This window comes from Phyllobates terribilis, unplaced genomic scaffold, assembly GCF_046119375.1.
Source record: "Phyllobates terribilis strain yellow unplaced genomic scaffold, ASM4611937v1 Scaffold_4__5_contigs__length_816908805, whole genome shotgun sequence".
Classification (NCBI taxonomy): domain Eukaryota; kingdom Metazoa; phylum Chordata; class Amphibia; order Anura; family Dendrobatidae; genus Phyllobates; species Phyllobates terribilis.
In genome coordinates this window covers 673,559,018-673,631,106 of record NW_027362764.1, presented here as the reverse complement: position 1 = coordinate 673,631,106, position 72,089 = coordinate 673,559,018, and the positions used below count along the sequence as shown (strand labels likewise).

Genomic DNA, 72,089 nt, shown 5'->3' with positions numbered 1-72,089 from the left:
GCCTGGCCCCTTCACGGCCCCGGGTGCTTTTAACGCCATCATTTCCACACGGCGAGCTGCGGAGTCAATAAGCACTCCTAGCCGTGGCAAGCAGCTCGGTGTCAGGCCTGCGTGGTAGCGTACTTAGCTGCCAACTGGCTCAGAGACCTTGGGGCTTCCATCATCTAAGTTACTTAAATTCGGTGTCCGGCAAGGTGCCGTTCCATGCAAGCCGAGCTGGGAAGTAGGGCAAAACGTCATCAAAATGGTCTACAGCACCCAGTGTTCCCAGGAGGTCTCCCATCCAAGTTCTGTCTGAGCCCAGCCCTGCTTTGCTTCTGAGATCAGATGAGATCGGGCGTATCCAAGGTGGTATGGCCAGTAGACGCTGCTCAATCCATCGCCTGGCCAGACTTTCTCAGGATCGCTTGGTGGCGAGCAATCTGGCCGTGACGGGGCGGGCTCCGAAGGGTCCATGCAAAGGCTGTGCCATCCCTACAGGTGTGGTTTGTTTAGCAGTGATTCACCCGCCGCATCAGGTGTCTTCAAAAATGTCTCGGCCCAGGATCTCCTGCAGGCTAAACCCTTCATCGCGGTAATGTGACAGAAAGAGCAAGCTGGACCCGTAACTTGGGGGCGGAGCGAGACGTCCAGGGGTGAATGAAGGAAGAGGGTGAGATGGTTGCCAGTGACTTTGAGCTGCTCTTCAGGGGGGAGGGTCGTGTTGCCTGCAAAGGTCTTCTGCTTGGGGTTACCGGTGGTTGCCTCCAGCCACGCGGGAGACGATGGTCCTGGTGAAAAGGAGCCTAGTATTAAAAGTAAAGAAGCAACAATGCTGGAGGCCCATGGTGATCAGAAGGATGCTGGTATTTTGCAGAGATGAAATAGCGCAAGAGAGAGAGCAAATGAAAAAAAGAAAAGAGAATGAATGTGTGCACTAGTGAAAGGGAATGGAAAAAAGGCATAGAAGAGAGTGCCCCCTGCTGGTGGAAGGAAGGAAAAAGCAAAAGCCTACAGCACCTGGTATTCCCAGGCGGTCTCCCATCCAAGTACTAACCAGGCCCAACCCTGTATATCTTCCAAGATCAGACAACATTGGGCTTGTTCAGGGTGGTGTGGGCATAGGCAGAGACAAGAATCTCAATTGCTGCTTTTCTACTTTAAAGTCTTGCTGCCGGCTGCCCTTTCCAGTGCTCAGCAAGACCAGGTCCTTTTGTGCTTTCCCTTCTCTTCAATTTTTTTGCTGGCTTCCTTAAAAGGTCTTGTAGACAGAAGGCCCCACTCAGAGCCGCTGAGCTCACTGATCGGCTGCAGCGCTGTCGACGGAACGACGGCTTCACGGCCAATGCCACAGGCCGGGAGCAGAGGCGAGACTCACCGGTAGACCCGGGTAGGGTGAGAGGAGCGCGGTTAGTTGCTTTCTAATAGCCTGCAGCCGGGGATTAACTTTTAATGAAAGGGAACAATCCCTTTGACTGTCTGCAGCGCGCCACACCTAGGAAGCGCACGCTCACACACAAGCCAGCATGCACACGTGCTCGCACGTGACAACACCCCCTATCTGCCCCTACAACCTCTCCGTCACCATGCGTCAGACTCTCCTGCCTGTTTTATGATTTCAGGGCCCTAGCAGGAATCACCCCCCCCTCCCCAATTCCTTCCGCACCTTCCTTGCCTTCCTTGCACTGAGGTTAGCTCTTTGTCAGCCATCTGGCTTGGTTACACAAGCTTCTTTGCAGAGAAACATGTTACTTCTGCTAGCCCTCGCTTGGCGGCCGGCATCCAAAACCTTCCCTGGGCACCTGCTGAAAGCCTGGCCCCTTCACGGTTCCGGGTGCTTTTAACGCCATCATTTCCACACGGCGAGCTGCGGAGTCAATAAGCACTCCTAGCCGTGGCAAGGAGCTCGGTGTCAGGCCTCCGTGAAGGTGGCGGGGTAGCGTACTTAGCTGCCAACTGGCTCAGAGGCCTTGGGGCTTCCATCATCTAAGTTACTTAAGGTCGGTGTCCGGCAAGGAGCCGTTCCATGCTAGCTGAGCTGGGCAGTAGGGCAAAACGTCATCAAAATGGTGTACAGCACCCAGTGATCCCAGGAGGTATCCCATCCAAGTACTGTTCGAGCCCAGCCCTGCTTTGCTTCCGAGATCAGACGAGATCAGGCGCATCCATGGTGGTATGGCCAGTAGACGCTGCTCGATCCATCGCCCGGCCAGCCTTTCTCAGGATCGCTTTGTTATGATCTGCTACAGAGACTAAGGAAAGAAAGGAGATCTATCCCTACAATAGAACTAAGCTAGATCCCTACGATGTAACGGGGAACCTGATCCTGCGATCAGACCCGCTAAAGTCCTCGGCTAGTCTGAACGCAGACCTATAGATGTGAGGGAGGGATCCCTACAAGATCTAGGGACTGGGAAAAGTTGGACACCTCCTAGCAGAAATAGTAGCAGTCAAAGACAAACACACAACAAAAAGGCATAGGGGTCAGAAGACCTAGCAAAACTAACAGAGAACGGCAACAGAGCAACAAGCTAGCTCAACAGTAGTAAATACAAATGAAGTCCAGCAAAGCCAGGTGGGCGGAGCCGGATTGAATAGGCAAAATGGTCATGTGACCAGCAAACTAAAAAAAAACTAACAGGAGAGTTGTAACAGTACCCCCTCTACTAAGAGGATCCTCCGGATCCCCTAGGCCCAGGCTTACCAGGAAACCTCCTGTGAAACGCTTGGACAAGTCTGGGGGCAGAAACATAATCCGCTCTCACCCATGAGTTATCCTCAGGTCCAAAACCCTTCCAAGCGACGAGATACTGCAAACTCCCTCTATACCGTCTAGAATTTAGGATGCGGGAAATTTCATATTCCCCGTCCTCCACCACCGGAGGAACAGTGGCAGAGGCGTCACCATCCGACACATCAGCTTTTTTCAACAGAGAAACATGAAACACCGGATTAATCCTCCAGGACTTAGGAACCTCCAGCCTAACAGCAGATTGGTTAACTATCTGAAGTACCTTAAAGGGCCCTACGAACTTGGGACCCAATTTTTTAGAAGGAATCCTCAATCGCAGATTCTTAGAGGACAACCAAACCATGTCACCAACCGCAAACAAAATCTCTTGCCGTTTCCTATCAAAGTACCTCTTAGATTTTTTGTTAGCCTCCTGAAGATTACCACGCACATCCGTCCAAACTCTCTCCAAATCACCGGAAAACTCTCCTCCTCAGGCACAGCCGAAACCAATTTGGAAAATGACCCAAAAGACGGATGTCTCCCAGAACAACAAAAAAAAGGCGAACACCCAGCAGAAGAGGATGTATGGTTGTTAAGAGCAAATTCAGCAAGTGGCAGAAACTCATACCACCCCTCTTGATTGTCTGCCCCAAAACAACGCAAGAACTGCTCAACATCCTGGTTCTTCCTTTCTGTCTGGCCATTAGACTCAGGATGATATCCGGATGAAAACGACAAATGAACTCCCAACCTGTCACAAAAGACACGTCAAAAACGAGCCACGAACTGAGGTCCCCTATCAAAAATAATGTCAGTAGGAACACCATGTAGTCTGAAAATCTCCTTGACAAAGGCCTTAGCGAGTGTCTTAGCGCAAGGCAGTTTGATCAAGGGAACCAAGTGACACATCTTGCTAAAACGGTCCACGACCACCCAGATGACCGTGAAACCTTCAGAGGGAGGAAGGTCAGTAATAAAGTCCATAGCCAGATGTGTCCAAGGTGCACTAGGAACCTCCAGAGGGCAAAGCAACCCCGCAGCAGGAGCATGCGAAGACTTGGATCTTGCACACACAGTACATTGGCGCACCCACTTAATGACTTCCTTCTGCCATCCAGGCCACCAAAAACTGCGACCCACAAGTCTCTTGGTCTCAGAAATTCCTGGATGACCTGCCAACCGAGACTCATGACACTCAACAAACAAATCTCTCCTAAAGGTCCTAGGCACAAACAACCTCCCATGGGGAGTGTTAGATGGGGCATTCTCCTGTGCTTTAAGAATCTCATCCTCCAAAACGGAGTCCAAAGCAGCAATCACAACACCTTCTTGTAAAATGGTCTCCTCTTCCTCCTCAACACCGACCATGGGAGAAAAGCTGCGAGACAAAGCATCCGCTTTAACATTCTTGGTACCCGGGATGTAAGTAATGGAAAAATTAAACCGCGAGAAAAAAAGTGCCCACCTAGCCTGACGGGCATTCAAGCGCTTGGCAGCATCAAGATAGATCAGATTTTTATGATCAGTGAAAACCTGAATGGGAAATTCAGCACCTTCCAAGAGATGACGCCAGTGTTCAAATGCGAGTTTAATCGCCAGCAATTCCCGATTATCAATATCGTAATTAAGTTCAGTCTCGGAAAATTTTTTTGAAAAAAAGGCACAGGGATGTACTCCATCCTTGTTTTCCTGAGACAACACCGCACCAACCCCCACCGAAGAAGCATCAACCTCAACCAAAAACGGCTTAGTCACATCAGGCTGCATAAGGATGGGAGCAGAGGTGAACCTCTCCTTTAGAAACGCAAAAGCTTCAATGGCCTCAGAAGTCCACTGAACCGCATTAGCACCTTTCCTGGTGAGATCGGTCAGCGGTTTGACAATAATAGAAAACTTTTTTATGAATTTTCTGTAATAATTGGCGAAACACAAAAACCTCTGTATCGATTTCAAACCAATAGGCCTAGGCCATTCCTGCACAGCTTGAACTTTAACCGGGTCCATCTCAAAACCTTCACTGGAGATAATGTAGCCCAAAAAACTAATTCTCTGTACAGCGAACTCACATTTCTCCAGCTTAGCAAAAAGCGAATTGTCCATTAATAACTGTAATACCTCACGTACGCTTCGCCAATGAGACTCCAGATCCGGCGAATAAATCAAAATGTCATCCAAATACACAACCACATTTTTGCCGATTAAAGATCTAAGGATATCATTAATAAGATTCTGAAAAAATGCTGGAGCATTGGTGAGACCAAAAGGCATAACCAGATTCTCAAAATGACCCACAGGAGTGTTAAAAGCAGTCTTCCATTCATCACCCTCCTTCATGCGCAACAAATTGTATGCCCCCCGGAGATCAATTTTAGAGAACCACTTGGCCCCCACTAACTGGTTAAATAAATCAGGAATCAATGGCAGTGGGTAAGGATTGCGTACAGTAATTTTATTAATCTCACGAAAGTCCAGACAAGGACGTAAACCGCCATCTTTTTTTTTTACAAAAAAAAATCCAACAGCCACAGGAGACTTGGAAGGCCTAATGTGACCGGCGGCCAAGCTTGTCTGTATGTATTCTTCCAAAGCCTTTCTTTCAGGAATAGTAAGATTAAATAAACGACTCTTAGGAAGAGTCGCGCAAGGGACAAATTCAATGGTACAATCATAGTCTCTATGGGGAGGCAAAACCTGCGACTCCTCCTCAGAAAAAACTCTCCAAAAATCCTGAATAGGTACAGGCAATTCCCCTCTATCCACAGCAGCAATGCGCCCGTTACAACACTTGTCATGACACTTAGGGCTCCAGGACTTAATTTCATTGGTAGACCAATCCAGTACAGGATTGTGCAATTTTAACCAGGGTAACTCCAATATTACTGGAGAAGGCAAATTATCCAATACCACCAAATCCAAATTCTCTTGATGAATACCATTAATAGTGAGGGGAAATTCACAGACCTTGTGAGTAACACTCTTCAAGGGAGAGCCATCGACAGAAACCACAGCAATAGGGGATGACAAAGTTTTAGGTTCTAATCTAAGTTTTTCCAAGAATCCCCCATCAATCACATTCAGAGTAGATCCACAATCCACAAATACCCGAAATTCAATTAATTCATCCTGAGCAGCAGTAGTGGCAGATAGTAATACTCCCTTAGAATTTAAACAGGCAATATGAGCATGACTGACCTTTTTTTTTTCTTTCTTCTTACGAAGCACACAGCTCTTAATAAAATGACCAGAATTTCCTCAATAGAAACACAAGCCTTCAGAAAGTCTGCGGTCTTTTTCCTGAGAGCGGGGTGCCATCGGCTCTCCATTGTCAGCACAGAACCTCTCAGGACTCGAAGCTGACATAGCAGAGGATTTGCTCTCATTAACCCTTTCACCCAGTCTCCTGTCCACCCGTATAGCTAATTGCATTGCCTCCTGCAAGTTTCCAGGTGTGGGATAAGCAATCAGTAAATCCTTTACCCTTCCACATAGCCCTGCAAGAAACAAGCTTTTCAAAGCAGAATCGTTCCACCCCACCTGGGCAGACCACCGACGGAAGTGAGAACAATATTTTTCCACATTACCTGATCCCTGCCTCAAACGTCTTAATTCAGACTCAGCAGATGAGACACGATCAGGATCATCGTACAACAAACCCAAAGCAGAAAAAAAACTATCCACTGATCTAAAGCACGGATCACTAGGTTGGAGAGAGAAGGCCCATCCCTGAAGATCTTTGCGCAAAAGTGACATTATGATCACTATGCGCTGTGTTTCATCACCAGAGGATCCGGGTCTCAAACGAAAATATAATAGACAAGCATTTTTAAAAGAAAAAAAATCTTGTTGTTTGCCAAAAAATAGATCAGGCAGACGTACCTTAGGTTCCACAAAATGCGCTCCAGAACAGCTATTCACGTGTTGTTGGAGCTTGGTCACCTCCAGAGAGAGTCCCTGCAAGCGTTGAGCCAAATCTTGCACCGAGACCATGATGGAAAACTGGAGGTCTTTTCTTAGAGAATTTTTTTTTTTTTTTTTTTTTATGGCTGGAATTACTGTTATGATCTGCTACAGAGACTAAGGAAAGAAAGGAGATCTATCCCTACAATAGAACTAAACTAGATCCCTACGACGTAACGGGGAACCTGATCCTGCGATCAGACCCGCTAAAGTCCTCGGCTAGTCTGAACGCAGACCTATAGATGTGAGGGAGGGATCCCTACAAGATCTAGGGACTGGGAAAAGTTGGACACCTCCTAGCAGAAATAGTAGCAGTCAAAGACAAACACACAACAAAAAGGCATAGGGGTCAGAAGACCTAGCAAAACTAACAGAGAACGGCAACAGAGCAACAAGCTAGCTCAACAGTAGTAAATACAAATGAAGTCCAGCAAAGCCAGGAGGGCAGAGCCGGATTAAATAGGCAAAATGGTCATGTGACCAGCAAACTAAAAAAAAACTAACAGGAGAGTTGTAACACGCTTGGTGGCGAGCAATCTGGCCGTGACGGGGCGGGCTCCGAAGGGTCCATGCAAAGGCTGTGCCGTCCCTACAGGTGTGGTTTGTTTTGCAGTGATTCACCCGCCACATCAGGTGTCTTCAAAAATGTCTCGGCACAGGGTCTCCTGCAGGCTAAACCCTTCATCGCGGTAATGTGACAGAAAGAGCAAGCTGGACCCGTAACTTGGGGGCGGAGCGAGACGTCCAGGGGTGAATGAAGGAGGAGGGTGAGATGGTTGCCAGTGACTTTGAGCTGCTCTTCAGGGGGGAGGGTAGTGTTGCCTGCAAAGGTCTTCTGCTTGGGGATACCGGTGGTTGCCTCCAGCCACGCGGGAGATGCTGGTCCTGGTGAAAAGCAGCCTAGTATTAAAAGTAAAGAAGCAACAATGCTGGAGGCCCACGGTGATCAGAAGGATGCTGGTATTTTGCAGAGATGAAATAGCGCAAGAGAGAAAGCAAATGAAAAAAAGAAAAGAGAATGAATGTGTGCACTTGTGAAAGGGAATAGAAAAAAGACACAGAAGAGAGTGCAACCTGCTGGTGGAAGGAAAGAAAAAGCAAAAGCCTACAACACCTGGCATTCCCAGGCGGTCTCCCATCCAAGTAGTAACCAGGCCCAACCCTGCTTAGCTTCTGAGATCAGGCGCGCTCAGGGTGGTGTGGCCGTAGGCACAGACAAGCCTCTCACTTGCTGCTTTTCTACTTTGAAGTCTGGCTGCCGGCTGCCCTTTCCAGTGTTCAGCAAGACCAGGTCCTTTTGTGCTTTCCCTTCTCTTCAATTTTTTTGCTGGTTTCCTTAAAAGGTCTTGTAGACAGAACGCCCCACTGAGAGCCGCTGAGTTCACTGATCGGCTGCAGCGCTGTCGACGGAACGTCAGCTTCACGGCCAATGCCACAGGCCGGGAGCAGAGGCGAGACTCACCAGTAGACCCGGGTAGGTTGAGTAGAGCGTGGTTAGTTGCTTTCTAATAGCCTGCAGCCGGGGATTAACTGTTAATGAAAGGGAACAATCCCTTTGACTGTCTGCAGCGCGCCACACCTAGGAAGCGCACTCTCACACACAAGCCAGCATGCACACGTGCGCGCAAGTGACAACACCCCCTATCTGCCCCTACAACCTCTCCGTCACCATGCGTCAGACTCTCCTGCCTGTTTTATGATTTCAGGGCCCTAGCAGGAATCACAACCCCCCCTCCCCAATTCCTTCCTCACCTTCCTTGCCTTCCTTGCACTGAGGTTAGCTCTTTGTCAGCCGTCTGGCTTGGTTACACAAGCTTCTTTGCAGAGAAACATGTTACTTCTGCTGGCCCTCGCTAGGCGGCCGGCATCCAAAACCTTCCCTGGGCACCTGCTGAAAGCCTGGCCCCTTCACGGCCCCGGGTGCTTTTAACGCCATCATTTCCACACGGCGAGCTGCGGAGTCAATAAGCACTCCTAGACGTGGCAAGGAGCTCGGTGTCAGGCCTGCGTGAAGGCGGCGGGGTAGCGTACTTAGCTGCCAACTGGCTCATAGGCCTTGGGGCTTCCATCATCTAAGTTACTTAAGGTCGGTGTCCGGCAAGGCGCCGTTCCATGCTAGCCGAGCTGGGCAGTAGGGCAAAACGTCATCAAAATAGTCTACAGCACCCGGTGTTTCCACGAGGTCTCCCATCCAAGTACTGTCCGAGCCCAGCCCTGCATCCGAGATCAGACGAGATCGGGCGTATCCAAGGTGGTATGGCCAGTAGACGCTGCTCGATCCATCGCCCGGCCAGCCTTTCTCAGGATCGCTTGGTGGCGAGCAATCTGGCCGTGACGGGGCGGGCTCCGAAGGGTCCATGCAAAGGCTGTGCCGTCCATACAGGTGTGGTTTGTTTAGCAGTGATTCACCCGCCGCATCAGGTGTCCTCAAAAATGTCTCGGCGCAGGGTCTCCTGCAGGCTAAACCCTTCATCGCGGTAATGTGACAGAAAGAGCAAGCTGGACCCGTAACTTGGGGGCTGAGCGAGACGTCCAGAGGTGAATGAAGAAAGAGGGTGAGATGGTTGCCAGTGACTTTGAGCTGCTCTTCAGGGGGGAGGGTTGTGTTGCCTGCAAAGGTCTTCTGCTTGGGGATACCGGTGATTGCCTCCAGCCACGCGGGAGACGCTGGTCCTGGTGAAAAGGAGCCTAGTATTAAAAGTAAATAAGCAACAATGCTGGAGGCCCACGGTGATCACAAGGATGCTGGTATTTTGCAGAGATGAAATAGCGCAAGAGAGAAAGCAAATGAAAAAAAGAAAAGAGAATGAATGTGTGCACTTGTGAAAGGGAATGGAAAAAGGGCATAGAGGAGAGTGCCCCCTGCTGATTGAAGGAAAGAAAAAGCAAAAGCCTAGAGCACCTGGTATTCCCAAGCAGTCTCACATCCAAGAACTAACCAGGCCCAACCCTGCTTAGCTTTCAAGATTAGACAAGGTCAGGCGTGTACAGAGTGGTTTGGCTGTAGGCACAGACAAGCCTCTCACTTGCTGCTTTTCTACTTTGAAGGCGCAGACAAGCCTCTCACTTGCTGCTTTTCTACTTTGAAGGCACAGACAAGCCTCTCACTTGCTGCTTTTCTACTTTCAAGTCTGGCTGCTGGCTGCCCTTTCCAGTGCTCAGCAAGACCAGGTCTTTTTGTGCTTTCCCTTCTCTTCAATTTTTTTGCTGGCTTCCTTAAAAGGTCTTGTAGACAGAAGGCCCCACTCAGAGCCGCTGAGCTCACTGATCGGCTGCAGCACTGTCGACGGAACGTCAGCTTCACGGCCAATGCCACAGGCCGGGAGCAGAGGCGAGATTAACCGGTAGACCTGGGTAGGGTAAGTAGAGCGCGGTTAGTTGCATTCTAATAGCCTGCAGCCGGGGATTAACTTTTAATGAAAGGGAACAATCCCTTTGACTGTCTGCAGCGCGCCACACCTAGGAAGCGCACTCTCACACACAAGCCAGCATGCACACGTGCTCGCACGTGATAACACCCCCTATCTGCCCCTACAACCTCTACGTCACCATGCGTCAGACTCTCCTGCCTGTTTTATGATTTCAGGGCCCTAGCAGGAATCACAGTCCCCTCCCCAATTCCTTCCGCACCTTCCTTGCCTTCCTTGCACTGAGGTTAGCTCTTTGTCAGCCGTCTGGCTTGGTTACACAAGCTTCTTTGCAGGGGCCTTGGGGATTCCATCATCTAAGTTACTTAAGGTCGGTGTCCGGCAAGGCGCCGTTACATGCTAGCCGAGCTGGGCAGTAGGGCAAAACGTTATCAAAATGGTCTACAGCACCCAGTGTTCCCAGGATGTCTCCCATTCAAGTACTGTCCGAGCCCAGCCCTGCTTTGCTTCCAAGATCAGACAAGATCGGGCATATTCAAGGTGGTATGGCCAGTAGACGCTGCTCGATCCATCGCCCGGCCAGCCTTTCTCAGGATCGCTTGGTGGCGAGCAATCTGGCCGTGACGGGGCGGGCTCCGAAGGGTCCATGCAAAGGCTGTGCCGTCCATACAGGTGTGGTTTGTTTAGCAGTGATTCACCCGTCCCATCAGGTGTCTTCAAAAATGGCTTGGGACAGGGTCTCCTGCAGGCTAAACCCTTCATCGCGGTAATGTGACAGAAAGAGCAAGCTGGACAAGTAACTTGGGGGCGGAGCGAGACGTCCAGGGGTGAATGAAGGAAGAGGGTGAGATGGTTGCCAGTGACTTTGAGCTGCTCTTCAGGGGGGAGGGTCGTGTTGCCTGCAAAGGTCTTCTGCTTGGGGTTACCGGTGGTTGCCTTCAGCCACCCGGGAGATGCTGGTCCTGGTGAAAAGGAGCCTAGTATTAAAAGTAAATAAGCAACAATGCTGGAGGCCCAAGGTGATCAGAAGGATGCTGGTATTTTGCAGAGATGAAATAGCGCAAGAGAGAAAGCAAATGAAAAAAAGAAAAGAGAATGAATATGTGCACTTGTGAAAGGGAATGGAAAAAAGGCATAGAAGAGAGTGCCCCCTGCTGGTGGAAGGAAGGAAAAAGCAAAAGCCTACAGCACCTGGCATTCCCAGGTGGTCTCTGTTAAATGGTTAATTATGGAAATTAATTTGGAATGTTAATCGATAATCATTTTTCTGATTTCTATGCCTCAGCCATCGTGTCTAGTTGACATGCGCTATTTGTGTGTGTATTTTTGGTTCACTACCATATGTAGAACAGGTGTTCATACGACTGGCTATAAAAGCCCATGGTACAGAAAGGGGGGGCTCTCTTGCTCTGCCCACCCCACAAGACACAGAATCTTCATGCTGAGGAGCAGATGACATGTAGGCCTGGACACATGCTGGACAAAGACATGATTTAGAAGCCAGGATCCAAGGAAAGATGGGTGAATCTCAACAATTAAGCTAATTATGGACAAATGGACAATTACTTTATAACTAATTATTGTATGTACCTGCTGCAATCTGATTCTTTTTAATGGACAATCCAAGAATAAATAGATACATTTTTTTATAAGAATATCGTGATATTGATACTTTGAGAAGTCCTCAGTAGAAAAAAATAATACAGGAAGAGTATTATTTTACAATGGTGAGCTAGCCAGTCCTGTTTTTTTGTTTTTTAAATTAAGTAAGTGAATTTCTTCCGTGAACAAGGGGGGAGTCCTGACGAGCTGAACAGCTGTTGTTCACGTGTCAGTAAATTCACTAGTTTGTCTCGAGAAGCAGAAAGGACCTACAGACTTAGGAAAGACAGGAAGCAGAGGTACTAACAAGGAACAGAATCACACAGGAAAAGAATCAGACAAACTGAAGACAGGACGTGCTGATAAAGAGAAGCCAAGGAATCTTAAGGTAAGCAAAATATGGATATAATTTCTTCTTTTGCTAAACAAAGTAATATTAATTTCAAAGTTAATGTAGGAGATGACATAGAAGTTTTGTGGCTCAGTTTATACAAAGAATGTGAATTGCAGAATTTACAGTTAACTTCTAAATTGGTAAATAGAGACAAACAGAAATTGAGAAATATTCTACATTTGGTAGATTTTTTTCATAGTCTTGTGTTAGAGATTTCTTAGCAGGAAAATAGTGTAGAAGTGTCAGACGGTGATACTGATTCTGACTGTAATGTGGAAAATGAACAAGAAGTAAGACACGTATCTGTAGCTGAAGGTGACCTTGGGTCTGACCAAGAGACGGACATGCAGAAACCTGACATGGGAGGAGACATGACTGACATACGAGAAACCGACATACTAGGTGATGTGGGAGGAGACGTGAGTGACGTAGGAGGAACGGACGTACAAGAGTCACTAAAAATATCAGAGAATTCTGGAATTACCCAGGCTCAACTCCAAATTAAAATGAGGAAAAATTTGCTGAAATTATACAAAATCATGCCAAAATATGATGTCAAAATCCATGCCTGTAGAAATTCAGAGACATTTGAGAGCTTCTCTGATAAGTTTGATTTATCCAATGAGGAGAGGAATAAATTATTTAAAATATGGATTCCTGTGACATTGTCCAGACGTTTACATTTAATGCCCTGTGAAAATGACTCTCCTAATGGATGGGAAAATGATTCGGACAGATTAAGATATTTGATTTATTGTGTCACAAAGGATTTTCCCAACATAGAAGATCTGCAGAAACTAAGGATTGGTAGGAAGGAATGTACATATACATTCATGTCCATATTTGAACGGTTGTACAAATCTCTCATCAAAAATGGAAAAGTACAACATATGATAACAACTTTTGTACAAAAATTCAAATTCCTAAATTCAGTTTCCCAAGTTATGGCATCACAAAAAAATTCATTATTTGAATGTGCGCAGATGCTGGATTTTGTTAGAAAACATGAGAATCGTGAAAAGAAAATAAATCAAGCTAAATTTATAAAACCAGGAAAGGTAAAATCTTACCAAAAGCCAATATCAAACTCTCCTAGACTGAGTCATCCCCATAGTGAACTCTATCAAATACGCAGAAGATTTCATATATGTTATAAGCCATATCAGCCAGTGCAAAGATCCATCTCTCCACAGAATGAGTTAATTCTCAGTCAGAACTGTGATTCTCTAAAAAGGAAAATGGCTGAAACTGATGGACAGAGACAGGTGAGACGACCAACTCACAGTGACGTCATGGAATGTGGACAGAAGAACAGGCAGTTCTCTGAGGTTTTGAAGGATAGAAAAATGTCTTTCCTAAATTGGGCGTTCCTGGAGATATTTGAGAGAGACAGAAGATTTGGTTTAGGGAGTGGCTAAGGAAAAACTGTACTTATAATGTTGTATCAAAATGTAATACAATGTCTCAATATTTATTTATAATCTTATACAGTAAAATTGTAGTTACATAGTTTCTAATAGTTCATATATATATATATATATATATATATATATATATATACACTTGTCTAAGTAGAGATTGTGTATAATTGTATTTATATATACGTTTATAAAATATATATATATATATATTAATTAATAAATTAGAACTTCATATATATAAAATTAAGTAGCAATATTTTGAATTACATTAGAACCAACCAATATATGTATAAATATTTAAATAATTCTGTTTCTGTATGAATTTGATATTTAATTTTATTTTCTTATATTTCCTTAGAGTTTTCATTCCAAAGCAGGATTTGATCAAAGAACTCTAAAATGGATTTATTTCTTTATTCACACAGGAAGTGAAAAAATTTCATGATTTTATGTGTATAACATTTTAAAATAATAACAATATATCTAGTTGAACTATAATATATATGTAATACTTATTAATTCTTTTGTGTTGTTAATATTTTCTGTGCATGAAGTGTTCGTGCAAATTAAAGTAGCTTTACAGCATGACGTGTGACAGCTGTGGCCTTTGAACTTTGAGCTAATAGTATAGGATCCCATTCATTCTATTTTCAACTGATGTAACTTAAGACAGGGCAGCCAGTGAAAAAAGAATCTAAGACAAGAGTTTTTTCAAGTGTCTGAAATTCCAGTGACTTACTCTCATATTATATAATATGTACTTGGGGAATATTCAAAGAAATAGAATCATAGAATGGTAGAGTTGGAAGGAACCTCCTGGGTCATCTGGTCCAACCCCCTGCTCAAAGCAGGATTCACTAGATCATCTCAGACAGATGTCTGTCCAGCCTCTGTTTGAAGATGTCCATTGAAGTGGAACTCACCACCTCTCGTGGCAGCCTGTTCCACTCATTAATCACCCTAACTGTCAAAAAGTTTTTTCTAATATCTAATCTGTGTCTCCTCCCATTTAGTTTCATCCCATTGCTTCTAGTCTTTCCTTGTGCAAACGAGAATAAAGATGATCCTTCTACAATGTGACAGCCCTTGACATATTTGTAGACAGCTATTAAGTCTCCTCTCAGTCTTCTTTTTTGCAAGCTAAACATTCCCAAATCCTGCAACCGTTCCTCATAGGACATGGTTTGCAGACCAGTCACCATTCTGGTCGCTCTTCTCTGAACTTGCTCCAGTTTGTCTATGTCTTTTTTAAAATGTGGTGCCCAAAACTGTACACAGTATTCCAGATGAGGTCTGACCAAAGAGGAGTAAAGACCGATAATGACTTCACGTGATTTAGACTGTATGCTTCTGTTAATACATCCCAGAATTGTATTTGCCTTTTTTGCTGCTGCATCACACTGTTGACTCATGTTCAGTCTATGATCTATTAGTATACCTAAGTCTTTTTCACATGTACTGTTGCTTAGCTCTATTCCTCCCATTCTGTATATGCTTTTTTCATTTTTTATTGCCCAGATGTAGTACTTTGCATTTTTCCCTGTTAAAAACCATTCTGTTGGTTGCTGCCCACTGCTCCAGTTTATTTAGGTCTTTTTGAATCCTCTCTCTCTCTTCTCTAGTATTAGCTATCCCTCCTAGCTTTGTGTCATCAGCAAATTTAATCAGTTTACCCTCAATTCTTTCCTCTAAATCATTGATAAAGATGTTGAACAATACAGGTCCCAGGACGGAGCCCTGTGGTACCCCACTTGAGACATTCATCCAGCTGGATGTGAAGCCATTTACAACCACCCTTTGAGTCCGATCACTAAGCCAGTTATGAATCCACCTAACAGTTGCCTGGTCCATTGCATACTTGGTCATTTTTTCAATAAGGATGGTGTGAGATACTTTGTCAAATGCTTTGCTGAAGTCAAGATATACTATATCTACAGCATTTCCCTGATCCACCCAGTCAGTGATTCTGTCATAGAAGGAAATTAAGTTAGTCTGACATGACTTGTTAGTTACAAACCCATGCTGACTCTGGTTAATCGCTTCATTCTTATCCATGTACTTACATACATGTTGTTTAATAATTTGTTCAAAGATCTTTCCTGGTATAGAAATCAGACTCACCGGCCTATAGTTCCCTGGGTCCACCTTCTTCCCCTTTTTGAAGATAGGAACAACATTTGCTCTTCTCCAGTCTTCTGGGACTTCTCCTGTTCTCCAAGAATTTTCAAAGATTATGGAGAGTGGTTCTAAAATTTCTTCTACGATCTCCTTCAGTACTCTGGGGTGTAATTCATCTGGACCTGGAGACTTGAACTCATTTATGTTAGCTAAATATTCCCTCACAATCTTTCTGTTTACAGATAACTTGGATTCCTCTATTCCTTTAAAAGGACAGTGGAGATCAGTTGATGTTACATTTTCTTTCTGAGAGAAAACAGATGCAAAATAAGAATTAAAACGTTCGGCCTTCTCAACATCCTCTCTTAACATTTCTCTATTTTCATCCTGTAAAAATCCTATAGCATCTTTGACTTTTCTTTTACTTTTGACATACCCCCAAAATCCTTTTTTATTGCTTTTGACATCTCTTGCAAGCCTTAATTCATTGTCAGCTTTAGCTAACCTGATACGTGCCCTGCTGGATCTGCAGACTGCATTATAATCTTCTTTAGATATGGCTCCCTCTTTCCATTTAATAAACATTTCTTTCTTTCTTTTTAGCATGTGTTTAAGTTCTGTGTTCATCCATCCTGGTTTCCTTAAATGCTTCCCATTCTTCCTACTTTTCGGGATTGTTAACGATTGTGCTTTGAGAATCTCATTTTTAAAAATTTCCCATCCTTCCTGGACATTTTTGTCCTTAAGGACATCCAGCCATTGGATCCCTCCTTTTCTCTTTCTGAGTCTCTTAAAATCTGCCTTTCTAAAATCTAACCTTGAAGTTTGAGTCTTCACATGTCTTCCTCCTCTAGTTATCCAAAATTCTATAATAGCATGATCGCTGCCTCCTAGGGTCCCAGCCACCTTTACCTCCTCAACCATTTCCTCCCTGTTTATAAGGATTAGATCCAAAGTAGCAGATCCACTTGTTTTCTCCCCTACCTTTTGGAAGATAAAGTTGTCAGCAAGAGAGGATAAGAATTTGCTTGACCTGTTAGTTTTACTTGACAGAGATTCCCAACAAATGTCTGGATAGTTGAAATCTCCCATGACCACTACGTCATATTTTTAAGAGAACTTGGTCATTTGATACATAAAGAGTTCATCCATATCTTCAGCTTGCCCAGGTGGCCTGTAGTAAATGCCTACAATGGTGTCCTTTCCGTTGTTCTCTCCTTGTATTCTTACCCAAACAGTTTCCACAGAACTCCCAGTCTCTGAAGCTTCAATCTCTGTGCAGATATACGCTTTTCTAACATACAATGCAACACCTCCTCCTCGTTTATCAAGTCTGTTTCTTGCAAATAAGTTGTATCCTTTTAGCCTTTTATTCCAATCATGTGTATCGTCCCACCAAGTTTCAGTGATTCCAATGACATCATATTCCTTTTCCTGCGTTAGTAGTTCCAATTCTCCTTGTTTGTTGCCCATGCTTTGTGCATTTGTATAAAAACATTTTAGTTTGTGATTGGTTTCTCTTCCTCCCATATTTTTATTATTTAAATTGTTTTGTCTTTGTTCTTCCTTTCCACTTCCAGTAGCAGAGATCTCAATAGTATTTGTCAGCTGTATGGCTTTTTCTGGCCTTTTGCTTCCCTTCCCACATTGTTCTAGTTTAAAGCTCTTCTGATGAGTGTAGCAAGGCGACTTCCAAATACATGTTTTCCAGTCTTCGTAAGGTGCACCCCATCTCTAGCAAGTAGTCCATCATATAGGTAATTCATTCCGTGATCCAGAAATCCAAATCCTTGTTGACGGCACCATCGACGTAGCCAGTTGTTCACCTGTAGAATCTTATTCCACCTCATTGTTCCATGGCCATCCACTGGGAGGATGGATGAGAAGACCACCTGCGCTCCCAATTCTTTCACTTTCTTGCCTAAGTCTTCAAAGTCACTGCAGATGGTTTCCAGGTCCTTTCTTGCGGTGTCATTTGTCCCCACATGTAGTAGCAGGAATGGGTAGTGATCTGTAGGTCTGAAGAATCTTGATATCCTGTCAGACACATCTTTAATTTTTGCTCCTGGAAGACAGCACATTTCTCTTGAGGTTATGTCTGGTCTGCAGATAGCGGCCTCTGTTCCTCTTAACAGGGAATCCCCCATGACCACCACTCTCCGTTTTTTCTTCACAACATTCTTCTTTTTCCATCCAGGAGGATTCTGAGGGCTTACAAGGTTATTCATTGCTGGCAAAGTCTTATTTTGCTGTATTTCTTCATGGTTCTCCTGCGTGAGAGCCTGGTACTGGTTCCTGAGCAGTATGGGTGCTGACTGCCTCTCGATCCTCCTGCTTCTGTGGGTCACATGCTTCCATTCCTCTGTTTCGTCAGGTGCAGTTCGAATTTCTTCTCTTTCTGAATCATGAAGAGATAATTCTGCTCTGTCTAAGAACTCTTCACCTTCCTTAATGATTTTCAAGGTAGTTAACCTCTCTTCTAGATTTCGCAACTTTTCCTCCAACAGGGACACAAGCTTGCATTTCTGGCATGTGAAGTTTGTCTTTTCCACTGGCAAGTCTGTGAACATGTAGCAGGATATGCAGCTCACCAAATGGCTCCTGGACTCTTCCATGTTCTTATTGTTAATGTTCTGAAAACAGTGAAAAAAGCTTAAAAAAAAAGCGTCAAAATGCGCGCGCCAATAGGCGCGCGGTTTACCGATGTCTTCTTTTCAGCTCTAACAGCCAAAATCCAGCGTTCTTTGAGCTCGCGGAGACTCTTCACTTACCCCAAAATGCAGTGGGAACATGCAAATTATCTCCTCAGGACTCCTCCCCTGGTTTACCGATGTCCTCTTTTCAGCTCCAACAGCCAAAATCCAGTGTTCTTTGAGCTCGCGGAAACTCTTCACTTACCCCAAAATGCAGTGGGAATATGCAAATTATCTCCTCAGGACTCCTCCCCTGGTTTACCGATGTCCTCTTTTCAGCTCCAACAGCCAAAATCCAGTGTTCTTTGAGCTCGCGGAGACTCTTCACTTACCCCAAAATGCAGTGGGAATATGCAAATTATCTCCTCAGGACTCCTACCCTGGTTTACCGATGTCCTCTTTTCAGCTCCAACAGCCAAAATCCAGTGTTCTTTGAGCTCGCGGAGACTCTTCACTTACCCCAAAATGCAGTGGAAATATGCAAATTATCTCCTCAGGACTCCTCCCCTGGTTTACCGATGTCCTCTTTTCAGCTCCAACAGACAAAATCCAGTGTTCTTTGAGCTCGCAGAGACTCTTCACTTACCCCAAAATGCAGTGGGAATATGCAAATTATCTCCTCAGGACTCCTCCCCTGGTTTACCGATGTCCTCTTTTCAGCTCCAGCAGCCAAAATCCAGTGTTCTTTGAGCTCGCGGAGACTCTTCACTTACCCCAAAATGCAGTGGGAATATGCAAATTATCTCCTCAGGACTCCTCCCCTGGTTTACCAATATCCTCTTTTCAGCTCCAACAGCCAAAATCCAGTATATATTGATATGGCAATGCGCATTAATAAATTGGGATACAACAATTTTGGGTTAAATATATATATATATATATATATATATATATATATCTAAAACTTCATATGTGGAATGTTTGAGTTGAACAGATCTGTGAATGTCAGAGTGAAGGTGACAGATGAGTAAATCAGCAGCTGCTAAGTGTGATTGATGTGACAGAGGCCTCGTATGTTTGTATGTTTGAAAAAAAAAATGTTTCTTTATGTGAAGGTACAAAAATATATTTAATTCTGAGGAAATTATAATACATAATTAGGTATTACAGTGCCTACAAGTAGTATTCAACCTCCTGCAGATTTAGGTGGTTGACACATGCGGAATTAACTTGGCATTGTGACATTTGTACTGTAGATCAGCCTGGAAGTGAGAAATGCACTGCAGCAACTTTTTTTTTGTTTTTTTGTTTTTTTAAAACGTTAAAAGTTAATTCAGAGTGTCATTTATTATTCAACCCCTCAAACCACAAGAATTCTGTTTGGTCCCCCTAAAGTATTAAGAAGTAGTTCAGGCACCAAGAATAATGAGCTTCACATGTGTGGATTAAAGATCTCTTTTGCCAGCCTTTTCTGACTATTTAAGACCCTCCCCAAACTTGTGAACAGCACTCAGACATGGTCAACATGGGAAAGACAAAAGAGCATTCCAAGGCCATCAGAGACAAGATCGTGGAGGGTCACAAGGCTGGCAAGGGGTACAAAACCCTTTCCAAGGAGTTGGGCCTACCTGTCTCCACTGTTGGGAGCATCATCCGTAAGTGGAAGGCTTATGGAACTACTGTTAGCCTTCCACGGCCTGGACAGCCTTTGAAGTTGTCCTTCCGTGCCGAGGCCAGGCTGTCATGCTGTCTCTGTATACTGGAGGTAGGGGGCCTAAGCTGACCCTAAGCTGGGGCCCTGACTAATCCCTCAACCTGGAGGTACTGTTAAAGGTACAGAGGTCCAGGCCGCCAGCGTAACCCCTACCTCCTGAGGATCCCTGCACCTAAGTAATCTAGTCCTGAGAAGGACCCCGATCACAACAAAAGGGGACAAGTAATAATATGCCCACACACAGTACTTAGACGAACGAGACAGTACAAGGGAAAAACCAAAACCACCTTGCATACAAAAACTACACAACTACAACAGAGGGAACACCAACGGGAAAGGAGATAAATGATAAAGCGAGGAAGGGAAAAAACACTCCAAATACACTTATCTCAGAAACTCCAAATACCACGATCCGCTCTGTTAGTCTGCATTAAATGCTTTCACCGACACTTCCCAAACAGACCAGCAGGCATTTGAAGGAGTCTCACTACAGCAGCATTGATTGCAGCTGGGCGAGGCTGGACCTCGTCTAGCACAGAGAGAGAGAGAATTAACTCCCTCACTGCCAAAACACAAAGCACCAAAAAGTCAGCTGCGAGAAGTCAGGCTGTGTAATCGTGACGATCTTCGTGGCGACACACCCGTGACACAGGCTTGTCCGAAGAGTCAAGGCTAACCCAAGAACAACAAGGAAGGAGCTCCGGGAAGATCTCATGGCAGTGGGGACATTGGTTTCAGTCAATACCATAAGTAACGTACGCCACCGCAATGGTCTCCGTTCCAGACGAGCCCGTAAGGTACCTTTACTTTCAAAGCGTCATGTCAAGGCTCGTCTACAGTTTGCTCATGATCACTTGGAGGACTCTGAGACAGACTGGTTCAAGGTTCTATGGTCTGATGAGACCAAGATCGAGATCTTTGGTGCCAACCACACACGTGACGTTTGGAGACTGGATGGCACTGCATATGACCCCAAGAATACCATCCCTACAGTCAAGCATGGTGGTGGCAGCATCATGCTGTGGGGCTGTTTCTCTGCCAAGGGGCCTGGCCATCTGGTCCGCATCCATGGGAAGATGGATAGCACGGCCTACCTGGAGATTTTGGCCAAGAACCTCCGCTCCTCCATCAAGGATCTTAAGATGGATCGTAATTTCATCTTCCAACAAGACAACGACCCAAAACACACAGCCAAGAAAACCAAGGCCTGGTTCAAGAGGGAAAAAGTCAAGATGTTGGAGTGGTCTAGTCAGTCTCCTGACCTTAACCCAATTGAAAACTTGTGGAAGGAGCTCAAGAATAAAGTCCACATGAGACACCCAAAGAACCTAGATAACTTGGAGAAGATCTGCATGGAGGAGTGGGCCAAGATAACTCCACAGACCTGTGCCGGCCTGATCAGGTCTTATAAAAGACGATTATTAGCTGTAATTGCAAACAAGGGTTATTCCACAAAATATTAAACATAGGGGTTGAATAATAATTGACCCACACTTTTATGTTTAAAATTTAATAAAATTCAACTGAGCAACATAACTTTTTGGTTTGTAAGATTTATGCTTCTGTTCATAAAACCTACTCTCGTTTGCAGTTTGAAGGCTCTAACTTATTTGCATCTTATCAAACCAGCTAAATCTGCAGGGGGTTGAATACTACTTGTAGGCACTGTATCTACATATATATATTTCTATATTTCTTTAATAATTATTATTTCTTGATTTAACTAATAGTGAATAAGGGCAACCACACATCAAAATGGTTTACAAAGCAAATTTATATTTAGAATAATTTTCCACATGATAATATTCTTGAATAACTATAATATTATTTTTAATGGTTACCTAAATAGGTACACACCTCTCTTTAGTCAAATCTATGCTACTCATCGATATGAAATTTATGCACAATATTTCTAGAAGAATAATTATTTTTAATTTGGTTCTGATATATACATAAATTTTATAAAATAATATTTTTGGTATTAAGGGGGAAAATGTGTTTTTGATCCTGATTACATAATCACTTTTGATCAATACTTATTTTCCACACATTTTAATAAAGAAGAAATAATAATAAGGTACTATGGTATAATTAAGAAGGGTATTACATGCAAAGTTGCATAATTTAATATTTTTTGGTGGTACAAGGTTATGACAAATATGAAATCATCCAGATAATGGAGATATAAGGGTATTTTTTATGGAGAATATAATTACTCTGCATTTGTCATTAAAATTTAAAGGCCTTATTTTTATTTTTATTCTTATTTTTACTCTTAATTTTATTTTTCATTTTTAAAATTTTATTCTTACTTTATACTTCTTATTTTTCTATTTTTTCATTTTTTAATTCTCATTTGATTTTATTTGAGTTCAATATCTCAATTGAGAAAACACATTAATATTCAATAAAGTAATGTCTAATACAAGAGTATTGCTTCATTAAATATATATTGCGAAGGAAAAAAATGTTTACATTTTCTGAGTAAACACAACAATTCATTCATTCATTTATTCATTCATTCATTCATTCATACATTCATATATTTATTCATTTTGGTTCAGGAGTATACATTCTTTGATATTATTGGTTTAATAAAGATATAAAAACTTGTTTTTTTCAAAATACACTGACACCTATGGGTTGGAAAAGGTAATTACACCTATGACATAAAAATGTTCTATCATATGGAGAACTTGATTGATAATGAATTATTATCTATTATTGTTTATTATTCCAAACATAATTTATTTTAATATTTTGATAATAATTAGATGGATATTACTGATTGCTATGGTACGCTGTGATATTATAGGTTAGGAAAAACTGCCAGATTTGGTATCAGATTAGGGAATGAAGACTTCAATCAAGACATCGCAATTATGAATTCTATCTTAATAAAGACTTTTAATTTTTATAAATCAAAGAGATTCTCAAAAGTTACAAGAAGAAGCAACTGATATCCGGACGTCTCAGAAGGTAACAGGTGTGAATGCTGAGTTTTATAATAGACTGTGTCCATTACATACAATACAATTCACACCACTGATCACCAGGACGGCAGAGGATGATGATCCTATATGTACTGTGTTGTGTTTAAGTTTCATCACGTTCCAGTGGTTTCTTATCACCTGCAACGCTTCAATGAAAGCTGGTGAACAGGTAATACCTGGCATATGTGTCCTGTATATAAAGGACTGAGTACTGGTTATGGTGCTATATAAAGCAGGAAAGTGTCAAGTTAACCCTTGCTTTACTGACCAAAGACGTCACATCTGTTCGAAAAGTGACACGAGACCAGTGCGGACACACGGAAGATTCCAAAGACGATCCAACGTAAGTCCAGGTGACACTGCACAGATATTAAAGCTACATTTCATCCATGGACTTTGTTTTCTTATCAACTGACACACATGATCTTTCTAATAAAGAGTACAGTTTATGGACTGAACAATAATGAACACAATTATGGACTGTACAATATCTACATGCTGTAATTTATTTCAAAGGAGTTTTCATCTAAAGACTGTGTTATAAAAGAACCAAGAAGAAGACGAGACGACGACCCGATGACATCAGATGATGACGATTAAACCCGCGATTGCTTCAGTTTAGATATAGAGAAGTATAATTATACATATTAAATGAATATTAGTCACGGCTTACCATAACATGAATTCACATCATTATATAACAATAATCCGATATTGATACTATTATTACTATTATTATTATTATGGAAATTTAATGATATTGCCAAGGAAGAAGGAAAGAAAAAATGATTGATGAATGTATCTTCTTTTGAGAAATTTCAGTTAAAGTCCTTTTATTCTCAAAAAAGGGGGAAATGTTAAATGGCTAATTATGGAAATTCATTTGGAATGTTAATCGATAATCATTTTTCTGAGTTCTATGCCTCAGCCATCGTGTCTAGTTGACATGCGCTATTTGTGTGTGTATTTTTGGTTCACTACCATATGTAGAACAGGTGTCCATACGACTGGCTATAAAAGCCCATGGTACAGAAAGGGGGGGCTCTCTTGCTGTGCCCACCCCACAAGACACAGAATCTTCATGCTGAGAAGCAGATGACATGTAGGCCTGGACAAATGCTGGACAAAGACATGATTTACCAGCCAGGATCCAAGGAAAGATGGGTGAATCTCAACAATTAAGCTAATTATGGACAAATGGACAATTACTTTATAACTAATTATTGTATGTACCTGCTGCAATCTAATTCTTTTTAATGGACAATCCAAGAATAAATAGATACATTTTTTTATAAGAATATCGTGATATTGATACTTTGAGAAGTCCTCAGTAGAAAAAAATAATACAGGAAGAGTATTATTTTACAGTCTCCCATCCACGTACTAACCAGGCCCAACCTTGCTTAGCTTCCAAGATCAGATTAGATCAGGCGTGTTCAGGGTGGTGTGGCCGTAGGCAGAGACTAGCCTCTCACTTGCTGCTTTTCTACTTTGACGTCTGGCTGCCGGCTGCCCTTTCCAGTGCTCAGCAAGACCAGGTCCTTTTGTGCTTTCCCTTCTCTTCAATTTTTTTGCTGGCTTCCTTAAAAGGTCTTGTAGACACAACGCCCCACTCAGAGCCGCTGAGCTCACTGATCGGCTGCAGCGCTGTCGACGGAACGTCAGCTTCACGGCCAATGCCACAGGCCGGGAGCAGAGGCGAGACTCACCGGTAGACCCGGGTAGGGTGAGAAGAGCGCGGTTAGTTGCTTTCTAATAGGCTGCAGCTGGGGATTAACTTTTAATGAAAGGGAACAATCCCTTTGACTGTCTGCAGCGCGCCACACCTAGGAAGCGCACTCTCACACACAAGCCAGCATGCACACGCTGCCCCTACAACCTCTCCGTCACCATGTGTGTCACCCTGGCCTGGATGCCACAAAATGTATTAAAGCTGTGTCTGAGAGCAAGGGGGAGGTTCTCTGGTCAGGGGAACATTAGCATGTAATGCCTCCTGTCTCAGGCCAGTAGGGGGAGCAGGCTGCCCCTATAAAAGCTGGTGCTGGGGGCAGGGTTAGAGAGAACTGGATTGCCTGTCTCAGCTCTGAGACGTGTCCCAGAGTGGAGCATGGACAGAAAGTTGATTGCACCTAAGAGGAAGTGTGGCAGGAGGAAAGCCACAAGCCAGAGACAAGAGGCAAAGAGAGCCTGTCTTGGCAGAGAAAAGACTTAATTTTACCAGACTTTGGTGTCTGAGGCTGGAAGAATTCCACATCCCCCAGCAGAGAACCAGTCCGCAAGGGACTGTACATTCCTTGGCCTAAGAAGCCTGGAGGCCCTGCCACAACCGAAGGGACCAGTAATGCCGTACAAGGCTGGGAGCAGAAAGGAACCCACGTCGCAGGCCATACAGGCGAGAATACACGGAAAGCTCGGAAACGTGGGCTGTTACCCTATCAGGAGGAGATAGCCAGAAGGAGCGCAGAAAGCTCAGTAGGCCTACACCCTCACCCTGACCAGGGCCAATTTCCCCGTTGCTCTCAGACGTCCAGGTCCCCTCCTAGCCGGGACTGTTTATGGGTCAGTTTACCTGTTGTAGTAAAGACCCTGGACTGCAACTTGTTGTCTGTGTGCTCCTTGCTCCTCCCGCACTTTCAGCACTGGGATTCTCACTACCATCACTCCCACCATCCATTATACTGCCCTGGGGCTGCACTCTTCCCGTGGGGAGTCACACTACCCTAGCTGCACACCTCATCAGCCCCAGTGGTCTGCATGCAGTGGCGGTTCCTAATAACCGCAATCCACGGGTGGCGTAGTCGGACATTATCAGCAGAACGTAGCAGACTACCATTGGCCTGACCACCCTGAGCCACGGAACCGGGTCGCCACTACTAGCCCCATCATCTCCCTATTGCTCGGATCCGAGTGCCTCACGGCCCAGGGGGCGAGTCAGCTTTGGCGTAGTCGGCAGGATTTCGTGCCCGCAACCACCGGGTACTGCGTGCCTGAAAAAGACTTTTGTAAACTTACCTGTGCGAAGTTTCCCGCCATCCGGAGCCGATTCCCGCCATCGGACGCCATCTTGGACCGTTTCCCGCCGTCTTCTGCCTTCTTCTCGCCATCCGCAGCTGCTTCCCGCCATCGGACGCCATCTTCAGGATGCCGCGCGGGAAGAAGAGGGGCGTGGACGTCAAAACCGCGCGAGATCCGAAGCTCCGCCCCACGCTCCGACGCTGCGCAAGGTCCTGGAAGGGAGACAGAGCGACGCTGACGTCATCAGGACGCGACGCCAGGTCCTCGTCCATAGCAGCAGCAGCGGAGCCGCGGCCTACAGAAGAGGATCGCCGGAAGGTAGGCCACGCTTAACTAGGGGGGAGGAAGATGTCAGACACAGAGGCGCCCACTACCAACAATGCAGCTGCAGCAGCAGTGATGCCCTTTTCCCTGACCTACATCCCTGGAGCGGCCTGGCTGCCCAAATACTCAGGGGAGCCCCATGCCCTAACTGACTTTAAGGAAAGGCTATACAGTTTGTTCCAGGTTTACCCCCTGACAGAGGAGCAGAAGGTCAGCATATTGACAGGGCAGTTAACTGGCGCAGCCCAAAGGGAGGTAAAATCATGGCCCACTGAGGAGAAAAGGACTGTGAAGGGTATCCTGGCCCGGCTGCGGGGTACCTTTGATACACGTACCTCCGCTGAGATTAAAATGAGGTTCTATGGATGTAGGCAGCGGGCACAGGACAGCATTAGAGACTATGCCCTAAATCTGCAGGAAGCCTTGAGGGCTATTCAACAAACTGACCCTGGCAGTGTGCAGGAAACCGATAAGCTGCTAACAGAACAATTCATAGAAGGTCTGCTGTCTAGCGCCCACAGGGCCCAACTGCGCCTCATGTTCTTTCAGAACCCCGACCTGACCTTTGCCCAATTTAAGGACAGGGCCATAAGGGTGCTCCGTGAATCTGTAACCAGTGGCGCTATAAACCCCCGCGCCCTGCTATCACCTACCACCAGGAGGCGGCGCCCTCCTCTATGGACTCCGTGGAGGCTAATGCACAGGCCCTGAACCAAGCCCCGTCGAAAGGCCTGCACCACCAAGTCCAGGAGCTAACCAGGAGCGTCGCGGCGTTGACCAGAACCGTCCAGGCATTGCAAGTGGACCCGTCAAGACCCATCGAGCTGGCTTCAAGTCCGGAGGATGTCCCGTGGCGTCGACAGAGGAGGATCCCGTCATTCCGAGGGAGGCCCACAGACCGCTACGCAGAGGATGGACAGCCCATTTGCCGTCGATGCAACCAGCCCGGACACATTTCCAGGTACTGTAATTTAAACGGGTCCAACCTGGGGCAGAGGGCCGACCCCCAGGCATAAGATCACCAGGCCCTTATAATTGGCGTGATAAGTACGTTGGGGGGCACCCAGTTTTACCCGTGGTGCTGGACGGTATCGCCATGAGCGCCTTGCTGGATACTGGGTCGCAAGTAACCACAATCCCTTATGTACTTTTTAAGCAGTATTGGACTGATGCTGATATCACACGGTATCCAGACAGTAACTTGAGCATCATCGCCAGTAATGGCTTACCCGTGCCGCAGATGGGGTTCAAGGAGATGACCATTAAAATTGGTAAAGTTGAACTGCCGGCACAGGGAGTGATTATTGTGGACATTGACGGTCATGAAAGTCACCCTAAAATAACTGTGGGTACTAACATAATTGAAAATTGTCTTTCAGAGGTAATTGTAATTCTACAACAGGTGGCGGTGAATGCTAGTTCCAGCCAACAGAGGGTCCTCAACAAGGAGATAAAAGCCCTGATGAGACGGCAGCAGGTAGAACTGTCTGGTGGTGAGATCGGTAGTGTAAGACTGAGTGACCCATTCCCCATTTCCATGCCTCCCAAAAGTGAAATGATGATCTGGTGTCGGACTGCAATCGGGTTGAGAGGTAGAGACTACCAAGCCATGGTAGAACCCATGTACTCAGACAGCAGGCCCACCATTTTGACAGCCCAGGGGGTGGTTGATGTCCGTCATGGGAGGGTGCCCGTCCGCATCCTCAACATTGGGGAGAGGGAAGTACACTTACCCAGGTACGCTACACTCGCCAAACTGTTTGTTGTCGAACACCAAGCTATCAGGGCCGTGGAACCCTTGCCTCCATCTCCTCAGGCGGAGGGTAATGGCTCCCAGAAGCAAAAGGAGGACTGGTGCCAGAAACTCCATGTGGGTGCTGACTCCACTCCCCTGCACCAAAAACAAGGAGTCTACCGGGTGGTACAGGAGTACGAGAGAGTCTTTAGTAAGCACCCGCTGGACTTCGGCAGAGTAAAGGGGATAGAACACCACATCCCGACAGGGAGCCACCCACCAATAAAAGAGAGACACAGGCCTGTACCCCCTGCACATTATCAGAACGCCAAGGGCATGCTAAGAGAGATGAAGGAAGCTGGGGTCATTAGAGATAGCTGTAGCCCCTGGGCAGCCCCCTTGGTTCTGGTGAAAAAGAAAGACGGCACCATGAGAATGTGCGTGGACTATAGACAAATCAACCGTATCACCCACAAAGACGCATACCCGCTGCCTAGAATAGAGGAGTCTTTAGCCGCACTAAAATCTGCTAACTTCTTTTCTACTTTGGACCTTACTAGCGGGTACTGGCAGGTTCTTGTGGCAGAGGCTGACAAGGAGAAGACCGCCTTCACCACCCCGATGGGACTGAGCGAGTTCAACTGTATGCCTTTCGGGCTCTGCAACGCACCAGGGACCTTCCAACGGCTGATGGAATGCTGTCTAGGGCACCGAAACTTCAATACGGTCCTCCTTTACCTGGACGACGTGATCGTCTATTCGAAGACCTACGAGGACCATCTAAAGCACCTGGCCGAGGTGTTCGAAGCCCTGGCAGGCTATGGCCTGAAGGTGAAACCATGGAAGTGTCACCTGCTGAAACCAAAGGTCCAGTACCTAGGGCACGTGGTAAGCGCGGAAGGAGTGGCCCCCGACCTTGACAAAGTCACGGCAATCAAGAGCTGGCCAAGCCCCTCGAACATCAAAGAGGTGAGACAGTTTCTCGGGTTGGTAGGCTACTACCGAAGGTTCATCCCCGGGTTCACTAAGATGGCAGCTCCTATGCAGGACCTCCTGATCGGATAATCTAAGTCCCGAAGTCAAAAGCCACCCTTCAAGTGGGATAAACCGGAAGAGGAGTCCTTCCGCCAGCTAAAGATGGCCCTCACGGGGAATGAGATCCTGGCTTACCCTGATTACGGCCAGCCTTTCATTCTCCACACAGATGCCAGTAATGTGGGACTGGGAGCCGTGCTGTCCCAAAACCAACAGGGCAGAGAACGGGTGATCGCATACGCCAGTCGGAAGCTGAGGCCCACCGAGAGGAACCCGGAGAATTACAGCTCCTTCAAGCTAGAATTCTTGACGGTGGTGTGGGCCGTGACGGAACGCTTCAAGCATTACCTGGCCTCCGCAAAGTTCACCGTGTACACGGACAACAACCCGTTGACACACCTGGACAATGCAAGACTGGGTGCCCTGGAACAGCGGTGAATGGCCCGTCTCTCCAACTATGACTTCGTGATCAAGTACCGGGCAGGCAAAACCAACGCCAACGCGGACGCCCTATCAAGAATGCCTCACTTACCTGAAGGTGACGAAGACCCAGAAGAGCTGGAGGAGGTAGAACTCCCCGCGTTTCACCGGTATGGAGCCGCTCAACACTCTCACCGCGTGAAGGAGGAGGATCTAACAACTGTGATGATGAATCCCCTACCTCACCACAGCTGGGCCGAGACCCAAGATAGTGACCCTGCAGTCCGCCTGGTGAAAAATCTGCTGACCCGGGAAGACGCCCGCCTAGATCCAGATGCCCCAGAGGAAGCCAAGCAGCTATGGAAGGAGAAGAGCAAGCTGTTCCTCTACGAAGGCAAGTTGTGCAGAAGGATTGTCAACCACCGGACGCACGAGCTGACCTGGCAAGTCGTGGTCCCAAGGCGAGATGCAGCTATGGTCCTGGGGGCTTTCCATGACGGAGCGGGACACTTCGGTTGGAAGAAACTGGAGTTCCTACTAAGAGGAAGGTTCTTTTGGGTCGGCATGAGAGGAGCTGTAGAAAAATGGTGCAGAGACTGTGGCCCTTGTCACCTGAGGAGGAAGGACCGCACCAGCCAGAAGACACCCTTGAGGCCCATCGTCACCACGCAGCCTCTTGAGCTGGTAGCTCTGGACCATGTCAAATTGGCTCCCAGCCGGTCAGGATACATCTATGCCCTGACAATCGTGGACCACTATTCCCGTTTTCTAGTGGTGTCCCGGTAAAGGACTTGACAGCCCAAACAGCGGCCAGAGCCTTCCAGCAATACTTCTGCCGTCCACACGGGTATCCGGAACAGGTCCTGACAGACCAGGGTCCAGCGTTCGAGGCTGAAATCTTCCAGGAGTTCTGCAACCTCTATGGCTGTAAGAAAATTCGGACAACGCCTTACCATCCACAAACCAACGGGATGTGTGAGAAGATGAACAATATAGTCATTGATCTCCTGAAGACGTTGCCTCTGGAGGAACGCAGCCTGTGGCCAGAAAAACTGCCGGACCTGATAGACCTATACAACAATATCCCGGTGAATGCTACCAACTGCACCCCGGCTTACCTGATGCGAGCCAGACCGGGTAAGCTGCCCGTAGACCTGGAGATGGGAGTCCTAATACCTGAGGACACCTCCCCGGATGCGGACTGGGATACGGAAAGGCAACTGTAGTACCAGAAGGTACAGGAGAGTGTGGAGAAGAGCCTGGCCCAGGTGAGAGAGAAGCAAGAAAGACTCTTCAATCAACACGCCCCTGCTGGTCCCCTAGAACCTGGTGAGCAAGTCCTAAAGCGAAAAAGAAGGCTACATAAGTTGAACGACCAGTGGGAAAGGGAACCCTACACCGTACTGCAGTCTGACCACGACAACCCAAAGGTGTGCGTAATCACCAAGGACGGAGGAGAAACCACTAGTGTCGTCTCCAGAGACCACCTCAAAAGGTGCCCCGAGCAACTCCGTAGTGCAGAAGAGGATCAGAGTGACCTTGAACCCGCAGAGGACAAGGAAGAAATGATCAGCACCATTCTCGGAGAGTTCCCTCAGTCCTGGACTCGCATAAATGATGCCATAGTGGTACCCGTCCTGCATTTCCTGCAACCGGCCCAGCAACAACCAACACCAGAGCCGGAAGGTGAAGAGGAGCCAGCAGTTCCAGAGGAAGAAGAGCCTGTACCAGCAGCCCAGGAGAGTCAACCCTCTGCTGACAGTGAGCCTGCCATGCCTGCGGTAAGCCAAAGAACCCGCAGACAGCTGCCTGCCCTACCTGTACACCCAGCTGGTAGCTGTACCACTAACGCTAGTGGGGAAAGCCAGGTTGGTCCACCACCAGACAGTGGGTTAAGGAGGTCAACCAGGAGCACAAAGGGGCAGATACCCGCTCGCTGGAGAATATAGAGTGTACTAAGATTGTAAATAACCCTGTTGCCAAATGTTGAAATGTTTGCCAAGTTACCTGCATGTTTATTAATAGTGTGTTTCAGTTTCTTGCAGCTACCGTAAGGACTCACAGGTTATGGACTTTTTATAACCGGGACCTTGTATGGACTGCATTCTGAGCCTAACCCAGGAATGAACTAAGACTGTGAAGGACTTGGGGTAGGACAGACCCCCACCTGGTTAAGGCTCCCGTTGTATTGGTGATATGGACACCCGGTCACAGGCCACACTGTGACCTTAAGAACTCAATTTGTGCGTCGTCTGTCTATTAATGTTTTATTGTTATGCATATTGTCTTTGTTTATTGTTTAGTCCCGGAGTACTAAATTTCAGTAGGGGGGAATGTGTCACCCTGGCCTGGATGCCACAAAATGTATTAAAGCTGTGTCTGAGAGCAAGGGGGAGGTTCTCTGGTGAGGGGAACATTAGCATGCAATGCCTCCTGTCTCAGGCCAGTAGGGGGAGCAGGCTGCCCCTATAAAAGCTGGTGCTGGGGGCAGGGTTAGAGAGAACTGGATTGCCTGTCTCAGCTCTGAGACGTGTCCCAGAGTGGAGCAGGGACAGAAAGTTGATTGCACCTAAGAGGAAGTGTGGCAGGAGGAGAGCCACAAGCCAGAGACAAGAGGCGAAGAGAGTCTGTCTTGGCAGAGAAAAGACTTAATTTTACCAGACTTTGGTGTCTGAGGCTGGAAGGATTCCACATCCCCCAGCAGAGAACCAGTCCGCAAGGGACTGTACATTCCTTGGCCTAAGAAGCCTGGAGGCCCTGCCACAACTGAAGGGACCAGTAAAGCCGTACAAGGCTGGGAGCAGAAAGGAACCCACGTCGCAGGCCATACAGGCGAGAATACACGGAAAGCTCGGAAACGTGGGCTGTTACCCTATCAGGAGGAGATAGCCAGAAGGAGCGCAGAAAGCACTGTAGGCCTACACCCTCACCCTGACCAGGGCCAATTTCCCCGTTGCTCTCAGACGTCCAGGTCCCCTCCTAGCCGGGACTGTTTATGGGTCAGTTTACCTGTTGTAGTAAAGACCCTGGACTGCAGCTTGTTGTCTGTGTGCTCCTTGCTCCTCCCGCACTATCAGCACTGGGATTCTCACTACCATCACTCCCACCATCCATTATACTGCCCTGGGGCTGCACTCTTCCCGTGGGGAGTCACACTACCCTAGCTGCACACCTCATCAGCCCCAGCGGTCTGCATGCAGCAGCGGTTCCTAATAGCCGCAATCCACGGGTGGCGTAGTCGGACATTATTAGCAGAACGTAGCAGACTACCATTGGCCTGACCACCCTGAGCCACGGAACCGGGTCGCCACTACTACCCCCATCGTCTCCCTATTGCCCGGATCCGAGTGCCCCACGGCCCAGGGGGCGAGTCATATGCATCAGACTCTCCTGCCTGTTTTATGATTTCAGGGCCCTATCAGGGATCACCCCCCCTCCCCAATTCCTTCTGCACCTTCCTTGCCTTCCTTGCACTGAGGTTAGCTCTTTGGCAGCCATCTGGCTTGGTTACACAAGCTTCTTTGCAGAGATACATGTTACTTCTGCTGGCCCTCGCTAGGCGGCCGGCATCCAAAACCTTCCCTGGGCACCTGCTGAAAGCCTGGCCCCTTCACGGCCCCGGGTGCTTTTAACGCCATCATTTCAACACGGCGAGCTGCGGAGTCAATAAGCACTTCTAGCCGTGACAAGGAGCTCGGTGTCAGGCCTGCTTGAAGGCGGCGGGGTTGCATACTTAGCTGCCAACTGGCTCAGAGGCCTTGGGGCTTCCATCATCTAAGATACTTAAGGTCGGTGTCCGGCAAGGCGGCGTTCCATGCTAGCCGAGCTGGGCAGTAGGGCAAAACGTCATCAAAATGGTCTACAGCACCCGGTGTTCCCAGGAGGTCTCCCATCCAAGTACTGTCTGAGCCCAGCCCTGCTTTGCTCCCGAGATCAGACGAGATCGGGCGTATCCAAGGTGGTATGGCCAGTAGACGCTGCTCGATCCATCGCCCGGCCAGCCTTTCTCAGGATCGCTTGGTGGCGAGCAATCTGGCCGTGACGGGGCGGGCTCCGAAGGGTCCATGCAAAGTCTGTGCCGTCCCTACAGGTGTGGTTTGTTTAGCAGTGATTCACCCGCCGCATCAGGTGTCTTCAAAAATGTCTCGGCGCAGGGTCTCCTGCAGGCTAAACCCTTCATCACGGTAATGTGACAGAAAGAGCAAGCTGGACCCGTAACTTGGGGGCGGAGCGAGATGTCCATGGGTGAATGAAGGAAGAGGGTGAGATGGATGCCAGCGACTTTGAGCTGCTCTTCAGGGGGGAGGGTCGTGTTGCCTGCAAAGGTCTTCTGCTTGGGGTTACCGATGGTTGCCTCCAGCCACCCGGGAGACGCTTGTCCTGGTGAAAAGGAGCCTAGTATTAAAAGTAAAGAAGCAACAATGCTGGAGACCCACGGTGATCAGAAGGATGCTGGTATTTTGCAGAGATGAAATAGCGCAAGAGAGGAAGCAAATGAAAAAAAGAAAAGAGAATGAATGTGTGCACTTGTGAAAGGGAATGGAAAAAAGGCATAGAAGAGAGTGCCCCCTGCTGGTGGAAGGAAGGAAAAAGCAAAAGCCTACAGCACCTGGTATTCCCAGGCTATCTCCCATCCAAGTACTAACCAGGCCCAACCATGCTTAGCTTCCAAGATCAGACAAGATCGGTCGTGTTCAGGGTGGTGTGGCTGTAGGCAGAAACAAGCCTCTCACTTGCTGCTTTTCTACTTTGACGTCTGGCTGCCGGCTGCCCTTTCCAGTGCTCAGCAAGACCAGGTCCTTTTGTGCTTTCCCTTTTCTTCAATTTTTTTGCTGACTTCCTTAAAAGGTCTTGTAGACTCAACGCCCCACTCAGAGCCGCTGAGCTCACTGATCGGCTGCAGCGCTGTCGACGGAACGTCAGCTTCACGGCCAATGCCACAGGCCGGGAGCAGAGGCGAGACTCACCGGTAGACCCGGGTAGGGTGAGTAGAGCGCGGTTAGTTGCTTTCTAATAGGCTGCAGCCGGGGATTAACTTTTAATGAAAGGGAACGATCCCTTTGACTGTCTGCAGCACGCCACACCTAGGAAGCGCACTCTCACACACAAGCCAGCATGCACACGTGCTCGCACGTGACAACACCCCCTATCTGCCCCTACAACCTCTCCGTCACCATGCGTCAGAATCTCCTGCCTGTTTTATGATTTCAGGGCCCTAGCAGGAATCACCCCCCCCCTCCCCAATTCCTTCCACACTTTCCTTGCCTTCCTTGCACTGAGGATAACTCTTTGTCAGCCGTCTGGCTTGGTTACACAAGCTTCTTTGCAGAGAAACATGTTACTTCTGCTGGCCCTCGCTAGGCGGCCGGCATCCAAAACCTTCCCTGGGCAATTGCTGAAAGCCTGGCCCCTTCACGGCCCCGGGTGCTTTTAACGCCATCATTTCCACACGGCGAGCTGCGGAGTCAATAAGCACTCCTAGCCGTGGCAAGGAGCTCGGTGTCAGGCCTGCGTGAAGGCGGCGGGGTAGCGTACTTAGCTGCCAACTGGCTCAGAGGCCTTGGGGCTTCCATCATCTAAGTTACTTAAGGTCGGTGTCCGGCAAGGTGCCGTTCCATGCTAGCCGAGCTGGGCACTAGGACAAAACGTCATCAAAATGGTCTACAGCATCTGGTGTTCCCAGGAGGTCTCCCATCCAAGTACTGTCCGAGCCAAGCCCTGCTTTGCTTCCGAGATCAGACGAGATCGGGCGTATCCAAGATGGTATGACCAGTAAACGCTGCTCGATCCATCGCCCGGCCATCCTTTCTCAGGATCGCTTGGTGGCGAGCAATCTGGCCGTGACGGGGCGGGCTCCGAAGGGTCCATGCAAAGGCTGTGCCATCCCTACAGGTGTGGTTTGTTTAGCAGTGATTCACCCACCGCATCAGGTGTCTTCAAAAATGTCTCGGCACAGGGTCTCCTGCAGGCTAAACCCTTCATCGCGGTAATGTGACAGAAAGAGCAAGCTGGACCCGTAACTTGGGGGCGGAGCGAGACGTCCAGGGGTGAATGAAGGAAGAGGGTGAGATGGTTGCCAGTGACTTTGAGCTGCTCTTCAGGGGGGAGGGTCGTGTTGCCTGCAAAGGTCTTCTGCTTGGGTTTACCGGTGGTTGCCTCCAGCCACGCGGGAGACGCTGGTCCTGGTGAAAAGGAGCCTAGTATTAAAAGTAAAGAAGCAACAATGCTGGAGGCCCACGGTGATCAGAAGGATGCTGGTATTTTGCAGAGATGAAATAGCGCAAGAGAGAAAGCAAATGAAAAAAAGAAAAGAGAATGAATGTGTGCACTTGTGAAAGGGAATGGAAAAAAGGCATAGAAGAGAGTGCCCCTTGCTGGTGGAAGGAAGGAAAAGGCAAAAGCCTACAGCACCTGGCATTCCCAGGCGGTCACTGTTAAATGGTTAATTATGGAAACTCATTTGGAATGTTAATCGATAATCATTTTTCTGAGTTCTATGCCTCAGCCATCGTGTCTAGTTGACATGCGCTATTTGTGTGTGTATTTTTGGTTCACTACCATATGTAGAACAGGTGTCCATACGACTGGCTATAAAAGCCCATGGTACAGAAAGGGGGGGCTCTCTTGCTCTGCCCACCCCACAAGACACAGAATCTTCATGCTGAGAAGCAGATGACATGTAGGCCTGGACACATGCTGGACAAAGACATGATTTACCAGCCAGGATCCAAGGAAAGATGGGTGAATCTCAACAATTCAGCTAATTATGGACAAGTGGACAATTACTTTATAACTAATTATTATATGTACCTGCTGCAATCTGATTCTTTTTAATGGACAATCCAAGAATAAATAGATACATTTTTTTATAAGAATATCGTGATATTGATACTTTGAGAAGTCCTCAGTAGAAAAAAATAATACAGGAAGAGTATTATTTTACAATGGTGAGCCAGCCAGTCCTGTTTTTTTGTTTTTTAAATTAAGTATGTGAATTTCTTCCGTGAACAAGGGGGAAGTCCTGACGAGCTGAACAGCTGTTGTTCACGTGTCAGTAAATTCACTAGTTTGTCACGAGAAGCAGAAAGGACCTACAGACTGAGGAAAGACAGGAAGCAGAGGTACTAACAAGGAACAGAATCACACAGGAAAAGAATCAGACGATCTAAAGACGGGACGTGCTGATAAAGAGAAGCCAAGGAATCTTAAGGTAAGCAAAATATGGATATAATTTCTTGTTTTGCTAAACAAAGTAATATTAATTTCAAAGTTAATGTAGGAGATGACATAGAAGTTTTGTGGCTCAGTTTATACAAAGAATGTGAATTGCAGAATTTACAGTTAACTTCTAAATTGGTAAATAGAGACAAACAGAAATTGAGAAATATTCTACATTTGGTAGATTTTTTTCATAGTCTTGTGTTAGAGATTTCTAAGCAGGAAAATAGTGTAGAAGTGTCAGACGGTGATACTGATTCTGACTGTAATGTGGAAAATGAACAAGAAGTAAGACACGTGTCTGTAACTGAAGGTGACCTTGGGTCTGACCAAGAGACGGACATACAGAAACCTGACATGGGAGGAGACATGACTGACATACGAGAAACCGACATACTAGGTGATGTGGGAGGAGACGTGAGTGACGTAGGAGGAAAGGACGTACAAGAGCCACTAAAAATATCAGAGAATTCTGGAATTACCCAGGCTCAACTCCAAATTGAGGAAAAATTTGCTGAAATTATACAAAATCATGCCAAAATATGATGTCAAAATCCATGCCTGTAGAAATTCATAGACATTTGAGAGCTTCTCTGATAAGTTTGATTTATCCAATGAGGAGAGGAATCAATTATTTAAAATATGGATTCCTGTGACATTGTCCAGACGTTTACATTTAATGCCCTGTGAAAATGACTCACCTAATGGATGGGAAAATGATTCGGACAGATTAAGATATTTGATTTATTGTGTCACAAAGGATTTTCCCAACATAGAAGATCTGCAGAAACTAAGGATTGGTAGGAAGGAATGTACATATACATTCATGTCCATATTTGAACGGTTGTACAAAGCTCTCATCAAAAATGGAAAAGTACAACATATGATAACAACTTTTGTACAAAAATTCAAATTCCTAAATTCAGTTTCCCAAGTTATGGCATCACAAAAAAATTCATTATTTGAATGTGCGCAGATGCTGGATTTTTTTAGAAAACATGAGAATCGTGAAAAGAAAATAAATCAAGCTAAATTTATAAAACCAGAAAAGGTAAAATCTTACCAAAAGCCAATATCAAACTCTCCTAGACTGAGTCATCCCCTTAGTGAACTCTATCAAATACGCAGAAGATTTCATATATGTTATAAGCCATATCAGCCAGTGCAAAGATCCATCTCTCCACAGAATGAGTTAATTCTCAGTCAGAACTGTGATTCTCTAAAAAGGAAAATGGCTGAAACTGATGGACAGAGACAGGTGAGACGACCAACTCACAGTGACGTCGTGGAATGTGGACAGAAGAACAGGCAGTTCTCTGAGGTTTTGAAGGATAGAAAAATGTCTTTCCTAAATAGGGCGTTCCTGGAGATATTTGAGAGAGACAGAAGATTTGGTTTAGGGAGTGGCTAAGGAAAAACTGTAATTACAATGTTGTATCAAAATGTAATACAATGTCTCAATATTTATTTATAATCTTATACGGTAAAATTGTAGTTACATAGTTTCTAATAGTTCATATATATATATATATATATACATATACACTTGTCTAAGTAGAGATTGCGCATAATTGTATTTATATATACGTTTATAAAATATATATATATTAATTAATAAATGAGAACTTCATATATATAAATTTAAGTAGCAATATTTTGAATTACATTAGAACCAACCAATATATGTATAAGATATTTAAATAATTCTGTTTCTGTCTGAATTTGATATTTAACTTTATTTTCTTATATTTCCTTAGAGTTTTCATTCCAAAGCAGGATTTGATCAAAGAACTCTAAAATGGATTTATTTCTTTATTCACACAGGAAGTGAAAAAATTGCATGATTTTATGTGTATAACATTTTAAAATAATAACAATATATCTAGTTGAACTATAATATATATGTAATACTTATTAATTCTTTTGTGTTGCTAATATTTTCTGTGCATGAAGTGTTCGTGCAAATTAAAGTAGCTTTACAGCATGACGTGTGACAGCTGCGGCCTTTGAACTTTGAGCTAATAGTATAGTATCCCACTCATTCTATTTTCAACTGATGTAACTTAAGACCGGACAGCCAGTGAAAAAAGAATCTAAGACAAGAGTTTTTTCAAGTGTCTGAAATTCCAGTGACTTACTCTCATATTATATAATATGTACTTGGGGAATATTCAAAGAAATATAAAGATATTCAATTGATATGGCAATGCGCATTAATAAATTGGGATACAACAATTTTGGGTTAAATATATATATATATATATATATCTAAAACTTCATATGTGGAATGTTTGAGTTGAACAGATCTGTGAATGTCAGAGTGAAGGTGACAGATGAGTAAATCAGCAGCTGCTAAGTGTGATTGATGTGACAGAGGCCTCGTATGTTTGTATGTTTGAAAAAATAAAAATCTTTCTTTATGTGAAGGTACAAAAATATATTTAATTCTGAGGAAATTATAATACATAATTAGGTATTATCTACATATATATATTTCTATATTTCTTTAATAATTATTATTTCTTGATTTAACTAATAGTGGATAAGGGCAACCACACATCAAAATGGTTTACAAAGCAAATTTATATTTAGAATAATTTTCCACATGATAATATTCTTGAATAACTATAATATTATTTTTACTGGTTACCTAAATAGGTACACACCTCTCTTTAGTCAAATCTATGCTATTCATCGATATGAAATTTATGCACAATATTTCTAGAAGAATAATTATTTTTAATTTGGTTCTGATATATACATAAATTTTATAAAATAATATTTTTGGTATAAAGGGGGAAAATGTGTTTTTGATCCTGATTACATAATCACTTTTGATCAATACTTATTTTCCACACATTTTAATAAAGAAGAAATAATAATAAGGTACTATGGTATAATTAAGAAGGGTATTACATGCAAAGTTGCATAATTTAATATTTTTTGGTGGTACAAGGTTATGACAAATATGAAATCATCCAGATAATGGAGATATAAGGGTATTTTTTATGGAGAATATAATTACTCTGCATTTGTCATTAAAATTTAAAGGCCTTATTTTTATTTTTATTCTTACTTTTACTCTTAATTTTATTTTTCATTTTTAAAATTTTATTCTTACTTTATATTTCTTATTTTTCTATTTTTTCATTTTTTAATTCTCATTTGATTTTATTTGAGTTCAATATCTCAATTGAGAAAACACATTAATATTTAATAAAGTAATGTCTAATACAAGAGTATTGCTTCATTAAATATATATTGCTAAGGAAAAAAATGTTTACATTTTCTGAGTAAACACAACAATTCATTCATTCACTTATTCATTCATTCATTCATTCCTACATTCATATATTTATTCATTTTGGTTCAGGAGTATACATTCTTTGATATTATTGGTTTAATAAAGATATAAAAACTTGTTTTTTCAAAATACACTGACACCTATGGGTTGGAAAAGGTAATTACACCTATGACATAAAAATGTTCTATCATATGGAGAACTTGATTGATAATGAATTATTATCTATTATTGTTTATTATTCCAAACATAATTTATTTTAATATTTTGATAATAATTAGATGGATATTACTGATTGGTATGGTACGCTGTGATATTATAGGTTAGGAAAAACTGCCGGATTTGGTATCAGATTAGGGAATGAAGACTTCAATCAAGACATCGCAATTATGAATTCTATCTTAATAAAGACTTTTAATTTTTATAAATCAAAGAGATTCTCAAAAGTTACAAGAAGAAGCAACTGATATCCGGACGTCTCAGAAGGTAACAGGTGTGAATGCTGAGTGTTATAATAGACTGTGTCCATTACATACAATACAATTCACACCACTGATCACCAGGACGGCAGAGGACGATGATCCTATATGTACTGTGTTGTGTTCAAGTTTCATCACGTTCCAGTGGTTTCTTATCACCTGCAACGCTTCAATGAAAGCTGGTGAACAGGTAATACCTGGCATATGTGTCCTGTATATAAAGGACTGAGTACTGGTTATGGTGCTATATAAAGCAGGGAAGTGTTAAGTTAACCCTTGCTTTACTGACCAAAGACGTCACATCTGTTTCAAAAGTGACACGAGACCAGTGCGGACACACGGAAGATTCCAAAGACGATCCAACGTAAGTCCAGGTGACACTGCACAGATATTAAAGCTACATTTCATCCATGGACTTTGTTTTCTTATCAACTGACACACATGATCTTTCTAATAAAGAGTACAGTTTATGGACTGAACAATAATGAACACAATTATGGACTGTACAATATCTACATGTTGTAATTTATTTCAAAGGAGTTTTCATCTAAAGACTGTGTTATAAAAGAACCAAAAAGAAGACGAGACGACGACCCGATGACATCAGATGATGACGATTGAACCCGCGATTGCTTCAATTTAGATATAGGGAAGTATAATTATACATATTAAATGAATATTAGTCACGGCTTACCATGACATGAATTCACATCATTATATAACAATAATCCGGTATTGATACTATTATTACTAGTATTATTATTATGGAAATTTAATGATATTGCCAAGGAAGAAGGAAAGAAAAAATGATTGATGAATGTATCTTCTTTTGAGAAATTTCAGTTAAAGTCCTTTTATTCTCAAAAAAGGGGGAAATGTTAAATGGTTAATTATGGAAATTAATTTGGAATGTTAATCGATAATCATTTTTCTGAGTTCTATGCCTCAGCCATCGTGTCTAGTTGACATGCGCTATTTGTGTGTGTATTTTTGGTTCACTACCATATGTAGAACAGGTGTCCATACGACTGGCTATAAAAGCCCATGGTACAGAAAGGGGGGGCTCTCTTGCTCTGCCCACCCCACAAGACACAGAATCTTCATGCTGAGAAGCAGATGACATGTAGGCCTGGACACATGCTGGACAAAGACATGATTTACCAGCCAGGATCCAAGGAAAGATGGGTGAATCTCAACAATTAAGCTAATTATGGACAAATGGACAATTACTTTATAACTAATTATTGTATGTACCTGCTGCAATCTGATTCTTTTTAATGGACAATCCAAGAATAAATAGATACATTTTTTTATAAGAATATCGTGATATTGATACTTTGAGAAGTCCTTAGTAGAAAAAAAAGAATTCTGGAAGAGTATTATTTTATAGTCTCCCATCCAAGTACTAACCAGGCCTGACCCTGCTTAGCTTCTGAGATCAGATGAGATGGGGCATGTTCAGGGTGGTGTGACCGTAGGCAGAGACAAGCTTCTCACTTGCTGCTTTTCTACTTTGACGTGTGGCTGCCGGCTGCCCTTTCCAGTGCTCAGCAAGACCAGGTCCTTTTGTGCTTAACCTTCTCTTCAATTTTTTTGCTGGCTTCCTTAAAAGGTCTTGTAGACAGAACGCCCCACTCAGAGCCACTGAGCTCACTGATCGGCTGCAGCGCTGTCGACGGAACATCAGCTTCACGGCCAATGCCACAGGCCGGGAGCAGAGGCGAGACTCACCGGTAGACCCGGGTAGGGTGAGTAGAGCGCGGTTAGTTGCTTTCTAATAGCCTGCAGCCGGGGATTAATTTTTAATGAAAGGGAACAATCCCTTTGACTGTCTGCAGCGCGCCACACCTAGAAAGCACACTCTCACACACAAGCCAGCATGCACACGTGCTCGCACGTGACAACACCCCCTATCTGCCCCTAGAACCTCTCCGTCACCATGCATCAGACTCTCCTGCCTGTTTTATGATTTCAGGGCCCAAGCAGGAATCACCCCACCTCCACAATTCCTTCCGCACCTTCCTTGCCTTCCTTGCACTGAGGTTAGCTCTTTGTCAGCCGTCTGGCTTGGTTACACAAGCTTCTTTGCAGATAAACATGTTACTTCTGCTGGCCCTCGCTAGGCGGCCGGCATCCAAAACCTTCCCTGGGCACCTGCTGAAAGCCTGGCCCCTTCACGGCCCCGGGTGCTTTTAACGCCATCATTTCCACACGGCGAGCTGCGGAGTCAATAAGCACTCCTAACCATGACAAGGACCTCGGTGTCAGGCCTGCGTGAAGGCGGCGGAGTAGCGTACTTAGCTGCCAACTGGCTCAGAGGCCTTGGGGCTTCCATCATCTAAGTTACTTAAGGTCGGTGTCCGGCAAGGCGCCGTTCCATGCTAGCCGAGCTGGGCAGTAGGTAAAAACGTCATCAAAATGGTCTACAGCACCCGTTGTTCCCAGGAGGACTCCCATCCAAGTACTGTCCGAGCCCAGCCCTGCTTTGCTTCCGAGATCAGATGAGATCGGGCGTATCCAAGGTGGTATGGCCAGTAGACGCTGCTTGATGCATCGCCCGGCCAGCCTTTCTCAGGATCGCTTGGTGGCGAGCAATCTGGCCGTGACAGGGCAGGCTCCGAAGGGTCCATGCAAAGGCTGTGCCGTCCCTACAGGTGTGGTTTGTTTAGCAGTGATTCACCCGCCGCATCAGGTGTCTTCAAAAATGGCTCGGCGCAGGGTCTCCTGCAGGCTAAACCCTTCATCACGGTAATGTGACAGAAAGAGCAAGCTGGACCCGTAACTTGGGGGCGGAGCGAGATGTAAATGGGTGAATGAAGGAAGAGGGTGAGATGGATGCCAGCGACTTTGAGCTGCTCTTCAGGGGGGAGGGTCGTGTTGCCTGCAAAGGTCTTCTGCTTGGGGTTACCGATGGTTGCCTCCAGCCACCCGGGAGACGCTTGTCCTGGTGAAAAGGAGCCTAGTATTAAAAGTAAAGAAGCAACAATGCTGGAGACCCACGGTGATCAGAAGGATGCTGGTATTTTGCAGAGATGAAATAGCGCAAGAGAGGAAGCAAATGAAAAAAAGAAAAGAGAATGAATGTGTGCACTTGTGAAAGGGAATGGAAAAAAGGCATAGAAGAGAGTGCCCCCTGCTGGTGGAAGGAAGGAAAAAGCAAAAGCCTACAGCACCTGATATTCCCAGGCTATCTCCCATCCAAGTACTAACCAGTCCCAACCCTGCTTAGCTTCTGAGATCAGACAAGATCGGGCATGTTTAGGGTGGTGTGGCCATGGGCGGAGGTAAGCTTCTCACTTGCTGCTTTTCTACTTTGAAGTCTGGCTGCCTGCTGCCCTTTCCAGTGCTCAGCAAGACCAGGTCCTTTTGTGCTTTCCCTTTTCTTCAATTTTTTTGCTGGCTTCCTTAAAAGGTCTTGTAGACAGAAGGTCCCACTCAGAGCCGCTGAGCTCACTGATCAGCTGCAGCGCTGTCGACGGAACGTCAGCTTCACGGCCAATGCCACAGGCCGGGAGCAGAGGTGAGACTCACCGGCAGACCCGGGTAGGGTGAGTAGAGCGCAGTTAGTTGCTTTCTAATAGCCTGCAGCCGGGGATTAACTTTTAATGAAAGGGAACAATCCCTTTGACTGTCTGCAGCGCGCCACACCTAGGAAGCGCACTCTCACACACAAGCCAGCATGCACACGTGCTCGCACGTGAAAACACCCCCTATCTGCCTCTACAACCTCTCCGTCACCATGCGTCAGACTCTCCTGCCTGTTTTATGATTTCAGGGCCCTTGCAGGAATCACCCCCCCCTCCCCAATTCCTTCCTTGCCTTCCTTGCACTGAGGTTAGCTCTTTGTCAGCCGTCTGGCTTGGTTACACAAGCTTCTTTGCCGAGAAACATGTTACTTCTGTTGGCCCTCGCTAGGCGGCCGGCATCCAAAACCTTCCCTGGGCACCTGCTGAAAGACTGGCCCCTTCACTGCCCGGGGTGCTTTTAACACCATCATTTCCACACAGCGAGCTGCGGAGTCAATAAGCACTCCTAGCCGTTGCAATGAGCTCGGTGTCAGGCCTGCGTGAAGGCGGCATGGTAGCGTACTTAGCTGCCAACTGGCTCAGAGGCCTTGGGGCTTCCATCATCTAAGTTACTTAAGGTCGGTGTCCGGCAAGGCGCCGTTCCATGCTAGCCGAGCTGGGCAGTAGGGCAAAACGTCATCAAAATGGTCTACAGCACCCGGTGTTCGCAGGAGTTCTCCCATCCAAGTACTGTCTGAGCCCAGCCCTGCTTTGCTTCCGAGATCAGATGAGATCAGGCGTATCCAAGGTGGTATGGCCAGTAGACGCTGCTGGATCCATCGCCCGGCCAGCCTTTCTCAGGATCGCTTGGTGGCGAGCAATCTGGCTGTGACGGGGCGGGCTCCGAAGGGTCCATGCAAAGGCTGTGCCATCCTTACAGGTGTGGTTTGTTTAGCAGTGATTCACCCGCCGCATCAGTTGTCTTCAAAAATGTTTCGGCGCAGGGTCTCCTGCAGGCTAAACCCTTCATCGCGGTAATGGGACAGAAAGAGCAAGCTGGACCCGTAACTTGGGGGCGGAGCGAGACGTCCAGGGGTGAATGAAGGAAGAGGGTGAGATGGTTGCCAGTGACTTTGAGCTGCTCTTCAGGGGGAAGGGTCGTGTTGCCTGCAAAGGTCTTCTGCTTGGGGTTACCGGTGGTTGCATCCAGCCACACGGGAGACGCTGGTCCTGGTGAAAAGGAGCCTAGTATTAAAAGTAAAGAAGCAACAATGCTGGAGGCCCACGGTGATCAGAAGGATGCTGGTATTTTGCAGAGATGAAATAGCGCAAGAGAGAAAGCAAATGAAAAAAAGAAAAGAGAATGAATGTGTGCACTTGTGAAACGGAATAGAAAAAAGACACAGAAGAGAGTGCCCCCTGCTGGTGGAAGGAAAGAAAAAGCAAAAGCCTACAGCACCTGGCATTCCCAGGCGGTCTCTGTTAAATGGTTAATTATGGAAATTCATTTGGAATGTTAATCGATAATCATTTTTCTGAGTTTTATGCCTCAGCCATCGTGTCTAGTTGACATGCGCTATTTGTGTGTGTATTTTTGGTTCACTACCATATGTAGAACAGGTGTCCATACGACTGGCTATAAAAGCCCATGGTACAGAAAGGGGGGGCTCTCTTGCTCTGCCCACCCCACAAGACACAGAATCTTCATGCTGAGAAGCAGATGACATGTAGGCCTGGACACATGCTGGACAAAGACATGATTTACCAGCCAGGATCCAAGGAAAGATGGGTGAATCTCAACAATTAAGCTAATTATGGACAAATGGACAATTACTTTATAACTAATTATTGTATGTACCTGCTGCAATCTGATTCTTTTTAATGGACAATCCAAGAATAAATAGATACATTTTTTTATAAGAATATCGTGATATTGATACTTTGAGAAGTCCTTAGTAGAAAAAAAATAATACTGGAAGAGTATTATTTTATAGCCTCCCATCCAAGTACTAACCAGGCCTGACCCTGCTTAGCTTCTGAGATCAGATGAGATGGGGCATGTTCAGGGTGGTGTGACCGTAGGCAGAGACAAGCTTCTCACTTGCTGCTTTTCTACTTTAACGTGTGGCTGCCGGCTGCCCTTTCCAGTGCAAGACCAGGTCCTTTTGTGCTTTCCCTTCTCTTCAATTTTTTTGCTGGCTTCCTTAAAAGGTCTTGTAGACACAACGCCCCACTCAGAGCCGCTGAGCTCACTGATCGGCTGCAGCGCTGTCGACGGAACGTCAGCTTCACGGCCAATACCACAGGCCGGGAGCAGAGGCGAGACTCACCGGTAGACCGGGTAGGGTGATCAGAGCGCGGTTAGTTGCTTTCTAATAGCCTGCAGCCGGGGATTAACTTTTAATGAAAGGGAACAATCCCTTTGACTGTCTGCAGCGCGCCACACCTAGGAAGCGCACTCTCACACACAAGCCAGCATGCACACGTGCTCGCACGTGACAACACCCCCTATCTGCCCCTACAACCTCTCCGTCACCATGCGTCAGACTCTCCTGCCTGTTTTATGATTTCAGGGCCCTAGCAGGAATCACCCCCCCCTCCCCAATTCCTTCCTTGCCTTCCTTGCACTGTGGTTAGCTCTTTGTCAGCCGTCTGGCTTGGTTACACAAGCTTCTTTGCAGAGAAACATGTTACTTCTGCTGGCCCTCGCTAGGCGGTCGGCATCCAAAACCTTCCCTGGGCACCTGCTGAAAGCCTGGCCCCTTCACGGCCCCGGGTGCTTTTAATGCCATCATTTCCACACGGCGAGCTGCGGAGTCAATAAGCACTCCTAGCCGTGGCAAGGAGCTCGGTGTCAGGCCTGCGTGAAGGCGGCGGGGTAGCGTACTTAGCTGCCAACTGGCTCAGAGGCCTTGGGGCTTCCATCATCTAAGTTACTTAAGGTCGGTGTCCGGCAAGGCGCCGTTTCATGCTAGCCGAGCTGGGCAGTAGGGCAAATGTCATCAAAATGGTCTACAGCACCCGGTGTTCCCAGGAGGTCTCCAATCCAAGTACTGTCTGAGCCCAGCCCTGCTTTGCTTTTGAGATCAGACAAGATCGGGCGTATCCAAGGTGGTATGGCCAGTAGACGCTGCTTGATCCATCGCCCGGCCAGCCTTTCTCAGGATCGCTTTGTTATGATCTGCTACAGAGAGTATGGAAAGAAAGGAGATCTATCCCTACAATAGAACTAAACTAGATCCCTACGATGTAACGGGGAACCTGATCCTGCGATCAGACCCGCTAAAGTCCTCGGCTAGTCTGAACGCAGACCTATAGATGTGAGGGAGGGATCCCTACAAGATCTAGTGACTGGGAAAAGTTGGAGACCTCCTAGCAGAAATAGTAGCAGTCAAAGACAAACACAAAACAAAAAGGCATAGGGGTCAGACGACCTAGCAAAACTAACAGAGAACGGCAACAGAGCAACAAGCTAGCTCAACAGTAGTAAATACAAATGAAGTCCAGCAAAGCCAGGAGGGCGGAGCCGGATTAAATAGACAAAATGGTCATGTGACCAGCAAACTAAAAAAAAATTAACAGGAGAGTTGTAACAGTACCTCCTCTTCTAAGAGGATCCTCTGGATACCCTAGGCCCAGGCTTACCAGGAAACCTCCTGTGAAACGCTCGGACAAGTCTGGGGATAGAAACATAATCCGCTCTCACCCATGAGTTATCCTCAGGTCCGAAACCCTTCCAAGCGACGAGATTCTGCAAACTCCCTCTATACCGTCTAGAATTTAGGATGCGGGAAATTTCATATTCCCCGTCCTCCACCACCGGAGGAACAGTGGCAGAGGCGTCACCATCCGACACATCAGCTTTTTTCAACAGAGAAACATGAAACACCGTATTAATCCTCCAGGACGTAGGAACCTCCAGCCTAACAGCAGATTGGTTAACTATCTGAAGTACCTTAAAGGGCCCTACGAACTTGGGACCCAATTTTTTAGAAGGAATCCTCAATCGCAGATTCTTAGAGGACAACCAAACCATGTCACCAACCGCAAACAAAACCTCTTGCCGTTTCCTATCAAAGTACCTCTTAGATTTTTTGTTAGCCTCCTGAAGATTACCACGCACATCCGTCCAAACTCTCTCCAAATCACCGGAAAAACTATCCTCCTCAGGCACAGCCGAAACCAATTTGGAAAATGACCCAAAAGACGGATGTCTCCCAGAACAACAAAAAAAAGGCGAACACCCAGCAGAAGAGGATGTATGGTTGTTAAGAGCAAATTCAGCAAGTGGCAAAAATTCAGACCACCCCTCTTGATTGTCTGCCACAAAACAACGCAAGAACTGCTCAACATCCTGGTTCTTCCTTTCTGTCTGGCCATTAGACTCAGGATGATATCCGGATGAAAACGACAAATGAACTCCAAACCTGTCACAAAAGGCACGCCAAAAACGAGCCACGAACTGAGGTCCCCTTTCAGAAACAATGTTAGTAGGAACACCATGTAGTCTGACAATCTCCTTGACAAAGGCCTTAGCGAGTGTCTTAGCGCAAGGCAGTTTGATGAAGGGAACCAAGTGACACATCTTGCTAAAACGGTCCACGACCACCCAGATGACCGTGAAACCTTCAGAGGGAGGAAGGTCAGTAATAAAGTCCATAGCCAGATGTGTCCAAGGTGCACTAGGAACCTCCAGAGGGCAAAGCAACCCTGCAGCAGGAGCATGCGAAGACTTGGATCTTGCACACACAGTACATTGGCGCACCCACTTAATGACTTCCTTCTGCCATCCAGGCCACCAAAAACTGCGACCCACAAGTCTCTTGGTCTCAGAAATTCCTGGATGACCTGCCAACCGAGACTCATGACACTCAACAAACAAATCTCTCCTAAAGGTCCTAGGCACAAACAACCTCCCATGGGGAGTGTTAGATGGGGCATTCTCCTGTGCTTTAAGAATCTCATCCTCCAAACGGAGTACAAAGCAGCAATCACAACACCTTCTTGTAAAATGGTCTCCTCTTCCTCCTCAACACCGACCATGGGAGAAAAGCTGCGAGACAAAGCATCCGCTTTAACATTCTTGGTACCCAGGATGTAAGTAACGGAAAAATTAAACCGCGAGAAAAAAAGTGCTCACCTAGCCTGACGGGCATTCAAGCGCTTGGCAGCATCAAGATAGATCAGATTTTTATGATCAGTGAAAACCTGAATGGGAAATTCAGCACCTTCCAAGAGATGACGCCAGTGTTCAAATGCGAGTTTAATCGCCAGCAATTCCCGATTAACAATACAGTAATTAAGTTCAGTCTCGGAAAATTTTTTTGAAAAAAAGGCACAGGGATGTACTCCATCCTTGTTTTCCTGAGACAACACAGCACCAACCCCCACCGAAGAAGCATCAACCTCAACCAAAAACGGCTTAGTCACATCAGGCTGCATAAGGATGGGAGCAGAGGTGAACCTCTCCTTTAGAAACACAAAAGCTTCAATGGCCTCAGAAGTCCACTGAACCGCATTAGCACCTTTCCTGGTGAGATCGGTCAGCGGTTTGACAATAATAGAAATTTTTTTTATGAATTTTCTGTAATAATTGGCGAAACCCAAAAACCTCTGTATCGATTTCAAACCAATAGGCCTAGGCCATTCCTGCACAGCTTGAACTTTAACCGGGTCCATCTCAAAACCTTCACTGGAGATAATGTAGCCCAAAAAACGAATTCTCTGTACAGCGAACTCACATTTCTCCAGCTTAGCAAAAAGCGAATTGTCCATTAATAACTGTAATACCTCACGTACGCTCCGCCAATGAGACTCCAGATCCGGCGAATAAATCAAAATGTCATCCAAATGCACAACCACATTTTTGCCGATTAAAGGTCTAAGGATATCATTAATAAGATTCTGAAAAAATGCTGGAGCATTGGTGAGACCAAAAGGCATAACCAGATTCTCAAAATGACCCACAGGAGTGTTAAAAGCAGTCTTCCATTCATCACCCTCCTTCATGCGCAACAAATTGTATGCCCCCCGGAGATCAATTTTAGAGAACCACTTGGCCCCCACTAACTGGTTAAATAAATCAGGAATCAATGGCAGTGGGTAAGGATTGCGTACAGTAATTTTATTAATCTCACGAAAGTCCAGACAAGGACGTAAACCGCCATCTTTTTTTTTTACAAAAAAAAATCCAACAGCCACAGGAGACTTGGAAGGCCTAATGTGACTGGCGGCCAAGCTTGTCTGTATGTATTCTTCCAAAGCCTTTCTTTCAGGAATAGTAAGATTAAATAAACGACTCTTAGGAAGAGTCGCGCCAGTGACAAATTCAATGGTACAATCATAGTCTCTATGGGGAGGCAAAACCTGCGACTCCTCCTCAGAAAAAACTCTCCAAAAATCCTGAATAGGTACAGGCAATTCCCCTCTATCCACAGCAGCAATGTGCCCGGTACAACACTTGTCATAACACTTAGGGCTCCAGGACTTAATTTCATTGGTAGACCAATCCAGTACAGGATTGTGCAATTTTAACCAGGGTAACCCCAATATTACTGGAGAAGGCAAATTATCCAATACCACCAAATCCAAATTCTCTTGATGAATACCATTAATAGTGAGGGGAAATTCACAGACCTTGTGAGTAACACTCTTCAAGGGAGAGCCATCGACAGAAACCACAGCAATAGGGGATGACAAAGTTTTAGGTTCTAATCTAAGTTTTTCCAAGAATCCCCCATCAATCACATTCAGAGTAGATCCATAATCCACAAATACCCGAAATTCAATTAATTCATCCTGAGCAGCAGTAGTGGCAGATAGGAATACTCCCTTAGAATTTAAACAGGCAATACGAGCATGACTGACCATTTTTTTTTCTTTCTTCTTACGAAGCACACAGCTCTTAATAAAATGACCAGAATTTCTGCAATAGAAACACAAGCCTTCAGAAAGTCGGCGGTCTTTTTCCTGAGAGCGGGGTGCCATCGCCCCAATTTCCATCGGCTCTCCATTGTCAGCACAGAACCTCTCAGGACTCGAAGCTGACATAGCAGAGGATTTGCTCTCATTAACCCTTTCACGCAGTCTCCTGTCCACCCGTATAGCTAATTGCATTGCCTCCTGCAAGTTTCCAGGTGTGGGATAAGCAATCAGTAAATCCTTTACCCTTTCACATAGCCCTGCAAGAAACAAGCTTTTCAAAGCAGAATCGTTCCACCCCACCTGGGCAGACCACCGACGGAAGTGAGAACAATATTTTTCCACATTACCTGATCCCTGCCTCAAACGTCTTAATTCAGACTCAGCAGATGAGACACGATAAGGATCATCGTACAACGAACCCAAAGCAGAAAAAAAACTATCCACTGATCTAAAGCACGGATCACTAGGTTGGAGAGAGAAGGCCCATCCCTGAGGATCTTTGCGCAAAAGTGACATTATGATCCCTATGCGCTGTGATTCATCACCAGAGGATCCGGGTCACAAACAAAAATATAATAGACAAGCATTTTTAAAAGAAAAGAAATCTTGTTGTTTGCCAAAAAATAGATCAGGCAGACGTACCTTAGGTTCCACAAAAAGCGCTCCAGAACAGCTACTCACGTGTTGTTGGAGCTTGGTCACCTCCAGAGAGAGTCCCTGCAAGCGTTGAGCCAAATCTTGCACCGAGACCATGATGGAAAACTGGAGGTCTTTCCTTAGAGAAATTTTTTTTTTTTTTTTTTTATGGCTGGAATTACTGTTATGATCTGCTACAGAGACTAAGGAAAGAAAGGAGATCTATCCCTACAATAGAACTAAACTAGATCCCTACGATGTAACGGGGAACCTGATCCTGCGATCAGACCCGCTAAAGTCCTCGGCTAGTCTGAACGCAGACCTATAGATGTGAGGGAGGGATCCCTACAAGATCTAGGGACTGGGAAAAGTTGGACACCTCCTAGCAGAAATAGAAGCAGTCAAAGACAAACACACGACAAAAAGGCATAGGGGTCAGAAGACCTAGCAAAACTAACAGAGAACAGCAACAGAGCAACAAGCTAGCTCAACAGTAGTAAATACAAATGAAGTCCAGCAAAGCCAGGAGGGCGGAGCCGGATTAAATAGGCAAAATGGTCATGTGACCAGCAAACTAAAAAAAACCTAACAGGAGAGTTGTAACACGCTTGGTGGCGAGCAATCTGGCCGTGACGGGGCGGGCTCCGAAGGGTCCATGCAAAGGCTGTGCCGTCCCTACAGGTGTGGTTTGTTTAGCAGTGATTCACCCGCCGCATCAGGTGTCTTCAAAAATGTCTCGGCGCAGGGTCTCCTGCAGGCTAAACCCTTCATCGCGGTAATGTGACAGAAAGAGCAAGCTGGACCCGTAACTTGGGGGCGGAGCGAGACGTCCAGGGGTGAATGAAGGAAGAGGGTGAGATGGTTGCCAGTGACTTTGAGCTGCTCTTCAGTTGGGAGGGTCGTGTTGCCTGCAAAGGTCTTCTGCTTGGGGTTACCGGTGGTTACCTCCAGCCACGCGGGAGACGCTGGTCCTGGTGAAAAGGAGCCTAGTATTAAAAGTAAAGAAGCAACAATGCTGGAGGCCCACGGTGATCAGAAGGATGCTGGTATTTTGCAGAGATGAAATAGCGCAAGAGAGAAAGCAAATGAAAAAAAGAAAAGAGAATGAATCTGTGCACTTGTGAAAGGGAATGGAAAAAAGGCATAGAAGAGAGTGCCCCCTGCTGGTGGAAGGAAGGAAAAAGCAAAAGCCTACAGCACCTGGTATTTGCAGGTGGTCTCCCATCCAAATACTAACCAGGCCCAACCCTGCTTAGCTTCCAATATCAGACAAGATCGGGCGTGTTCAGGGTGGTTTGCCTGTAGGCACTGGCAAGTCTCTCACTTGCTGCTTTTCTACTTTGAAGGCACAGACAAGCCTCTCACTTGCTGCTTTTCTACTTTGAAGTCTGGCTGCCGGATGCCCTTTCCAGTGTTCAGCAAGACCAGGTCCTTTTGTGCTTTCCCTTCTCTTCAATTTTTTTGCTGGCTTCCTTAAAAGGTCTTGTAGACAGAACGCCCCACTCAGAGCCACTGAGCTCACTGATCGGCTGGAGCGCTGTCGATGGAACGTCAGCTTCACGGCCAATGCCACAGGCTGGGAGCAGAGGCGACACTCAATGGTAGACCCGGGTAGGGTGAGTAGAGCGCGGTTAGTTGCTTTCTAATAGCCTGCAACCGGGGATTAACTTTTAACGAAAGGGAACAATCCCTTTGACTGTCTGCAGCGCCACACCTAGGAAGCGCACTCTCACACACAAGCCAGCATGCACACGTGCTCGCACGTGACAACACCCCCTATCTGCCCCTACAACCTCTCCGTCACCATGCGTCAGACTCTCCTGCCTGTTTTATGATTTCAGGACCCTAGCAGGAATTACCCCCCCTCCCCAATTCCTTCCTTGCCTTCCTTGCACTGAGGTTAGCTCTTTGTCAGCCGTCTGGCTTGGTTACACAAGCTTCTTTGCAGAGAAACATGTTACTTCTGCTGGCCCTCACTAGGCGGCCAGCATCCAAAACCTTCCCTGGGCACCTGCTGAAAGCCTGGCCCCTTCACGGCCCCGGGTGCTTTTAACACCATCATTTCCACATGGCGAGCTGCGGAGTCAATAAGCACTCCTAGCCGTGGCAAGGAGCTCGGTGTCAGGCCTGCGTGAAGGCGGCGGGGTAGCGTACTTAGCTGCCAACTGGCTCAGAGGCCTTGGGGCTTCCATCATCTAAGTTACTTAAGGTCGGTGTCCGGCAAGGCGCCGTTCCATGCTAGCCGAGCTGGGCAGTAGGGCAAAAAGTCATCAAAATGGTCTACAGCACCCGATGCTCCCAGGCGGTCTCCCATCTAAGTACTGTCCGAGCCCAGAACTGCTTTGCTTCCGAGATCAGACGAGATTGGGCGTATCCAAGGTGGTAAAGCCAGTAAACGCTGCTTGATCCATCGCCCGGCCAGCCTTTCTCAGGATCGCTTGGTGGCGAGCAATCTGGCCGTGACGGGGCGGGCTCCGAAGGGTCCATGCAAAGGCTGTGCCGTCCCTACAGGTGTGGTTAGTTTAGCAGTGATTCACCCGCCGCATCAGGTGTCTTCAAAAATGTCTCGGCGCAGGGTCTCCTGCAGGCTAAACCCTTCATCGCGGTAATGTGACAGAAAAAGCAAGCTGGACCCGTAACTTGGGGGCTGAGCGAGACGTCCAGGGGTGAATGAAGGAGGAGGGTGAGATGGTTGCCAGTGACTTTGAGCTGCTCTTCAGGGGGGAGGGTCGTGTTGCCTGCAAAGGTCTTCTGCTTGGGGTTACCGGTGGTTGCCTCCAGCCACCCGGGAGACGCTGGTCCTGGTGAAAAGGAGAATAGTATTAAAAGTAAATAAGCAACAATGCTGGAGGCCCACGGTGATCAGAAGGATGCTGGTATTTTGCAGAGATGAAATAGCGCAAGAGAGAAAGCAAATGAAAAAAAGAAAAGAGAATGAATGTGTGCACTTGTGAAAGGGAATGGAAAAAAGGCATAGAAGAGAGTGCCCCCTGCTGGTGGAAGGAAGGAAAAAGCAAAAGCCTACAGAACCTGGCATTCCCAGGCGGTCTCTGTTAAATGGTTAATTATGGAAATTCATTTGGAATGTTAATCGATAATCATTTTTCTGAGTTCTATGCCTCAGCCATCGTGTCTAGTTGACATGCGCTATTTGTGTGTATATTTTTGGTTCAATACCATATGTAGAACAGGTGTCCATACGACTGGCTATAAAAGCCCATGGTACAGAAAGGGGGGGCTCTCTTGCTCTGCCCACCCCACAAGACACAGAATCTTCATGCTGAGAAGCAGATGACATGTAGGCCTGGACACATGCTGGACAAAGACATGATTTACCAGCCAGGATCCAAGGAAAGATGGGTGAATCTCAACAATTAAGCTAATTATGGACAAATGGACAATTACTTTATAACTAATTATTGTATGCACCTGCTGCAATCTGATTCTTTTTAATGGACAATCCAAGAATAAATAGATACATTTTTTTATAAGAATATCGTGATATTGATACATTGAGAAGCCCTCAGTAGAAAAAAATAATACAGGAAGAGTATTATTTTACAATGGTGAGCCAGCCAGTCCTGTTTTTTTGTTTTTTAAATTAAGTAAGTGAATTTCTTCCGTGAACAAGGGGGGAGTCCTGACGAGCTGAACAGCTGTTGTTCACGTGTCAGTAAATTCACTAGTTTGTCACGAGAAGCAGAAAGGACCTACAGACTGAGGAAAGACAGGAAGCAGAGGTACTAACAAGGAACAGAATCACACAGGAAAAGAATCAGACGAACTGAAGACAGGACGTGCTGATAAAGAGAAGCCAAGGAATCTTAAGGTAAGCAAAATATGGATATAATTTCTTCTTTTGCTAAACAAAGTAATATTAATTTCAAAGTTAATGTAGGAGATGACATAGAAGTTTTGTGGCTCAGTTTATACAAAGAATGTGAATTGCAGAATTTACAGTTAACTTCTAAATTGGTAAAAAGAGACAAACAGAAATTGAGAAATATTCTACATTTGGTAGATTTTTTTCATAGTCTTGTGTTAGAGATTTCTAAGCAGGAAAATAGTGTAGAAGTGTCAGACGGTGATACTGATTCTGACTGTAATGTGGAAAATGAACAAGAAGTAAGACACGTGTCTGTAACTGAAGGTGACCTTGGGTCTGACCAAGAGACGGACATACAGAAACCTGACATGGGAGGAGACATGACTGACATACGAGAAACCGACATACTAGGTGATGTGGGAGGAGACGTGAGTGACGTAGGAGGAACGGACGTACAAGAGCCACTAAAAATATCAGAGAATTCTGGAATTACCCAGGCTCAACTCCAAATTAAAATGAGGAAAAATTTGCTGAAATTATACAAAATCATGCCAAAATATGATGTCAAAATCCATGCCTGTAGAAATTCAGAGACATTTGAGAGCTTCTCTGATAAGTTTGATTTATCCAATGAGGAGAGGAATCAATTATTTAAAATATGGATTCCTGTGACATTGTCCAGACGTTTACATTTAATGCCCTGTGAAAATGACTCTCCTAATGGATGGGAAAATGATTCGGACAGATTAAGATATTTGATTTATTGTGTCACAAAGGATTTTCCCAACATAGAAGATCTGCAGAAACTAAGGATTGGTAGGAAGGAATGTACATATACATTCATTTCCATATTTGAACGGTTGTACAAAGCTCTCATCAAAAATGGAAAAGTACAACATATGATAACAACTTTTGTACAAAAATTCAAATTCCTAAATTCAGTTTCCCAAGTTATGGCATCACAAAAAAATTCATTATTTGAATGTCCGCAGATGCTGGATTTTGTTAGAAAACATGAGAATCGTGAAAAGAAAATAAATCAAGCTAAATTTATAAAACCAGGAAAGGTAAAATCTTACCAAAAGCCAATATCAAACTCTCCTAGACTGAGTCATCCCCATAGTGAACTCTATCAAATACGCAGAAGATTTCATATATGTTATAAGCCATATCAGCCAGTGCAAAGATCCATCTCTCCACAGAATGAGTTAATTCTCAGTCAGAACTGTGATTCTCTAAAAAGGAAAATGGCTGAAACTGATGGACAGAGACAGGTGAGACGACCAACTCACAGTGACGTCATGGAATGTGGACAGAAGAACAGGCAGTTCTCTGAGGTTTTGAAGGATAGAAAAATGTCTTTCCTAAATAGGGCGTTCCTGGAGATATTTGAGAGAGACAGAAGATTTGGTTTAGGGAGTGGCTAAGGAAAAACTGTAATTATAATGTTGTATCAAAATGTAATACAATGTCTCAATATTTATTTATAATCTTATACAGTAAAATTGTAGTTACATAGTTTCTAATAGTTCATATATATATATATATATATATATATATATATATATATACACTTGTCTAAGTAGAGATTGCGTATAATTGTATTTATATATACGTTTATAAAATATATATATATATATATTAATTAATAAATTAGAACTTCATATATATAAATTTAAGTAGCAATATTTTGAATTACATTAGAACCAACCAATATATGTATAAGATATTTAAATAATTCTGTTTCTGTATGAATTTGATATTTAATTTTATTTTCTTATATTTCCTTAGAGTTTTCATTCCAAAGCAGGATTTGATCAAAGAACTCTAAAAATGGATTTATTTCTTTATTCACACAGGAAGTGAAAAAATTGCATGATTTTATGTGTATAACATTTTAAAATAATAACAATATATCTAGTTGAACTATAATATATATGTAATACTTATTAATTCTTTTGTGTTGCTAATATTTTCTGTGCATGAAGTGTTCGTGCAAATTAAAGTAGCTTTACAGCATGACGTGTGACAGCTGCGGCCTTTGAACTTTGAGCTAATAGTATAGGATCCCATTCATTCTATTTTCAACTGATGTAACTTAAGACCGGGCAGCCAGTGAAAAAAGAATCTAAGACAAGAGTTTTTTCAAGTGTCTGAAATTCCAGTGACTTACTCTCATATTATATAATATGTACTTGGGGAATATTCAAAGAAATATAAAGATATTCAATTGATATGGCAATGCGCATTAATAAATTGGGATACAACAATTTTGGGTTAAATATATATATATATATATATCTAAAACTTCATATGTGGAATGTTTGAGTTGAACAGATCTGTGAATGTCAGAGTGAAGGTGACAGATGAGAAAATCAGCAGCTGCTAAGTGTGATTGATGTGACAGAGGCCTCGTATGTTTGTATGTTTGAAAAAAAAAATGTTTCTTTATGTGAAGGTACAAAAATATATTTAATTCTGAGGAAATTATAATACATAATTAGGTATTACAGTATTTACATATATATATTTCTATATTTCTTTAATAATTATTCTTTCTTGATTTAACTAATAGTGGATAAGGGCAACCACACATCAAAATGGTTTACAAAGCAAATTTATATTTAGAATAATTTTCCACATGATAATATTCTTGAATAACTATAATATTATTTTTAATGGTTACCTAAATAGGTACACACCTCTCTTTAGTCAAATCTATGCTACTCATCGATATGAAATTTATGCACAATATTTCTAGAAGAATAATTATTTTTAATTTGGTTCTGATATATACATAAATTTTATAAAATAATATTTTTGGTATTAAGGGGGAAAATGTGTTTTTGATCCTGATTACATAATCAATTTTTATCAATACTTATTTTCCACACATTTTAATAAAGAAGAAATAATAATAAGGTACTATGGTATAATTAAGAAGGGTATTACATGCAAAGTTGCATAATTTAATATTTTTTGGTGGTACAAGGTTAGGACAAATATGAAATCATCCAGATAATGGAGATATAAGGGTATTTTTTATGGAGAATATAATTATTTGTCATTAAAATTTAAAGGCCTTATTTTTATTTTTATTCTTATTTTTACTCTTAATTTTATTTTCCATTTTTAAAATTTTATTCTTACTTTATACTTCTTATTTTTCTATTTTTTCATTTTTTAATTCTCATTTGATTTTATTTGAGTTCAATATCTCAATTGAGAAAACACATTAATATCTAATAAAGTAATGTCTAATACAAGAGTATTGCTTCATTAAATGTATATTGCTAAGGAAAAAAATGTTTACATTTTCTGAGTAAACACAACAATTCATTCATTCATTTATTCATTCATTCATTCATTCATACATTCATATATTTATTCATTTTGGTTCAGGAGTATACATTCTTTGATATTATTGGTTTAATAAAGATATAAAAACTTGTTTTTTCAAAATACACTGACACCTATGGGTTGGAAAAGGTAATTACACCTATGACATAAAAATGTTCTATCATATGGAGAACTTGATTGATAATGAATTATTATCTATTATTGTTTATTATTCCAAACATAATTTATTTTAATATTTTGATAATAATTAGATGGTATTACTGATTGCTATGGTACGCTGTGATATTATAGGTTAGGAAAAACTGCCAGATTTGGTATCAGATTAGGGAATGAAGACTTCAATCAAGACATCGCAATTATGAATTCTATCTTAATAAAGACTTTTAATTTTTATAAATCAAAGAGATTCTCAAAAGTTACAAGAAGAAGCAACTGATATCCGGACGTCTCAGAAGGTAACAGGTGTGAATGCTGAGTGTTATAATAGACTGTGTCCATTACATACAATACAATTCACACCACTGATCACCAGGACGGCAGAGGATGATGATCCTATATGTACTGTGTTGTGTTTAAGTTTCATCACGTTCCAGTGGTTTCTTATCACCTGCAACGCTTCAATGAAAGCTGGTGAACAGGTAATACCTGGCATATGTGTCCTGTATATAAAGGACTGAGTACTGGTTATGGTGCTATATAAAGCAGGAAAGTGTCAAGTTAACCCTTGCTTTACTGACCAAAGACGTCACATCTGTTCCAAAAGTGACACGAGACCAGTGCGGACACACGGAAGATTCCAAAGACGATCCAACGTAAGTCCAGGTGACACTGCACAGATATTAAAGCTACATTTGATCCATGGACTTTGTTTTCTTATCAACTGACACACATGATCTTTCTAATAAAGAGTACAGTTTATGGACTGAACAATAATGAACACAATTATGGACTGCACAATATCTACATGCTGTAATTTATTTCAAAGGAGTTTTCACCTAAAGACTGTGTTATAAAAGAACCAAGAAGAAGACGAAACGACGACCCGATGACATCAGATGATGACGATTGAACCCGCGATTGCTTCAATTTAGATATAGGGAAGTATAATTATACATATTAAATGAATATTAGTCACGGCTTACCATAACATGAATTCACATCATTATATAACAATAATCCGATATTGATACTATTATTACTATTATTATTATTATTATGGAAATTTAATGATATTGCCAAGGAAGAAGGAACGAAAAAATGATTGATGAATGTATCTTCTTTTGAGATTTTTCAGTTAAAGTCCTTTTATTCTCAAAAAAGGGGGAAATGTTAAATGGTTAATTATGGAAATTCATTTGGAATGTTAATCGATAATCATTTTTCTGAGTTCTATGCCTCAGCCATCGTGTCTAGTTGACATGCGCTATTTGTGTGTGTATTTTTGGTTCACTACCATATGTAGAACAGGTGTCCATATGACTGGCTATAAAAGCCCATGGTACAGAAAGGGGGGGCTCTCTTACTCTGCCCACCCCACAAGACACAGAATCTTCATGCTGAGAAGCAGATGACATGTAGGCCTGGACACATGCTGGACAAAGACATGATTTACCAGCCAGGATCCAAGAAAAGATGGGTGAATCTCAACAATTAAGCAAATTATGGACAAATGGACAATTACTTTATAACTAATTATTGTATGTACCTGCTGCAATCTGATTCTTTTTAATGGACAATCCAAGAATAAATAGATACATTTTTTTAAAAAATATCGTGATATTGATACTTTGAGAAGTCCTCAGTAGAAAAAAATAATACAGGAAGAGTATTATTTTACAATGGTGAGCCAGCCAGTCCTGTTTTTTTGTTTTTTAAATTAAGTAAGTGAATTTCTTCCGTGAACAAGGGGGGAGTCCTGACGAGCTGAACAGCTGTTGTTCACGTGTCAGTAAATTCACTAGTTTGTCACGAGAAGCAGAAAGGACCTACAGACTGAGGAAAGACAGGAAGCAGAGGTACTAACAAGGAACAGAATCACACAGGAAAAGAATCAGACGAACTGAAGACAGGACGTGCTGATAAAGAGAAGCCAAGGAATCTTAAGGTAAGCAAAATATGGATATAATTTCTTCTTTTGCTAAACAAAGTAATATTAATTTCAAAGTTAATGTAGGAGATGACATAGAAGTTTTGTGGCTCAGTTTATACAAAGAATGTGAATTGCAGAATTTACAGTTAACTTCTAAATTGGTAAATAGAGACTAGTGTTGAGCCACCCCCGTAGTGTTCGAGTTCGGTTTGGTTCGTCGAACACCCGTGTGTTCGCCGAACTGTTCGTCGAACTGTTCGTCGAACACCTTCGAACATCAACCAATGGCAGGCAAACAAAAACACATAGAAACACATAGAAAACACCTTCAAAGGTGTCCAAAAGCTGACAAACTGCTCAGAAGACACAACTAACACATGGAAAAGTGACAAGTACATATAGTCATGCGAAAAGAAAAGAGGTGGAGGAGTAAAAGGAGGGGGAGACACAGATATAGGCATGTCATGCCCTTCTAAAATCCAAAAAGTGAGAAGCCGAGACGGCCAGTCCGCTCCTGCCCGTGCCACCTCCGTGTCGCCGGGTTTGTGCCAGAGCCGCGGTGAACCCTGACGGCCAGCCCCCCTCTCCCAATACTGGTGCCTGTCCGCTGGTGGGTCGAGAGAGCCCCCCTGTGGTGGAGGCAGCTCTAAGCTTTTTAATTTAAATTGTCCCTCTAATTTGAATGAATACACTTTAAATCCATTTACAAGGATCTATTGGAGGGCAAGTCTCATGCCAGCAGCCGCGTAATTCCAGCTCCAGTAGCGTCCACTAAAGCTGCTGCAGTTAAAAAGCTTTTATAAGGATCGAGCTCGGCTGTCCACCGCAAGGCATCCTAGTGCCAGTCCCAGCCCCTATGCCTTGGGGTGCCTCCTGATGCTCTTCACTGAGTATCCCGTGGTCCCGAAGCATTTCCTTTGAAAAAATTAAGTGTCCAAACTACAGGTGGTGTAGCTTGCTTAACAGCCGGGATAATCCGCTGACTAGCAGACACTGCTACTAGGCACAAAGTATTTCCTGGGCTAGATGCAGTTAAAAATTTGTAAGTAGATACTCTCGTTGGATGCTGAGAAAGCATTCCATAGAGTCTCCTGGCACGCCATATATGATTCTCTTAAAAAGCTTGGGGTAGGGGTCTAGGGGACCCTTTTATAGCCAAAATCACGGCCCTGTATCACAATACGTCACCTAGGCTGAAGATAAATGGAACTGTAGCACCGAGGGCTCGGTTGCTACAGACGTATTGCACCTCACCCAGAGGTGTGATATCTCACTCTCAGATAAGGATGGAGTGTGGATCAGGACCCGACACCTGCATGCATTACACCACATTGCCGTGGGGCAGGGCGACCAATATGCCCCTGAGATGGGCACGACAGTCCCTGTCCCTGGCTGGAGTGGGGGGAGGGAGCACTGAGGAAGGGGAACCCTGCAGTGCAGGAGCAGGGAGGAAGCAGTTCCTGGGTGCATTGAGAAGGGAGTATAAAAGGTGGGCACCATCTTAGTTCAGTGCAGAGAAGTCTGAGCAGAAGTGGCAGGGAGCAGGGGCTCTGCATGAGCTCTGCTCCGGAGGCGGGCCTAGTAACAGAGGCCGAGGCCTGCAAGAGGGAGAAGGAAGGAAGAGGAGCGGAGAAGGCTCCAGGAACGAGGAATGAAGGGATCCCAGGGGTGCGGACGGGCGAGTCGCCACCGCACGCCCGAATCCACCTGCGTGGAGGGGTCAGGCCAAAGGGGGAGACCGGTCCCCGAACTAGTGGAGGCAGGAAACGACCCTCAGCTAGAAACCGGAGGCTCTGACATTTTATGTGGCGCAGCCCCTTGCTCCACCCGCTAGGAAGGCACCACATAGGGTCAGGGAAACTGGCGCCAAGTTTACCAAGAGGAGGCCCGAGGCAGCCGGACAGAAGTGTTGGTAAGAAAGGCCAGACAAAGGACACACAAAGGGGGTCCTGTGAAGCGCTCCAAAGTTATCTGGGAGTTGTCTGAGCCCCTCACCTGGTGAGCACAGTACGACGTGGGCAGCCGTTACCTGCAGACGTGGTCTGGATAATAAGAACTGTGAGTAAAGGCCCTGAATTGCATCACTGACTCCGTGTCGTTACTGCTGCTGCCCTGCACCATCACCCCCATCCTCCGCATACACTGCCCTGAGGCTATACTCCTCCCGTGGGGAGTTATGCTACGCTCTGCTGCACCCACAACACCAGCCTTAGCGGTCTGCCCTGTAGCGGCGGTTCACTCTGACCGCAATCCACGGGTGGCGTAGTCGGACATTTAAACATCAAAACCACATAAATAGTTCCGCCACTGGTTTGACCGCCCTGAGCCACGGAACCGGATCGCCGCCACGAAGACTACAACCACCAGCATCCACCAAAAAGGGTCCGGCTCCGGGTGTCCCAAGGCCCAGGGGGTGCGTCAGAACATTTTCATCACCTTTCACAATCACCAATGGGACAAGGCAGGGATGTCCTCTGTCCCCTCTCTTATACATCCTAGTGACGGAGCACCTGCTCTCATCAATTCGCCATAACCCCAATATTAGGTGGATTGAGGTGGGAGGCACCGAGTACAAGTGCTCTCTATTTGCTGATGATGTCCTAGTATATATCACTCAATCACATATATCCATCCCTGCTGTTATGGCTGAAATAGATCACTTTGTTACATGGTAAAATTTTAAAATCAATGCAGCGAAGTCTGAGGCCCTCGATGTCTCCCTCCCTAAATCCATATAGGATTCCATCCAGTCCAACTTTCCCTTTGCCTGGCCCTCACAGGGTATCAAATACTTAGGAATTCCTATTCATAGAGACCTCTCCCATCTATGTTATCTTAATTTTGGGCCCTTTATTGAACAATTCCATACAGACCACGGTTGGCAAGTTAGAACTGTAAGATTCACTACGTGAACCACTGGTGTTTTGTGGAAAAGCACATGTACACCGCGTTCCAAATTGTTATGCAAAAAGTGTTTAGGAGTGATAAGGGAAGAATTTGTTTGTTTGTCAGTTAAACTCATTGATGGTGATGTGTGTCAGGGCTCTTTATATCACTGTAAGCAATTGCAGACACCTGTGCTAATTAGTTTGGCAGGTGTGTCCAATGAAAGGCAAGACTACTTAAGAAGGCTCTCTCACATTATTAAGCAGCCTACATTTTCTGCCAAAATGGGAAAGAAAAAGGATGTGTCGGCTGCTGAGAAGCAACAAATTGTGGAGTGTTTAGGTCAAGGCATGACTACAATCAACATTGTGCGATGATCAGGATGAAGTGTCTTGGCAATCAAGAAGTATGTAGCTGATTCACAGTACACACGTGTGCGTGCTGATAAGGGCAAATTGAGGACTCTTTCCTACAGGCAATTACGTCAGGTTGAAAGAGCAGCGGCAAAAAAGCCTTGTCATAGCAGCAGACAAGTTTTTGAAGCTGCTTGTGCCTCCAACGTCCCCCGAACAACAAGATGCAGGGTCCTTCAGAGGTTTGCAGCTGTGCATACGCCATCCTGTCGACCTCCTCTATCCACTTCACACAAGCAGAAATGGCTCCAGTGGGCCAAACATTACATGAAGACTGATTTCAAAACTGTTTTGTTCACGGATGAGTGCCGTGCAGCGCTCGATGGTCCAGATGAATGGAGTGGAGGATGGCTGGTTGATGGACACCCCACGCAAACACGGCTACAGCGCCAACAAGGAGGAGGTGGAGTAATGTTTTGGGCTGGAATCATGGGGAGATAGATTGTCGGCCCCTTTAGGATCCCTGAAGGCGCTAAAGATGAACTCCATAATGTATGTGGATTTTCTCAAACAGCACTTCCTGCCATGGTTCAAGAAGAAGAACCGTGTATTTCACAGCAAGATCATTTTTCTGCATGATAATGCACCATCTCATGCTGCACATAAAACATCTGCATCTCTGGCTGATATGGGCATAAAAGGGGACAAACTTATGGTGTGACCCCCATGCTCCCCTGACCTCTACCCCATTCAGAACCTTTGGAGCATCATTTAAAGGAGTGTCTATGATGGCGGGAGGCAGTTCACATCTAAGCAACAGCTCTGGGAGGGTATTCTGTCCTCATGCAAAACAATTGAAGCAGAAACCATCCAAAACCTGACAAATTCAATGGACGAGAGAGTTCAGAAGCTCCTTTCGAACAAGGGGTCCTATGTGAAAATGTAACATCACCTAGAATAAAGTTTTGAGTTGAAAACTGTTTGATTTCAGTTTCTAACAACCTGCTAATGCTTATAATTTCAAAAATGACCATTTTTTTGGTCTTTATTAAAATGAAAAGGTTGATCGAAAAGTTTGGGGGATCTAAGAGTGTGGCAACCCAGTAGTCATGATTACTTCGAATTCTGACAATATGAGGGTCATGCTGCAGGTAGTGCAGCAAGAAGGCACTTATGTGTCTTGCGCATCTCGGAGCCCCAAAATTATTTTCCGGGCTAGATGCAGCTAAAAATTATTTTTAATTTTAAATCTGGTGAAGCTTATTATAGATGGCCTAATAGGATCAGTGCTGCACACTGCTACAAAGCCCAAATTATTTTCCAGTCAAGATACAGATAAACATGATTAGTAATTTGAAAGCTTAAAACGGTTGGTAGGGTGATTTTAACCAATCATCAAGCTTTTACTCTCCCCAGGATGACACAGGGGTAGAAAAGTCGTTTCGGATCCATGATTTGTTCATCTTTATGAACGTGAGTCTGTCTACATTATCAGTGGAGAGCCGCGTGCGCTTATCTGTCAGCACACCACCAGCAGCGCTGAACACACGTTCAGACAGAACGCTGGCTGCGGGGCATGACAAGATCTCCAAGGCGTAAGTGGCTAGCTCCGGCCATTTATCCAGATTGGAAGCCCAAAAAGAGCAAGGGTCCAGTGACACAGTCGTGGCTTCAATGTTTACTTGGAGATACTCCTGTACCATCGTCTCTAGGCGTTGACTATGTGTCAGACTTCTTTTCTCCTGTGGCCTTGCAAAGGATGGGCTAAAAAAGTGGTGAAATGATTCCGCAAAATTGATGTTACCAGCAGATACTGTGGTTCTGTTATGGTTTGAGTGCTGAACACTTGACGGTCCCACGGTTGGCAAGTTGGAACTGTGAGATTCACTACGTGCACCACTGGTATTTTGTGGAAAAGCACATGTAATATTCTGCAACAGTCTCTGCTGATACTCCTGCATGCGTGCATCCCTTTCTATGGCAGGAATAATTTCTGCAAATTTACTTTTGTACCGGGGATCTAACAGTGTGGCAACCCAGTAGTCAGGATTATTTCTAATTCTCACAATTCGAGGGTCATGTTGCAGGTAGTGCAGCAAGAAGGCACTCATGTGTGTTGCGCATCCAGGAGCACCAAGTCCCTGTTGTGTTGGTGGCGAGGTAACAATCATGCTTCCTTCCTCTGTCCTCTCCCCCCAACCTCGCACAACAGAAATGTGATCAAGGTCTCCCTCATCTGATGAGTCTTCCATCAGTTCGTCCTCCACTTCTTCCTGGGCTCCTGCACCTTCCTCACTAGTTTGGCTGCTACCATGCACCCTGGTAAAATCATCTCCCCCACCCTCACATGCCTGCCGCCTTGGTGCTGCCGACCGTCTGGACCTTGCAGATGTTAGCCCTTCCGCATACAACTCCTCCTCCTCTACTTCCTCCACCTCCTCTTGTGCCACCACCTGACTCCGAATTCTGTTTAACATGTGCTCCAGCATGTAAATCACCGGAATAGTCATGCTGATAATGGCATCGTCAGCACTAAACATCTTCGTCGCCATTTCAAAACTGTGCAGAAGGGTGCATAGGTCCCTGATCTGAGACCACTCCTCCAGCGTGATTTGCCCCACCTCTGAATCTCGTTGGCCCAGGCTATACGTCAGAACGTATTGCACCAGGGCTTGTCGGTGCTGCCACAGTCGCTGCAACATGTGCAGAGTTGAATTCCCCCGGGTAGGCACATCGCATTTTAGCCGGTGAAGTGGCAGGCCCAACGACTTCTGTAGAGATGTAAGTCGCTTAGCTGCGGGATGCGAACGGCGGAAGTGAGCACACAGCGACCGTGCCCTCTGCAGAAGGCCATCTAGTCTGGGATAGTGGGCTAAAAATTGCTGGACAACCAGGTTCAACACGTGAGCCATACAAGGCACGTGTGTGACATTGCCCCGGCGAAGGGCCGCACCCAGGTTTGCAGCATTGTCGCACACGGCCTTCCCTGGTTTCAGGTCCAGTGGAGACAACCATTCATGAAATTGGTTCTCCAGAGCTGACCACAACTCCTCAGCTGTGTGACTCACATTTCCCAGACATTTCAATGTAAAAACCGCCTGATGACGTTGAGCCCTACTGCCAGCATAGTAAGGAGGTGTGCAGGATCCCTTCTGCGCAGTTAGAAAGCTTGTGGCATGACCAGACAGGCTTTGGGTGCAGGTGGAAGACCGAGAGGAGGTTGAGGAGGCAGAAGCAGTGGAGGAACTTTGACATAAAGAGGATTGACGCACAACTCGTGGGGACGGCAAGACTTGGACAGCAGCCCCTTGTCCTGCTGTCACCATAGTTACCCAGTGCCCAGTCAGCGACATGTAACGCCCCTGTCCATGCCTACTCGTCCAAGTGTCTGTGGTGAAATGCACCCTGTCACACACAGAGTTTCTCAAAGAAGCGGTGATGTTGTGTGCGACATGCTGGCGGAGCGCAGGCACACCTTTCTTTGAGAAGTAGTGCCGACTGGGCATCTGGTACTGGGGCACTGCGACGGACATAAGGTCTCGAAAATCCTCTGTGTCCACCAGGCGGAAAGGCAGCATTTCTGTAGCCAAGAGCTTGCAGATGGTGAAATTCAACCTCTTAGCTTTCTCATGGCTAGGAGGAAATGGTCTTTTACTTGTCCACATCTGAGGGACCGAGGGCTGGCTATTGTGCTTAGACGGGGTTGATAAGGGTGTCCCCGGCAAACTGCCGGTCTGTGAGGAAGATGCAGGCGGACATGTTAGGTTGCCTTGATCCAAAGGTGGTGCTATCGATGTCGGACAGCGCTCAAGACAAGCTGGTGTTACCACCTCCAAAGAAAATGATGACCTGCCAATCACGCTGGCTGTTGCGGGTAAAGAGGTGGCAGGTCTGCGCCCCAAAACAGGTGTGACTGCTGTCCCCCCAGTCACAGAGGATGAAGAGGCCGCGGATGCACAAGATATGGCAGACGGTGGTTGGCCCGGCCGGCTAGGCCGCATTGTAGCACACTGAGCTTCCCACTGCAACTTATGCTTCATGTCCATGTGCCGGTTCATGCATGAAGTACTCAAACTATGTATTTTTTGGCCTCTACTTAGCTTTTGCTGACAAATGTTACAGATAACACGAGTTGGGTCATCTTTATCGATCTGAAAAAATGCCCAGGCTATGCAAGGCTTAGCACCCATGCGACCTGAAGAGCCACCACGACTTGTGGTGAGAGGCAGAGTTGTGTTTGAGGATGCAGTTGTTGACGTGCTTCCAGTACTACGTCTCTGTCCAGGAAGGCGCAACCTGACCTCGTCGTCACTAGCATCTTCCTCCACCTCCTCTGCTGACCTCATCTCTTGGCTGACTGTGGGTTGACAGTAAGTGGGATCTCCGACCTCATCATCATCACCCTGTGCATTATCACACCCGTCGTCCTCAGAGCCAACCTGTTCCTGCCCTGACAAAAAACTAAAGTTGTCGCTCCAATCAGGTATTTGAGTCTTATCATCGTCTTCCTCATTGTCTCCACCAACAGGAGTTACAGTTTGGGAATGAGGGTCTACATTATGGTCAGAACCTTCTGCGTCTGGTCCTGGATCCGACTCATAAAGATTCTGGGCATCAGTGCAGATCATTTCCTCGTCTGGATTCACAGAAGCGCTGGAGTCGACCTCTGATTCCCAGGCTATAGTATGAGTAAACAGCTCTGCAGACTCAACCATCTGTTCTACCTCATACTCAGACGGGCAGCTGGAGATTTGGGAGCTGTGAGGAAGCAAGTGCGATTTGGGTGACACCTTTGAGGACTGGAGTATTTGTGATGTTGAAGTTGATGTGGAGGAGAGCCCACTTAAAGGAGCACTTGATATCCGTTGAAGCACCTGCTGTTTTTGTGCCTCATCTGGAATTTGTAGCGATTGGCGTGGCCGTAAGAAAGGGATCTTATCACATTGTCCGCTAAAAGAAGTAGACATTTTAGTTTGGCTGGAAGATGGTCTTTCTTCTGCACCTACCCCACGGACACAACCTTTTTTCCCGTTCCCAACACGCCTATTCCCCTTTCCACCAGCAGCAGGCCTTTTTCCACTCATTTTGGTGGTTAACTAATTCACAACTCTGGAGTTGTTTGCACAAAAAAACAATGGATGGTAACCGAGCAGAGCTGAGTGGCCAAACTGTGGTATTAGGCCAAAACTATTGGCTGGGTTAGATGCAGAAAAAAATTATTTTTAATTTGCAACCTGATGGAGGTCAGTATAGATGGACTAATAGACCAAGTCCCACACACCGCTAGAAGCCCAAATATTTTTTCAGAGCTAGATGCAGAAAATTTTTTTATTCAATTTGCAACCTGATGGAGGTCAGTATAGATGGACTAATAGACCAAGTCCCACACACTGCTAGAAGCCCAAATATTTTTTCAGAGCTAGATGCAGAAAAAAATTATTTTTAATTTGCAACCTGATGGAGGTCAGTATAGATGGACTAATAGACCAAGTCCCACACACCGCTAGAAGCCCAAATATTTTTTCAGAGCTAGATGCAGAAAAAAATTATATTCAATTTGCAACCTGCTGGAGGTCAGTATAGAAGGACTAATAGAACAAGTCTCACACACTGCTAGAAGCCCAAATATTTTTTCAGAGCTAAATGAAGAAAAAAATTATTTTTAATTTGCAACCTGATGGAGGTCAGTATAGATGGACTAATAGACCAAGTCCCACACACTGCTAGAAGCCCAAATATTTTTTCAGAGCTAGATGCAGAAAAAAATTATTTTTAATTTGCAACCTGATGGAGGTCAGTATAGATGGACTAATAGACCAAGTCCCACACACCGCTAGAAGCCCAAATATTGTTTCAGAGCTAGATGCAGAAAATTTTTTTATTCAATTTGCAACCTGATGGAGGTCAGTATAGATGGACTAATAGACCAAGTCCCACACACTGCTAGAAGCCCAAATATTTTTTCAGAGCTAGATGCAGAAAAAAATTATTTTTAATTTGCAACCTGATGGAGGTCAGTATAGATGGACTAATAGACCAAGTCCCACACACTGCTAGAAGCCCAAATATTTTTTCAGAGCTAGATGCAGAAAAAAATTATTTTTAATTTGCAACCTGATGGAGGTCAGTATAGATGGACTAATAGACCAAGTCCCACACACCGCTAGAAGCCCAAATATTTTTTCAGAGCTAGATGCAGAAAAAAATTATATTCAATTTGCAACCTGCTGGAGGTCAGTATAGAAGGACTAATAGAACAAGTCCCACACACTGCTAGAAGCCCAAATATTTTTTCAGAGCTAAATGAAGAAAAAAATTATTTTTAATTTGCAACCTGATGGAGGTCAGTATAGATGGACTAATAGACCAAGTCCCACACACTGCTAGAAGCCCAAATATTTTTTCAGAGCTAGATGCAGAAAAAAATTATTTTTAATTTGCAACCTGATGGAGGTCAGTATAGATGGACTAATAGACCAAGTCCCACACACCGCTAGAAGCCCAAATATTTTTTCAGAGCTAGATGCAGAAAATTTTTTTATTCAATTTGCAACCTGATGGAGGTCAGTATAGATGGACTAATAGACCAAGTGCCACACACTGCTAGAAGCCCAAATATTTTTTCAGAGCTAGATGCAGAAAAAAATTATTTTTAATTTGCAACCTGATGGAGGTCAGTATAGATGGACTAATAGACCAAATCCCACACACTGCTAGAAGCCCAAATATTTTTTCAGAGCTAGATGCAGAAAAAAATTATTTTTAATTTGCAACCTGATGGAGGTCAGTATAGATGGACTAATAGAACAAGTCCCACACGCTGCTAGAAGCCCAAATATTTTTTCAGAGATAAATGAAGAAAAAAATTATTTTTAATATGCAACCTGATGGAGGTCAGTATAGATGGACTAATAGACCAAGTCCCACACACTGCTAGAAGCCCAAATATTTTTTCAGAGCTAGATGCAGAAAAAAATTATTTTTAATTTGCAACCTGATGGAGGTCAGTATAGATGGACTAATAGACCAAGTCCCACACACCGCTAGAAGCCCAAATATTTTTTCAGAGCTAGATGCAGAAAAAAATTATATTCAATTTGCAACCTGCTGGAGGTCAGTATAGAAGGACTAATAGAACAAGTCCCACACACTGCTAGAAGCCCAAATATTTTTTCAGAGCTAAATGAAGAAAAAAATTATTTTTAATTTGCAACCTGATGGAGGTCAGTATAGATGGACTAATAGACCAAGTCCCACACACTGCTAGAAGCCCAAATATTTTTTCAGAGCTAGATGCAGAAAAAAATTATATTCAGTTTGCAACCTGATGGAGGTCAGTATAGATGGACTAATAGAATGATGCTATGCCCAAAAGATTTTACTTCACTAGGTGCAGTAAAAAAATTGGTATTCTATGCACAGGTGGTATATTATGCAACACAGATAGGCTACTCCACTGACTAACACACTCTGCAATAGGCCAAAAAGGATTAGCTTTGCTAGATTCAGCCAAATGCTGTGAAAAAAACTTGCACAGCACTCTCACAGACCTGCCTGGCAAAAACTGATAGGAACTGATGTAACCTAGTCCTGAAAAGGACTCCAATTACAATTAGTCTTTACTCCCACAATCTATCTATTTAAGAGCACAGACCTGCTTGATAAAAGTCGTAGGAAATGCTGTAACCTAGTCCTTAAAAGGACTGCAATCACAACTATTCCCTACTCCCAAGCTATCTGTATATTTGTGCGAAAATTGGCTTGAAATTAACAAGGTATAGCGCACACAGCAACAGCGGTGCCGTCTAACACGCAGCTGCAGCAGTGAGAAAATGGTGGCGACGGGGAAAATGGCTTGGTCTTATAGGGCAAGGACATGTGACATACACTGCCAATCACACATGCCCTTGCTTGTGTGAAAAAAAGCACTTCGCTCCGTGTGTGCGCTGCTGATAGGCTGACAGATTGCACCTCCCCACTGCAAATGCGGGAAAGAGAAAAAAAAATGGAGATCTTCATTGTTCCTGCAGAGATCCATCCCCTGCCCCTCCCCCCGCCCCGCTGTACAC

The 72,089-nt window shown here is 44.8% G+C and overlaps 15 pseudogenes; all 15 read right to left on the bottom strand.

Annotated features, from left to right (window-relative positions):
• Positions 1-246: 246 nt before the first annotated feature.
• LOC141268508 (5S ribosomal RNA) lies at positions 247-366 on the bottom strand (annotated as a pseudogene).
• Positions 367-987: 621 nt separating this feature from the next.
• Positions 988-1,106, bottom strand: LOC141269648 (5S ribosomal RNA; annotated as a pseudogene).
• Positions 1,107-2,047: 941 nt separating this feature from the next.
• On the bottom strand, positions 2,048-2,167 carry LOC141269866 (5S ribosomal RNA; annotated as a pseudogene).
• Positions 2,168-7,772: 5,605 nt separating this feature from the next.
• On the bottom strand, positions 7,773-7,881 carry LOC141268595 (5S ribosomal RNA; annotated as a pseudogene).
• A 943-nt stretch (positions 7,882-8,824) lies between these two features.
• On the bottom strand, positions 8,825-8,939 carry LOC141270178 (5S ribosomal RNA; annotated as a pseudogene).
• A 1,537-nt stretch (positions 8,940-10,476) lies between these two features.
• Positions 10,477-10,596, bottom strand: LOC141270006 (5S ribosomal RNA; annotated as a pseudogene).
• Positions 10,597-33,298: 22,702 nt separating this feature from the next.
• On the bottom strand, positions 33,299-33,418 carry LOC141267767 (5S ribosomal RNA; annotated as a pseudogene).
• Positions 33,419-34,039: 621 nt separating this feature from the next.
• On the bottom strand, positions 34,040-34,158 carry LOC141268517 (5S ribosomal RNA; annotated as a pseudogene).
• Positions 34,159-35,100: 942 nt separating this feature from the next.
• On the bottom strand, positions 35,101-35,220 carry LOC141269046 (5S ribosomal RNA; annotated as a pseudogene).
• Positions 35,221-42,860: 7,640 nt separating this feature from the next.
• LOC141267316 (5S ribosomal RNA) lies at positions 42,861-42,980 on the bottom strand (annotated as a pseudogene).
• Positions 42,981-43,601: 621 nt separating this feature from the next.
• On the bottom strand, positions 43,602-43,720 carry LOC141270154 (5S ribosomal RNA; annotated as a pseudogene).
• A 932-nt stretch (positions 43,721-44,652) lies between these two features.
• LOC141268966 (5S ribosomal RNA) lies at positions 44,653-44,772 on the bottom strand (annotated as a pseudogene).
• A 2,183-nt stretch (positions 44,773-46,955) lies between these two features.
• On the bottom strand, positions 46,956-47,075 carry LOC141270080 (5S ribosomal RNA; annotated as a pseudogene).
• A 5,619-nt stretch (positions 47,076-52,694) lies between these two features.
• LOC141267654 (5S ribosomal RNA) lies at positions 52,695-52,813 on the bottom strand (annotated as a pseudogene).
• A 970-nt stretch (positions 52,814-53,783) lies between these two features.
• On the bottom strand, positions 53,784-53,903 carry LOC141270303 (5S ribosomal RNA; annotated as a pseudogene).
• Between the last annotated feature and the right edge of the window lie 18,186 nt (positions 53,904-72,089).